This window comes from Mustela lutreola, chromosome 5 (assembly GCF_030435805.1).
Source record: "Mustela lutreola isolate mMusLut2 chromosome 5, mMusLut2.pri, whole genome shotgun sequence".
Classification (NCBI taxonomy): domain Eukaryota; kingdom Metazoa; phylum Chordata; class Mammalia; order Carnivora; family Mustelidae; genus Mustela; species Mustela lutreola.
This window is the reverse complement of record NC_081294.1, coordinates 1,820,806-1,890,777: the sequence shown is the minus strand read 5'-3', so window position 1 is coordinate 1,890,777 and position 69,972 is coordinate 1,820,806. Positions and strand designations below refer to the sequence as shown.

General features: G+C 53.5%; 1 protein-coding gene and 2 long non-coding RNA genes across 6 annotated transcripts in view; 1 reads left to right on the top strand and 2 right to left on the bottom strand.

Annotated features, from left to right (window-relative positions):
- Positions 1–4,196, bottom strand: part of LOC131831552 (uncharacterized) — an 11,818-nt gene extending 7,622 nt beyond the window's left edge. Inside the window, exons 1-3 of one of the 2 annotated variants that reach the window (XR_009353686.1) lie at positions 3,734–4,187; positions 3,375–3,497; positions 1,036–2,874 (exon numbers count right to left, since the gene is read on the bottom strand). This is a non-coding gene — a long non-coding RNA (uncharacterized LOC131831552). Of the gene's footprint in view, positions 1–1,035; positions 2,875–3,374; positions 3,498–3,733 lie in introns of those variants that run through there. The other variant, XR_009353687.1, reaches the window with a different exon arrangement.
- Positions 4,197–13,279: 9,083 nt separating this feature from the next.
- Positions 13,280–31,721, bottom strand: LOC131831551 (uncharacterized). Its single transcript, XR_009353685.1, has 3 exons — positions 26,838–31,721; positions 13,817–14,034; positions 13,280–13,553 (listed from the first exon to the last, which is right to left on the bottom strand). It is a non-coding gene; the product is annotated as an uncharacterized LOC131831551 (long non-coding RNA).
- Positions 31,722–37,763: 6,042 nt separating this feature from the next.
- Positions 37,764–42,990, top strand: IRX2 (iroquois homeobox 2). Of its 3 annotated transcripts, none has more exons than XM_059173590.1 (5): positions 37,764–38,110; positions 39,434–39,839; positions 40,094–40,807; positions 41,648–41,722; positions 42,394–42,990. In XM_059173590.1, the coding sequence occupies exons 1-4, from the start codon at positions 37,862–37,864 to the stop codon at positions 41,698–41,700; spliced, it is 1,422 nt and encodes a 473-aa protein (XP_059029573.1). In that variant the 5' UTR covers positions 37,764–37,861; the 3' UTR covers positions 41,701–41,722; positions 42,394–42,990. The 3 variants fall into 3 exon arrangements, with proteins under 3 accessions (XP_059029573.1, XP_059029574.1, XP_059029575.1); XM_059173591.1 differs by lacking the exon at positions 37,764–38,110 and adding an exon at positions 38,181–38,355; XM_059173592.1 differs by lacking the exon at positions 37,764–38,110 and adding an exon at positions 38,374–38,467.
- Positions 42,991–69,972: the final 26,982 nt, after the last annotated feature.

Sequence of the window (69,972 nt, the reverse complement as noted above, 5' to 3'; positions counted from 1 at the left end):
TCAAAATACGATCGCCCCCAAGAAAACAGTAATACGCACCCCCTAAGACTCAAGATCGCTTCTAAGAGCAGGCCATGACCTGCTCTGCAAGTAAATGATATAAATAAGTTAAAAAAAAATAGGTGACCAAACGTACGAGATTAGTTTAAGGGGTGAGTGGATAACAAGTTTGGCTCCGAAATTAAGTATGAAATCAGCTAAAATCAGCAAATCAAATGAAAAACCAATCAAAGTTTCTCAGGAAGGCTGTTGGACTTTGAGAGGAATGACCCCGATTGCCTCATGCCGGCAGCGGCCCGGTGAGACGCGCACAGGAGTCTTCCGGAGCTCCGTTACGTCACAACTACAGCACGGTGCTCGGGGAGACTGAGAAAACGCACAAAAGCGTGTCCATCTGTGTCCCTCAAGGCCCACGACGGGTGGCTTGTGAGGGAGGCAATAGCCCAGAACGAGGACGTCCGCGACCCCGGCCAGCGACCCCCACGTGGGTCCCCCGGAGCCCGGGCCCAGCGACCCCGGCCAGCGACCCCCACGTGGGTCCCCTGGTCTCATCCCTCCCTCCAGCTATTGCCTGACTCTGTGTAAAACCGGATCCAAACACATTTTAACACCTTACAAGACGTCTCGATGGTTTTGCACTAAGAACTTTCTGGTACACCATCCCGGCAGAAACACTGGGCCTCCCGGGAAAGCCTCGAGCTCGGTCCACCACCCCCACCGTACAGACGACCTTGAACAAACGTTGTGCAAATGGGAAAACATATGGTTCCAGGGGACCCTCTAGGGACCTATTTGAGGGCTGCCTTGGAAGCCAGGAGCCTGTGTCTGGTCCCCCCCGTGGTGGCTGCCCACCGACCCAGAGCCCAGGGACAGACAGCAGGCAGGGGACAGCCAAAATGTGGCCGAAGTCACAGCACAGACAGACGACAGTCTTCAAAGGTGTTTACTGTGGTGTGTCTGTTAAGCCTCATTTTTAAATGTGTTTTTTTGTGGAACTTTGTTTTTCTGTTACTAATTTTCATTAGACTGTTGAAATACATTCAAATTAATAAGCATTTATTGACATAGGTCACACAGAATTCCAAAAACTGTAGTCCACAATGTATTTTGGGGGAAAAAAAAAAGAAGATACTAAGAAAATCCAGGAGCAGCCACAAAATGAGCCAGCCGTACCTCCCGAAAAATGCGGCCTGCCCCGACGCACGTCCCTGGTGCACAGGCCAGGCCCGGTCGCCGAAGGCTGAGGCACAATAACCACTGACCTTGGGGGCCCCTCGCCACGGCCCCCCGCTCCCGGGGCAGCCACTCTTCGGATTAGCTGTGACGACATCCTGGGGGAAATTACACGATAGTCTAGATTTGGTTCTCATTTCTTCGGGAATATTTGTACAAAACAAGGCATCAATGAAGCACACAGAGTAATTTCCCAGGATCTTTGAAAGGCAATCCATCGCGAGGCTGGCATTCACACGGCCGTGGCGCCTTTCGCCGCGAGTCTGGGACGTGTTCCCTCCATCTGCCAGCCTCATTCTTCTGCGGCCCAAAATCTCAACAAGCTTTAGAAAGTTAATCGTTAACTACTCTCTGCTGTTGCTGAGTTGTGTAATGGCACCGGCGGAGCGCAAGTGCGGGGCGCTATCTCTCTCCCCATCTACCGCACATTTAACTACCTTTGATCTTATCTAACAGTAGATGCAGAACTGAAATAATCACCATTTAAATATATCAGGTTGTTTGACAGAGGTACTACACACAGGGAAAATCAATAACGATTATACAATCACCAGATACAATGTAAACGGCATACCGCGAAGTCTTTACGGGGCGAGATAACATCGCAGAAATCCCAACGAGAGTCAATAGCCATTAGTTTTTAAGAGTGGACACTTGAACCTGTGTGTGTGGGTGTGTGCCCTGGGGCCAGCTCCCCATGGGTGTAGGATCTTAAAATAGATGAGGTTCAAAGAACTAGAGAGAAGCCAGCTTTGGGAAACGCGTCTCAGCGTCGGCGAAGACTTGCTGAACTCCCGTCAACCCGCGCGCTCTCTGCTTCTAGGAAAGCAGGCAAGAGCTGCGGGCCTTGAGCTCGATCTTTGGGAAAAGTCTAACAGCTAAGGAGGCTTTTGTAATTATAGTTCAATCAAGGGTCTGGAGCCTTCGGGACAACCCTGAGAACGCGGTCCGCAAGCATCTGGCAGGGCTCTTCGCAGCGGGAATTTGGTCCTAGCGCCCGGCGCGCCGCTCGCAGCGAGGAGGGCAAGTGACAGTCGTTAAGGGCACGTGGGTTTGGCGCTATTTTGTTCAAGGCCGTGGAATCCCAACATTCTCACTAACGGATTTTCACCCTTGAGTCATTTGGGAAAGGAAACAGTTTTCACTCGGGAAATACCGTCCAAGAGGGCCTGAGTCCCGGAGACCTGTGTCCGGCCTCCGAGAGCTGACGCACGACAAGGACTCTTGGCCAGGATTGAGGAATCAGGAAGCGGATCCAGTAACGTAAGCGCTTATCAGCTTTCCGGGTTGGTCTCGGGCAGAAGAGGAGCCGTGACGACCGTCCGTCCCGAGCCCTCAGAGCCACCCCGGAAACGCATGTGCCGGTTCCACGGACATATCGGTCCCTCCTCGCCATCCGGTCGCCACCCCAACAGGCCCCCCTTTGCAGGCATTAATCAAGACGGCAGCCACCGTGTTCTCGCTCTGCTGACCCCCGTCGGGAGAGGCGTTTTGGAAACTGCCCGTGTCGCTCCTCTTGTGCCCCCACGGGGGGGACACACTTGGCACACCCGGACCCTAAGCCAGCACGGCAGGACGAAGAGAAAGCTCAGCAAAAACTAGAGTGCCGTCATTCCTGTCGCCTTAGAGAATTAACAGCTCCTGGAAGGAAGACAGGCGACGCTTTATAACCTTATCCTCACCCTCTCCAACCTAGCTGTCAAATTTACTGTTTAAGCTTTTCTCTGTAATCACGCGATTATGCACGCGGTCACCCTCCCCACCCATCACCCCGTCTAATGGTTTTAAAGGGAGAGGAAATTACTCGTCTTCCCGGCCGGCACTTGACACTTTTATGGGTCGGTTGTAATGAAGCTATTCTTTGGCTTTAATGGAGACCTTGATCCCGACCAGTGTGAATAATTGTCAAAAGGTGATTAATTAAATATTCACCACTCCCCTATAAAATTGATCAACATATTACATTACAGAGCTCCAAAAGTTATTTTATTTCTTCATTCCACTTCAAATTCTATGCATTTAAACAAGCTTTAAACCGGAGCCATATAATTTCCTCCACATTAATTATACATACACACTGACTAAAGAAAGAAGTGTTTTACACCTTTTTTAACTCTGTAAAAGGTGCCGCCGTCACTTACGGCACTGAGAAGTCCCGCCTGAGAAACGGAGCGCCGGCCATTTGCTTCCCTGGCGAACACGGCCCAGTGACCGTGGTTCAGGTTGTACAGACATGCAGCTTTATGTGACCTAAGTGCCCAAGACTGAAAAATAAAGAATATTACCAAATTCAATCGATAGATACAATTCCAGCTTTTAGAAAAGCTTCCCAGGACGAGGCCCCATCGGGGAACCTTGCTCACCCACCCCTTCAAACACTTGAGGGCCAGCCGCTGAGGCGGGGACCGGGCCCGGGGAAGGGAGATCACCGACTGGGCACTTTGCTGAGAAAAATAAACCCTGGGCTTCCCTCCTCACCACGCCTCCCTGCTCGGCTCACCCCGAGTAAATGCAGCGTCTTCGAGAGTGTCCGTCCTCCTGCTGGCGCTCTGCCCTCCCGCCCAGCATCAGGCTGTCCTCCGCTCTGACTGTGAGGCGAGCAGGGATCTCACACACACACACACACACACACACACACACACAGACACACACAGACACACACAGATACACACACACACAGACACACACACACACACACACACACTCTCAGTAAGTGCAAACTCCCACGGGGCTCAGCAAACAAACGAGACTTGATTACGAACAGCAAATACACGGGACCTGGTGCATTATGTTTAAAAATCAGTGAAGATAAAGGGGAAAGTTATGAAAAGTAAAACAAAGCGGACTGTTTTGTTCTATCTTCTAGACCAGCGTCTCTGCGCGTGCCAGGGGGCGGCCAGTGAGAAACGGGGCGGTGCACAGCTGGCACATCAGAGCAGCACAGGACAGGGGACACCTCCCAGAGACACGGACGCCTCTGCCGCAGGCTCGCAGAGATGCCAGCTGGCTGGAGCCCGGTGCAGCAGGCGCGGTGGGCGCTCACCGGGGATTCCTGGTGAGGCAGAAGAACCTAGGACTGACCCCGTGTGCCCTGGGACCTCGGATCCAGGTGTGCTCCGAGCCCACGCACTGGCGTTCTAGAAGGTCTGGGAGACACCCCTCCGTGCTGATTACTGATTTCGTTGACATAGTCAATCAACCCTCTCCACGCTCCACCCCCCCAGGCTCTTAAAATATCATCGAGTGAGCATAGCAGAGAAAAATGAGCAAAAAGAATAATATTTCAACTTGAACAAACTTGCTATTTGTCCATTGCTCACACAGGTCTGTTGGAGCCGAGCTGATGCGGGCAGTGGCCACAGGAGTGAGTCCCACAAAGGGACTGGGTTTAATCATCCAATCCCAGACTGTATTGATTTTGGGACTACTTGCAATGACTATATAAATAAGCCATTTCTTTGCAACTGTATCTGCAGCCGGTCATGAACCCAAAACCTTCACAACCTGGTCCAAAGTGAATTATGCCCCGCAGAAATAAATTAATAAAACTAACACAGCCGGGCTCCTCCACCAACTTATTTTCACGTTTCAAGAGCTTAAAAATATAAAATCAATAATCATTTAGTCATAAGGGTAAATGAAGCGACATAACATCAAAGTATAGCCTTTAGCTATTCAAGTCATCCCAGGTAATTTATCTCATCAAAAGGCAGTGGTAATAATCCTTTCCACTCCGAGACAAGCTGCCACACAGCTGCGGTATTATCCTAGAGTAAACACGTTGGGAGAAAATATTAAAAATCAATATCTGTTTCCTTCTATCAGACCAGATGGCATCCATCATAAATCCGTCCCCGTAAAGAGTCCTTGGAGCCGGGTGCCCAGAGTGAGGAAGACGACCGAATTAACAACAGACAACGAGGGTCCGCTCAATGGGGAGTGACAGCTGGATTTCTTTAAAATTTCAGGATTTTACAATTGCAAAAAATTTGCTGAAATTATAATGATGAGGAAAAAATCTATTGTAGCCACAGGGCCCAGAGAAGAAGCAATTACCAGTACCGTAAAACAAAAATGCAAAAGGCAGCTTTCAGCAGGCCCTGGGAGGGAACCCAGTTATTTGATTGATTTATCTGACCGTTTCATTCATTCATCCGTTCATTCATTCACGTGGCCCGTGGGGTTTCTAGCCTCGCGTTCAGGCATCTGCCCCCACAACTGGAGAACCTGTCGCAGGGTGACACGGTGGTCCTACGGCACCTGGTCTCCCGAGACACTTCCTGGAAAGCCGTGACAAGTTCTTCTCTGCCCACAGGTTCTGACCACGTGGGAGTCGCTGTGTCGCTAGGTGCCCCAGAGCTCTGTTCCCTGTGAGAGGGCAGAGCCTGACCCAGGCGCCTGGGCAGTGGGCTCTGCTGGTGACCCAGGCATGCGCCGGACACCCCGGGCCCACGAGCGGGAGCCAGAAGCCACACCCACGCGGTGACCCGCCGTAAGGCTGCTGAGCCTTGACACGGAGCGCGCGGGAGAAAGCGTGGACAAACCCATCCAAAGAGCAGGCAGCCCACTTGGCAGGTCTCCGTGCCTTCACGTCTAGCCTGAATGTTATTATTCCTGGAAGTGGGTGCCATGGGCATGGTTAGGGGGCTCCAGCCTCGGCTCTGTCAAAGACAGGGGGCACACACACACACATACAGTACTTAAACTTGAAAAAGACAAAATTCCTCCAACACGATGGCCTCCGGGAGGACCCGACTCACCTCGAGTCGCTCACAGCCACCTTTGTCTTGATGAACGGTTTAGGTCTCGCCTCGTCCCGCCCACTCGCTCGTTGAGACCCCGTCCCCAGCCCTTCAGAACGTGGCTGGGGGGAGAGGGGCCCTTGCGAAGGGGTAACGCAGGTTAATGTGACCCGAGGCTGGGCCCGAGGCCTGTAGCACTCGTGTTCCAGGAGGAGGAAGAGACTCCCGGAGAGCCACCTGCAAGCCAAGGAGGCCGCTGCCACAGAGACCGTTCCCGCCCTCACCCAGGTCCGAAACCTCCAGCTTCCAAACTGGGAAAGTAAGTCTGTGTCTGCCCCGGAGGACGGAGAGGCCATCCCTAAGCCGCCGCACCGGGCGACGGCTGACAGCTTCCCCCCAGGTTCCCGGTGCGATGGCCGGGCACACGGGGGCCCCCAGGACGCGGTTCCTCGTCTACCGGAATGAACAGCCCCTTGCAGGGTCCCCCTGGTGGGTTTCTTTGAACAGAAATCCCACCTGTGTCAGTTTAGGGCGCCATCCCGCTATTTCGTTCCGGAATAAGAAAATGTTCTGTCCCTCAGTTCCAGGCCCTGGAATGTCCCCAAGACCCAGTTATCTCGTCTCTCAGCTCATGCCCCCAGATTAAGCGGCTCATTTGGGTTTTGTCTGACAAGCACACTCGGCCTCCTACTCAGCCGGACACCAGGTACTTATGAATAAGGACGGCGATGGCGTGAGGTTGTGAGAGGAACCTCATCGGCACTGACCCACTGGGAATTTATATTTAATGAAAAGCCCTCCATCGTTTTCACACATGTTCTTACGTGCCGATACATGACTCATTGTCTGTCTGACATTTTGAAGTTGCTTTTAGTTTAGTTTAGACTAGATGCGTGCCCCTAGATCTTTCTTCTCAGCAAATGTGAGCTCCGGCTCCCCTCCTCGCTCTAGCCTACGGGAAGCCCCACGCAGAGCTCGAGTCCCAGATGGAGACCTTCCTACTCTTCCTAGATGGAATGTCGCATCACAGAGAGTGGCACGGCTGGCAGGGCACACAGAACGCTCGGCGCCTACTGCCCAGTTAGCACAGAGCAGAGACCTCCACAGAAGCACTGTCCATGGGAATGGACGCCCAGAAGAGCAGAGACGCCCCCTCCCACCTGCTGGGAATTCCCAGGACCACCGCGTCGCTGCTGCTGCACCAGCTCAACCCCCAGAGGAGCGGGCCAAGCGAGAGAAAAACCATTGCCTTACATGAGTCAGAAGACAACAGAGGGAATCTTCAGTATTCCAAGGATGATCAGAACTTGAGCCAAATTACAGATCATATCAGAGGTCTAAAATGACGTCCTCACATTAGAAAAGTTTACTGTGAGGATAATGTTTTCAGCTCATTTGGTGTCTTCCATGCTCTCTTGGAGAATCTCTTTCAAACTGGGCACTTATTTTGACTAAGTACTGGAAGTAGAATAATATTTGTAAAATTATTCCATTCCTTGAATATAACTTTCCTTTCTTAGAAATGACTAACTGAGCTCTTGTTATCTGCTTGGTTCAGAACCCAGAATATAAACATTTGGATTGTGAGGAATTTGAATATCAATCCTCAGAAATACCACATTTACTTTCACATAATACTATATATCAAGTCATCAGATGGATTACAAATGAGACTCACTCACAGAAAGTCACCTAAGAGCCCACTAGATGCCATCCTAGACCCCGACACAGTTTCGCTTACCGAGATGGCTGTGAAGGAGGGACCGTACATCAAGGCCGCTGCCGAGTGTTATCAGGGAGCCTGGCACCATCAGTCACGTGGGCCTTCCCGGGGACCCTCCCCAGCCAGCGGCGCTCCGTGTCTTCTTCTAGGAAGCGTTTAATCATTGACACACTTCTCAATGGGTGTTAAGAAAGTGAACTCTTTAAATCTCTATGGTTGCTAAGAGACTGATATTTAATGTTTAAAAATTTTCATTGGTATCAGATATATTATTTTCTTCCATGGCAGACAGGATCTTGAGATCTGCCGAGAGACTTCAAAAATGACTTTTATAAAGAGAAATCACACAATTTCTTAAGTATTAGTCTTCCTTTTTTTAGCAAAGATTTTCCACAAGTTTAACTTATTAATGAATTTTCAACATGGCATATACAGCATGCTCACTCTAGATAATGGCAATTAGTTATTAGTATTTAGTAATTGAGTGTTTGACAAGGAAATACATATGGACTAAATATTTTCCCTGTGATGCTTTCTTTTCCTTTCTTGCTTAGATTAGTCTAAACTATTTCCTAAAAATCAGATTTGAAAACTTAAATGAAATGAGCCAATTAGAAGAATAATGTCCACTTCTAAAACTAGAGCCAGAAGGAATATTATAAATAAACCTATGCGCTCTTTAGAGAAGGATCCAGTGATTAAATACAGACCCCCAGCTTCATCCTCTCTGTCATGACATCATGGCCACCATCAACCAGGTCACGTGATGTGTCTGGTGGAGTTGGGGAAACCAGCCCTTACACTCTAGTGTTTCCACTTCATTTTAAACTATAGAGAAATGTATGCACATGGGTTCTCATATAAGGAAGTTAATTTGGGCATCATTTAAGGCAGGGTTACACCTTCTCTCCCTAGGCAATCTAGTACGTATTTTATACTAAATATGTACATATCATTCCACAACAGCACAGGCAGGGTTTCCGTCCGTTTGGTTCGGGTCATTGATTTATATTGTACTCAATTCTATGTGTTGTGCTTCTCATGCTATACCTTATAAAAATTCAGCCAAGAGCCAAATGCAACTTCTGGAGGTAAAAAGTCAATATCTAAAAAGAAAAATCACGGATGGATTTAGCAGATTAAGCACCACAGAAAAGTATGGTTTGGAGGACAGAGGGAGCAGACTTCAAGCACTGAGACGGAGAAAATGTATGAAAATGTATGAAACCATCTCATTAACTATTCTGTGTCAACGGTGTACGTGCATAGTAACAGACGTGTGAGACAGAATATGGGAAAAACAGCAACACTTGGCAATAATTTTGAAATGAAAAATATATATGTAAGTTTTTCAATTCAGAAATCCCACACAGAACCTTGTTACACAGAAACAAAATTAAACAAAAATGTATGCACAAGGATGTTTTTTGTATGACCATTGCAAATAGCAAACACTTAGAAATAATATAAATATGTTTTATTGGGGAAATGATTGAATAAATAACAGTCATCTACTTTGATGTCGTTAAATATAAGGCCACCATCCAAAAGAGAGAGGAAGAGAGAGTGCTATGCACCACAAAAAGAGAGATTAGGGAACTCAAAGATGCAGCAATATAATGTATCCAAAATGAAGCACACAGAGGAGGAAAAAATATAAAACAACAACAAAACTAAAGCCTTAGTGACCCATGGAAAACTATCAAACAATCTAACATGAATACATTTGGCGTTTCTGAGAATGGGAAAGGATCAGGAATATATTTGAATAAATAACATTGGATATTTTTACAAATTAATGAGAAAAAAAAAAAAAACTACAAAGCCCAGTCCAGATACACACAAAGAAAGACGTGCAAGGCAGCCGAGGTTAAGGGGGTGGGAGCACATGATTCAGAGAACACAGGTAACAGTGACTACAGACTTCTTCTTAGGATCAGTGAAAGCCAGAAGACAACGAAACAAATCTATAAAGTGCTGAAAGGGGGAAAAAAAAAGTCAACTTATAACTCTGCGTTCAGAGAAATATTTTTCAAAAATAAGAAATATAAAGATTTTTCAAGGTCAATAAAAGAGAAAGAATTTAACCACCATAAGACTTTCACTACAAGAAATGTTAGTTTAAAAACCTCTTGATGCTGAAGTTAAATAATGCTAGATAGGAACTTGAGTCTACAGAAAGGAATAAAGAGCTCCAGGATTGATAAAATATATAGATATGAATTAAAGTTATTTTTCTTAAGTTTGAATTGTTTAAGGTTAATTGACCCTATAAAGCAAAGATGTAAAAAACATATTATGAGGTTTACATCATAATAATAAATAGAATGTATGACTTGGGAGTTGTCTTGCAAGAGTCTCACATTATATACATAGATATATAATATTTAAAAGTAGATTCTACTGAATTAAAGTTGCATATTGTAAACTCCAGTGACCACTAAAAATTATCAAAAAGAGGTATAATTAATAAAGCAATAATGGTAATAAAGTGGAATAAGAGCAGGGAATCAATCTAACAAACACAGAGGAAGGTACAGGAAAAGAACAGAAGGGGTGAGCAGCAACAGGGCAGACTTCAACAAAACCATGACAAGTGATTATTAAATATGAAAAAGTCTAAGACACCCGCTAAAAGGCAGAGATTATTAGACATGATAAACTACAAGACCCCACTATAAACTGTCTATAAGATAAGCTTCAAATATTTTTTTTAAAAGCTGTGTTAAAATAAAGGGATGGAAAAAAGGTATACAATGAAAACACTGATCATAAGAAACCTGAAGGGCTAACTTGTATCAGAGAACACAGACTTCAGAACTGGGAGTATTAGCATGTCTGCATAAGGATATTTCATAATGGTAAAGCAGTTAATTAAGAAAATAAAACAATGCTAAATTTGTATGCACCTAATAATAATGTGTTGAAATACATCAGGCAAAAAACCTGATAGAGTGAAGAAGGAATGGCCATGAATGATTGGTGACATGAACACTCTTCTTTCAGCAACTGATTGAACAAGTAGAAAGAAATCAATAGGAACGTAGAAAACCTAAATAACACCATCAAACAACTTTAATCAATTGATGTATTTAAAATACTCGGCCTTACAACAGCGGAATGCATAGTTTCTCAAGTGAATCTGGAATCTTCTCCAACATAGACCAAATAATTGACCATGATGTAATTTCAATAAACTTAAAAGGGATGAAATTATACAAAACACATTCTCTGATATGGTAGTATTAAATTAGAAATAAACAATAAGAATACATTAAATTAGAAGTAAACGGTGAAAATACAATAAGAATACGTATGAGGGGCTCCTGGGTGGCTCAGTGGGTTAAGTGTCTGTCATGATTCCAGGTCATGATTCCAGGTCCTGGGATCGAGCCCCGAGCCCCGCATCAGACATCCGGCTCCTTGCTCAGCGGGAGCTTGCTTCTCTCTCTGCCTGCTGCTCCCTTCCTGTGCACCCTCTCACAGTCTCTCTCTCCTGGTCAAATAAATAAATAAAATCTTTTAAAAAAGAATACATTTTTATGATATTCCTAAGATTTGGAAATGAAGCAAAATATGTTTTAACCAGTGGGTCAAAGAGGAGGGCAAGAACAAAGAGAAATTAGAAAATAGTTTAAATAAAAGTGAAAACAGAGCATACAGAATTTTGCAGGCTTCAGCAAAACCAGCGCTTAGAAGATGCTTCGTAGCTTAATGCTAAATACGCTTATGTTAAAAAGAACAAAAGTCGGTCTAGGCCTCTATCTTTAGAAGCCAAAAAAGAAAAAAAAAAGGGGAGGGGGTATCAAAGTAAATAAGAGAAGGAGAAAAATAATCAAGATTAGAGCTGAAATCAGTAAATGAAAAAAAAAGACTTGAAATAAGTAAAAGTCAATGAAATCAAGAGCACATTCTTTGAAAAAAAAATCAATAAAATTCATGAATCTCTAGTAGACTTAAAAAGAAAAAATGAGAAGATAAAAACTATTAATATCAAGAATCAAAGAAGGCACATCACTACAGATCCCACAGATATTAAAGAGATAATAAGGAAACTTTATAGTCTTATGTGAATGCTTTCAGTCACTCAGAAGAAATGTAGACAATCCTTAAAAGATAAGAAATTTAAGAAAGAATAAAACGTCTGAATAGTCCTATGTGAATCTAAAGATTAAGTTTATCATGAAAAACTTCCCTACAAAGAAAAATAATAATAGTAATAATATTAATAATAATAGCAATAGTGTGCAAAATGTCTCAGAAAGAGAGGAGGAGGGAAATGCTTCCAATCTCATTTTGTGAGGCAGGAATACTCTGACGCCAAGACACCAAAAACATAAGAAAAGAGAACTACCAAATCCATCATGAAAAAAAGGATACAAATTCCTCTGCAAAATACCAGCAAACTAAAACTAGCAATATGAAGAAAATACTGTGACCACATAGAGTTCATCTCAGAGATGGGGGAAACTGGAGGGGGAGACACGCCACGAGAGACTGTGGACGCTGAGAAACAGACGGAGGGTTTTGGAGGGGCGGGGGTGGGGGTGGGTGAGCCTGGTGCTGGGTCCTCAGGAGGGTGCAGATTGCATGGAGCACTGGGTGTGGTGCACAAACCATGAATCTTAGAACACTGAAAAGAAATCAAAAAAATAAAATAATGGAAAAAATGTAAGATTAACTTAACATTCAAAAATCAATCAATTCACCATATTAACAGGAGAGAAGAAGAAGGAGGGAGAAGGGAGGGGAGGGGAAGAGAAGACAGAGAGGAGGAGGAGGGGGGGGAAGAGTGGGAGGAGAAGAAGGAAGGAGAACTACAGGAGCAGGAGGAGGAGACATGACCACTTCCATAGATGGGGGAAAACACATCTGACAAAATTTAACAACTATTCATGATTAAAACCTCGGCAAACTGAAAGAAATTGAAGATGACACGAACAAATAGATATTCCAATTTCATTGATTGGAAGAATCCTTAAAATGTCCAAACTACCCAAAGCAATCTAATATTTAATGCAATCCCTGTCAAAATACCAACAGCATCTTCACAGAACTAGAACACGATCTGTCCTAAAATCTGTATGGAACCATGAAAGACCCCAAGCAGCCAGAGCAGCCAGAGGAAAGAGAACGGGGCTGGAGGTGTCACAACGCAGGTTTCCGACTGTAGTACAGCTCTGTGGTGCCGGTACAAAACCGGACACATAGATCCATGGAACGGAATAGAGAACCCAGAAATGGACCCATACTTAGATGGTCAATTAATCTATGACAAAAGAGGCAAGAATACTCAGTGGGAAAACACCGTCCTTCAACAAATTGCGTTGGAAAAACCAGACAGCAAAAGCGTGAACCTGGACCCCTTCCTTACGGCACACACAAAAATCAACTCAAGATGGATTCAAGACCTGAATGTGAGACCCCAAACCATAAAACTCCTGAAAGAAAAGACAGGCAGTGATTTCTCTGACATCAGCCATAGAAATATTTCTCTAAATATGTCTTCTGAGACAAGAGAAACAAAAGCAAAATTAAATTATTGGAGCTGCACCAAAATAAAAAGCTTTGAGCAGTGAAGGAAGCTGTCAACAAAATAAAAAGGCAACGACTGAATGGGAGAAGATATTTGCAAATTTTATATCCAACAAGAGGTTAATGTCCAAAACATGTAACGAACTTATACAGCTGAACCCCAAAAAACAAATAATCCAATTAAAAATGGGCAGAAGACCTGAATAAACATTGTTCCAAAGAAGACATCCAGATGGCCAACAGACTCATGGAAAGATGCTCAAAATCACTCATCATCGGGCTAACGCAAATCAAAACTGCTGTGAGACTTCACTTTACACCTGTCAGAACGGGTAAAAATCAAAAACACAAGAAATAACAAGTGTTGGTGAGGACGTGCAGAAGAAGGCTCACCCCTGCTCTGTTGGAGGCAAGGTAAGTTGGCGCAGCCATGGGAGGGACAAGTGTGGAGGTTTCTCAAAAAGTTAAAAACCCAGTTACTCTGTGGTCCAGTAATTCCCCCTCCAGGCATCTACCCAAAGAAGACAAAAGCACTAAATCAAAGAAATACATGCACACCCATGTTGACTGCGGCATTACTTACAAGAGCCAAGCCAGGCAGCAGCCGGAGCGTCCGGGGTCCACGCACTGATGAATGGATAAAGGAACTGTGGTGTACACACACGAGGAATAGTATCGAGCCGTCAAGAAGAAAGGAATCTTGCCATTTGCAACAAGGGGGCCGGAGCCAGAGGGTGTGACGCTCAGTGAAGTCAGTCCGTCAGAGCATGGCGATTGCGTGATCTCGGTCGCATGAGGAATCTAAGAAACCAACAAATGAACAAACAAAGAAAAAGAGAAGCAACCACCACAACAAAGACTCTTAACTACAAAGAACAAACTAGCAGTCACCGGAGGGGAAGTGCGGGCTGGTGCGGGAAATGGACAAAAGGGGTTAGGAGTACCCTCTCTCGCTGAGCACGGAGGGAGGAAGGAAGAGCCGTCAGCAAATTAAGGAGAAGAGAACATCCTTAAACCAAGAACGACCATCTGCAGTTCAGCTGCAGTTAGCATCGAATTTAGTGGAGAGGGACTGAATGCCTTCCCCGGGCTCAGCAGCAGCCAAGGGTGTCTGCTCTCTCCACATTCAGTCACCACTGTACCAGAAGCTCTACCTCGAGGGATCACGCAAGAAAAAGAAGCCAACACCATACAGATTCCCAAAGGAGAGATAAAGCTGTATTGGTAGATTTGTGGGTGACATATTTTGTAAATAATGTAAATTTTATAGCGTGAATCCTAAATCCTTAGGGGTCATCAAAAGTTTCTAGAATTAAGAAAGGGACCTGGCAAAGTCAACAATGAAAGGTCAATGTACAATAATTAATTATATTTATGCCAGGAACAAGCAACTGGAAAATAAATTCAGTATCCATTCTTGATGGCATTAAATGCATGATGCGGGAACAAGCATCCCAATGTATACGGTTCCTATACCCTCAGAACTACAGATACTGCTAAGGAGAATCAGAGACACTTGCCTGGTAAACTCAACGTCTGCGGAGACGGAAAGGACCGTCCTCCCCCAATGATACGAGGAAGACCTCCAACACCAGTTTTAACTTGAAATGAAGCACGGGTCTGACTTGAAACCTATCAGAGTTCTTGAAGAAATGATAGAAAATCTTTGTGACGTTGGCGCAGGCAAAGATCACTTGGGATGCAAAACTCATAAACCTCCTAAACGAGAAACTGACCTGTTGAACGTCACCGAACGAAAGACCTTGTTCTCAGGAGGGCATCGAAGAAAGGAAAAGGGCTTCCACGGACTGGAGAAAATATTCACCGTACGCGCGTCAGACCAAAGCTGTATCCAAAACACAACTCCGTGATGACAAGATCAACAGCCATGGGGTGTCTGGGGAGCTCAGTCCGTTGACTGTCTGACCGTTTGGTTTCCGCTCAGGTCACCATCTTAGGGTCATGAGATGAAGTCCTGCCTTCGGCTCTGTGCTCAGCAAGGTGGGGAGTCTGAGATTCTCTCTCCCACTCTGCCCCTACCCCCACTGCTTGATCCTGCAATCTCTCTCTCTCAAATAAGTAATCTTTACAAAGAAATACAAACAGCCAAATGTTTAAAAATGTTGACAAATATTTCAACATGCCATTTATAAGCCAAAAATCTGTGAATGATCAATAAACACATGGCGGAGTGCTCCTTTCCGATGTCGAAGAAACGCACATGAACATCCCAAGAAGTTAGCGGTGCAAACCTGCTGGAACGAAGACATTCTGAATCTTGAGAACAGCAGGCGTTGGTACGGAGGCTGAGAACTCCAACAAGCGCTGGTGGGGAGGTAGAATGAGGAGCCCTTGCGAGAGCCCTTTGGAAGATCCCTACAGAGTTGAGCAAACGCTTCCTTCGTGGCCCAGCATAGAAACTCCAAAGTGTTTCCACGAGAGAAATGAGAGCACATTCCACACCAGGACCAGCTTGCGAGTGTTCCCGGCAGTTTCGTTCTCAACAGCCACTAAATGAGCACATTAAAGTGATGCCCCAAAGATGTGCCTACAAACAGTTACAGGGAACCTGAGAACTACCTGAGAAAGCATGATCAATTCAGGAAAATGAAGTTTATAAAGAGTGAACCGGGAAAACATCGTATCTAGGGAAACAGAAACAAACAAAAATACCCTGCAAAGAAAAGCTCCGTAGATAGGCTGGTACTCGCGATAAACGTGAGTGAGCTCCACTGACGTCACAACGAGATAATCTTACAAACTGGGTCAAAACATCCGACTGCAAGTCCGTTTTAGACACACATCAAACGCGAAGCGGGAAAGAACGGGAGCATGGGGCGCGATCGTCACGCGTCAACCGAGAGCAGGCGAAGGGAGCCATGCGGGAGCGAAATAAGGGACGATTCGAATGAAAGCGCAGTGGAAAATCAGACTGTCCCGACATAAAGGGAATAATGCACTAGACGATGTGCCCATCAGAAAATGGTGGGGCCCAAAAACAGAGCTTAAAAACACACAAAGCAAATAAATACGAGTAGAAAAATCGCAAGCCTAGGAAGAGACATTAATTTAAATCTCAGAAACTAACAAATGAAACGGAAAAAATAAAAAGAGTAAAGTTGGATGCCATGTAATAAGCTCGGTCCTACTTGCTGTTCACTGTTGTAACTGAGCAATCAGAGGACACTATGCTGTTTTCAAAACATTCATGAGACTACCCCGAAGACCATCGGACGAGGCCATGGCAACCGATTCTAAATCAACCAACCAATCTTTGGGTATATATTATCTCTCTCCTTTTTCTTTCTCTCTTTTATTTTTATTTTATTTATTTATTTATTTATTTATTTTTAAAAGATTTTATTTATTTATTTGACAGAGAGAGATCACAAGCAGGCAGAGAGGCAGGCAGAGAGAGAGGGGAAAGCAGGCTCCTCACCGAGCAGAGAGCCCAATGCGAGGCTCAATCCTAGGACCCTGAGATCATGACCCGAGCTGAAGGCAGAGGCTTAACCCACTGAGCCACCCAGGCGCCCCCTATTTATTTATTTTTTTAAGGAGGCTCCACGGTCAGTGGAGCCCAGGGCAGGCTGAAACCATGACCCTGAGATCACAGCTCAAGCCGAAATCAAGAGTCCAATGCTTAACTGACCAAGCCACCAGGCACTCCCCAGTGCATTATGTCTTAACAAATGTAAAAGTGGTGCCTTGAGGGGTGACTGGGTGGCTCAGTGGGTTAAGCACCCAACTCCTGATTTTGGCTCAGGTCATGATCTCAGGGTCACGGGATCAAGCGAGATGCCCAGCTCTGTGCTGCACCTGGAGCCTGCATAAGATTCTCTCCTCCCCCCCACCATGTGGAGAAAGGGGAACCCTCCTCCACTGTTGGTGGGAATGCAAGTTGGTGCAGCCACTTTGGAAAACAGTGTGGAGATTCCTCAAGAAATTAAAAATAGAACTTCCCTAGGACCCTGCCATTGCACTCCTGGGTATTTACCCCAAAGATACAGATGTCGTGAAAAGAAGGGCCATCTGTACCCCAATGTTCATAGCAGCAATGGCCACGGTCGCCAAACTGTGGAAAGAACCAAGATGCCCTTCAACGGACGAATGGATCAGGAAGATGTGGTCCATATACACTATGGAGTATGATGCCTCCATCAGAAAGGACGAATACCCAACTTTTGTTGCAACATGGACGGACTGGAAGAGATGATGCTGAGTGAAATAAGTCAAGCAGAGAGAGTCAATTATCATATGGTTTCACTTATTTGTGGAGCATAAGGAATAACACGGAGGACAAGGGGAGATGGAGAGGAGAAGGGAGTTGGAGGAAATTGGAAGGGGAGGTGAACCATGAGAGACTATGGACTCTGAAAAACAATCTGAGGGTTTGGGAGGGGCGGGGGGGTGGGGGGGTGGGAGAGCCTGGTGGCGGGTATTAAGGAGCGCACGGATTGCATGGAGCACTGGGTGTGGTGCATAAACAATGAATTCTGGAACACTGAAAAGAAATTTAAAACAATAATAATAATAAAAAAGATTCTCTCTCTTCCTCTCTGCCCCTCCCTGCTTGCTCTTGGCTCTCTCTAAAAAGTATTTTTTTTAATGGTCCTTTGAAAATAAATCCTATCCACACCATATATAAATATGAATAGGAAAATGAATGTACATCTTAAAACTGAGACATAATGAAATGACCTTGGCCCTGTAAATAGCCAACAGTGTCCCAGGAATAAGCAATTCTAAGGTTGTAGAATACTATGCAGCCAGTAAAAAGCAAGGATTTGGTGACACAGAAACTTCTTCAGTCAACCATCAGCACAAGAAGAGAGCTTCAGCGTGTGCTGTGGAACCTGTCATATCACCCACTGTGAGGACAGGAGCTCTGTCACTGATGTGGTTCAGAAAGCTGAGTGGGTCCGTGTCTCGTGAGGTGGAGTGGAGGGCTGTCTGCGAAGCTCATGAACTGACCTCGGGCAGGTGTCTATGTGGCCGCAGGTGCGTGTGCGCATGGGCACGCACGAGCAAGCCCGTTGCACGGAGGACCTATTTTCTACTTGCTCTCTCTTTAATTATAAAAAGTGACATAATTGTGATGAAAAGTAATATGAAAATTGGTAAGTACCCAAACCCATCCTAGACCCCGTATTCCATCCCTCAGAAGTTAAACAGCCGTAACCGCAGAGTGTGTTTCCTGACAGACACTTCAGTGTGTCCTGGCCGCTGTGGGAAGATTTCGGAGCTGCTGTGTGGACCTCTGCGGCGGGGAGGGGCGTGCTCTCTGGGGGGCCCCAAGCGCAGGCCCCCGACACGTGTTTAAGCTCTTTCCAGTACTACATGATGACAATTATGCAGTCACAGTTGCTCTTAGACCCATTTTGGGGTATTTCCACAGTTTAAATTTCTAGAAACAGAATTCCTATTCAGAGACTATGAAGATTTTCCATTTTGATAAACATTTAAAAATAGCCTCCAGAAAGCTTCGTGTGTGTCCTGCCGCGAGCACGTTCTCACTTCCGCGGGAGCTCTTCTCCTGCTGTGGTTGGTTGCTAAGGTGTAACTTCCAGGACGTTATTTGGGGTCGTTTTGTTGTTAATTTGTACTACTGTTGCCCAGGCATTTGTTGTTTGGAGGATTAGGCAATAACTTTGCAACCTGAAACTTGTGTGTTTTTTTTTTTTTTTTTTTTATAGATTTTATGTACTTTATAAACGTGTGTCTTTTCTGTGGATATACGTGCGTGTGCGTGTGCATGTTCTGGAACTTCTATCACCCCTGCATTTGGCCACATGACATTAATCGAGTAGCAGCACAAGAATTGCCCTTAGAGAGAGAACTACCTTTGTGGGTGCAAACCCTTCCTAAGGAACTTAAGACAGGGCGCCTGACTGGCTCAGTCATTAAGCGGCTGCCTCCAGCTCAGGTCATGATCCCGGGGTCCTGGGATCGAGCCCCGCATCGGGCTCCCTGCTTGGCGGGAAGCCTGCTTCTCCCTCTCCCACTCCCCCTGCTTCTGTTCCCTCTCTCGCCTGGTCTCTCTGTCAAATAAATAAATAAATAAAATCTTAAAAAGAAAGAAAGAAACTTGAGACTGGCGGTGTGGCCCTTGGCAGAAGCACACTCACAAGCACACTCACAAAAATTGTGGCCATTCTGCTCTCCATGAGAAAACGTGGGTGCTGTGGGTTTTCCCGCAGTGGGAACGTGCCGAGCAGGAACGCAGGCCTGGGAGGGGAACAGCAGGGAGGCGACCGTGAAGGGACCGTGACCCAACACCAAATCCAACTGCCTTGATCTTGAGGCCAACCTGTCCCACTCGTCCCATCTCCGCCCACATTCAGTGCGGGCCGGGCAGGGGCTCTGGGCTCTGCGGAGGAAGGAGCGGGTCCGGCCTGCAGAGCCGGCTGGCTGGGCCGATGGGCGGTGCGGCCCAGAGCATGCTGGGAGAGCAGGTGTGCAGAGCTGCCGGCACCTGCTGCCCCCAGAGCCCACCGGGCCTGCAGAGCTGCGTGTGCACAGGACGGAGCCTGCCCTGGGAACAGGCCTGGTGGTGGAGAGTCTGGGGTGGAAACAGGTCAAACCAGTTGCGCTCTGGAGGACCTCTCACCTGCACAGAGGTGTGGAGGGCCTGAGGGCACATTCCAGCCGGTGGTGGAGCGGATGGGGGGTGGGGCCAGAGAATTCGAAGGGAGCGGGCCTCGGGCCAGCACCCCCCAGGCTGGAGGAAACCCTGCACACAAACAGAGCAAGGTCCTAACTTAGAGATGCCATCCATCTGGCAACCTTGAAAGGAGTGCGCCCCACTGCTAACGAGCTACGTTGGGGCCAGGAGCCGGGAAGAGGGACACGCAGGGAGCCAGTCCTCAGCCCAAGGCCCAGGGAGGCCTGCGCCAAGCTTTAGCTTGAGCAGCCATGGGGCAGCCTAGGCACCCAGAAACCAGGGGGGAAGAACAGGGTCACCAGAGACGCAGGGAAATGAGATGCCGGAGACCAGCATGGCAGACCCGCTGCCAAGTCCCCAAGTCCCCAAGTCCCCTGTCCTCTGAGAGGATCAGCTTTGGTCTCACGGGACTAGTCTTGTCCCCTTAGATCCCACTTCTCCATCCTCCCGCAAAGAGCGGCTCTCTCCCCTCCAACGTCTGCAGAGCAGTGGACAAGTGTTCTCCTCTAAGGCGGTGTCCTGGTTCTGATGCATCCTAAGACCGGTATCTTCTGCTTCTGTAACTGGCTGGGTAGTGGCCTCCCCGGCTACACACACACACACACACACACACACACACACGCACACGCGCGCACACACACAGGCAGTGTCCACCCAAAACCCGGGAATGTGGCCTTGTTTAGAAATAGGGTCTTTGCAAACCTGCTTCAGGTAAGGATTTGCCTAGATTAGACTGGGTCCAAATTGAAGGGCGTGGTCCTTCCGGAAAGGGAGGCTGGGGGGAAGGTAGAGCTTAGAGCAGGGGGACTGCAGAGCGGGACGCCTGGGGCCCGAAGCTGAAGGACGCAGGCCACCCTGCGGACAGCCTGATTGCAAACCTCTGGCCTCAAGTTCTGACACGATACATTCCTGCCTAAGCTTCCCTGTTTGCGGTCCTTTTCCACGTCCGCCACAGCAACCGTGCGCTGCTCCCCTCGGGCTTCGGAAGTCTGTGGCCACTTCCCCAGATACACGCTCGACTGCCCCGCGGCTTCCGGACATTCCCGCTCCCCGCACTCTGGTTTCTGCTCAGATGTCACCTCCTCAGGGTGACCTCCTCTCCTGCACGCTGACAGCATTGCCTTCTGACTGCTCGCACAGTCCCCTGTTCTTCTAGAACTGCTCACTCCTGGAGAAAATGCCATGGGTCCAGCAGACCAGCTCAGACTTGTGTCTTCATCACACCAGACACCTCCTGGGCCCTGGGTGCAGCCTGGCCACCACGGACCACACAGACAAGCCCTGGCTGTGTGCCCCTGGGCTAGGGACCCCGCCACAAATGTCTCTGTGTGCCGGCCAGTACTTGCCGAGGCTCCTTAAAATGGGACCGGGGTCCGCATTTGACTCCCAAGCATAACCCTGGAAATCTAAATTGGTTAAGAGCAGCCCCCTGAGATGTGCGCCTCTGAACCCGTTATTTGTCCCAACAGCAGAGGTGGCGGACATACAGGTGGGAGACGATGCTTTGTGCACAGCTGATCAAGAAAAACACGTTGAAGATGGATGTCAGTGAGACAGAGGCTCATTGGAGACGGCACTGGGATACTTCTAAAAATAAAAAAACAAAAACAAAAACAAAACTTAAAGTGTGCTCTAAGCCCTAGAAAGATGAACCTGACCTTCAGCAAACATGACAGACATCGAAGGGAAATGAGAGGGACCTCGGTGCCGAGTCCGGGGAGGAAACGCAGGCGGTCACTTGAATGTGCAGAAACGCGCCCGTGGACCATTGGAGACACGGCCCAAGAGGCGCCAGGAAGCAGCTCGGGTCGCTGTGGATGCCGGCAGTACTTTGGAACCCGTGTTCGGAAATCTCAAACCCAGCCTAACGCTGACGGCTGGTGAGCATCCCCCGCCCCCGCCCCCGCCTCCTACCTGGGAGCAAGAAGCACTGGAGGTCCTCGCGGCCAGGCCAGGCGGGAGCTCTCGCCCGCGGAGCGAGGACGCAGTGAAGAGCCCCGCGACTCCGCTGTGAACACTCACTCTCACTCCGTGAACATAAATTCCCAAAGGAAACAGGATTCGGTCTCCCCGAGCCGCCTCTTCTCCAGGATGCGCAAAATCCCCGCAGGGCCCGGCCTGTGCCTCCGCCAGGGAAAGTGCTCGCGTGGACGGCTGCCCGGCGCCTCCCACCCTCAAGGAGGCTGAAAGCCTCACGGGTGTTCTGAGCACCAGCCCCGGAGCCAACCAGCGGGGCCTGCAGGCGGCGGACCCCTTCTGCCTGGGTCCGGTCGCGAGGCTGAGCTGGCCGCGAGTCCTGTCCTCGGCCACCGGGAAGAGCCGGCCCCTCTTCCGTTTGTTCAATCAGGGCAGGGGCTTGCCCCAACGAGTGCGGGGACTGCGTGGCTTGAATATCAGAAAAGCATGGTGTCACGGTTCTGGAGTCCAAAGGCCAAAACAGGCGTCTGCCCGGTCGGCGCCTTCCGAGGTCTCGCGGCCTGGTGAGCGGCGGCGGCCCTGCCCGGGTCCGGCTGTGCATGGCGCGTCCTGCTCTCCCGTAAGGACGCGCTCTCACGGGGTTAGGGTCACCCTAAGGGCAGCAGGGAGGCGGGGCGCCTCTTCGAAGAGCTTGTGTGCGAAGACAGTCGCTCGTGGCGGTACTAGGGTCAGGGCGAAGGGGGCAGAGTGGGCCACCGTCTCAGAAACTACTGGCCGCTATTGGAGGAGCGCGTGACTTAGCAGAAACGTGAAGCCAAGTAAAAAGCGTCGTCGGATTCTCTCACAGCTTCCGTCACGAGGACCGAGGGTGCCCAGGCCGCTCGCTGCTCCCGTCAGGGGGCGAGGTCGACACAGGAGACGGGCGGCGCGTTCCCGGGTGGTCACGGCGAGCCAAGTCACCGGCGCGGCACGGCCGCGGTCCCCGGCTGCCCGGCCTGCCCCGGCCCTGCCCCCGCCGCACGGTCTCGCAGCCCCTTTCCCAGAAGGGAACGAGCAGAGAGATGCTCACTTTCCTCGGAAACCCCCAGCCCGCGTCTCCGTGTTTCCGGTCACCGTGCACCTGCTGCCCACCACAGTCCTGCCAGGCTGTCCGCTCTGACGTGCCCCTTTCCGAGGTGAGCCCAGCGAACCCAGAGCCTTCGCTCCTCTCCTGGGGAAGACCGGGCCTTCACTCGACTCCGCGTTCCCGGCCAGCTCCTTGGGCTTCTGCTTCCCGTCCGCCCCCTGCCTTGATGGCTGCGTCCTCTGGGCTCGTTTCCAACAGCTTCCCGCAGAGCACCCCGCGCCCGCTCCGGCCTCGGCTTCTGCGGGCGGCCCTCACGTCCAGGCCCTTTCTTCCCCCGAAGCCACGCCAGGACCACAGCCCTCCCCGTCCCCCGTCGCGGAGTCCGGCTTCGGAAGCGCCCGCGCGTGGCCTCTGTCCTTCGAGGGGCCTCTCTCAGCCTCTCCCTCTCCCTCCGCCCGCCGCTTCCCCGGCTTGAGCTCTCTCTCTCTCTCTCTCTCTCTCTCAAATAAATAAAATCTTTAAATAAAATCGTATGTCTTGACGGTGGGAAGTGGGGAGGAGTGGGGAGGGGGTAGTTGTAGGAATATTTGAATTTTCAAAATATGAGGATGTATGAACTCTGACAGAAGTGAAAACAGAAGCAGAAAAGAAGGCAGAGTAGGTAAGACTCTCAGATACCATGAAAACGCAGGGGCAGGTGTCTCAGACGAGCGACTTGCAGAAGAAACGAGCTCAAGGCCTGGAAAAGTCATATCTATGGGAACAGTTGGGCCTCGCCATTAAAAAACAATCCCCAGTGAATAGAAAATGCTGTTTTGTAAGTCCTATTGCTGTAAGAAACACGTGTTTTGTTTTTTAGGTTCTTTAAAAAATATCTTCTCTCAACCAAAAGGTCACAGCTTATAAAACACTAACAGATTATACTATTAAAAATCAAGGACCTATTTGCGGGGCGCCTGGGTGGCTCAGTGGGTTAAGCCTCTGCCTTCGGCTCAGGTCATGATCTCAGGGTCCTGGGATCGAGTCCCGCATCGGGCTCTCCGCTCAGTAGGGAGCCTGCTTCCTCCTCTCTCTCTGCCTGCCTCTCTGCCTGCTTGTGATCTCTGTCTGTCAAATAAATAAATAAAATCTTTAAAAAAAATCTATACTAACCAAAGCAATCTACAGATTTTATGCAATCCTTAACAAAACACCAAGGTTTTTTTGTTTGTTTTGTTTTGTTTTTTACACAGAACTAGAACAAACAATTCTAAAATTCTTATGGAGCCACAAAAGACCTCAAATATCCAAAGCAATTAGAAAAGAAAAATAAAACTGAAGATACTGCAATTCCAGATTTCAAGCTATATTACAAAGCTGTAGTAATTAAAACAGTATTGTTTTGACATAAAAATGACATAAAATCAATCAATAGACATAAATTCAATGGAATTCTGTTCAATTCCATTGAACAGAAAACCCAGAAATGAAGCCACAACTGTATGGTCAGTCAATCTTCCACAGAGCAGGAGAGAGTATCTGACGGGCAAAACAGTCTGTACAACAAATGATGCTGGGAAACTGGACAGCCGCATGCAGAAGGGTCAAACGGGACCTTCCTTACACCATCCACCAAAATAAACTCCAAATGGATGAAAGACCTAAATGTAAGACCTGAATCCATTAAAACCCGTGAAGGGAGCACAGGCACTGATCTCTCTGACATCAGCCGTAGCAACACTTCCTAGATCTGTCTCCGAAGCAACGTAAATGAAAAGCAAAATCAAACGACTTGAGCTACACCAAAATGAGAAGCTTCTGCACAGCAAGGAAAAGTACCAACAAACTAAAAAGCAGGCTACGGAACGGGAAGAAGGTGTTGGCAAGTGACATGTCCCAGAGACGGTTAGTATCCAAAGTATATGAAGAATTGGTGCAATCCAATACCCTGAAAACAAATCATTCAACTAAAAAATAGACAGACGGCAGGCACAGACATTTCTCCAAAGAAGACATCCCGATGACCAACAGACACACGGAAAGATGCTCAACATCACTGGTCATCAGCATGATGCAAATCAAGACCACAATGAGATCCCACCTGACTCCTATCAGGATGGCGGAAATAACACCACAGTGGGATGCCTGGGTGGCTCAGTTGGTAGATCATGTGACTCCTGACCTTGGGGTTGTGAGTTCAAGCCTCACCATCGGGTATAGAGATTATTTTAAAATAAAAACTTAAAAAAGCCACAAAAGACAACAGGTGTTGGCAAGGATGCAGAGAAAAGGGAATGTTCATGCACCGCTGGTGGGAATGCAAACTGTCGTAGCCACCGTGGAAAACAGCCAGAAGGTTCCTCAAAAAACTAAAAATAGAACTACCCTATGACCTGGAATCATACTGCTGAGTGTTTGCCCCCAAAGTATAAAACTACTGATTCAAAGGGACAGACGCACTGCTGTGTCTGTAGCGGCACTGCACATGAGCCAAGGCGCGGAAGCCGCCCAAGCTCCATCGATAGATGAGGGATGAAGAAATGTGGTCGTTGCACCGCGGAATGTTTCTCAGCCACAAAAACAACAAAATCGTACCATTTGCAATGGCACGGACGGAGCTAGAGAGTAGAGGGCTGAATGAAATAAGTCAAAGACGAACGCTGCATGATCTCGCTCATATGTGGAATTTCAGAAATGAAACAAGTAAAGGGAAAACACAAAGAGAGAGAGAGAGAGAGAGATACCAAGAAAGCGACCTCGACTGCAGAGAACACCCCGACGGGCCCCAGAGGGGCGTGGGGAGGGGCATCGACCAGGAGAAGTACAGGATTCACTTACCACGATGAAGAAAACAAAGGTAGAAAAAGATGCAATCGATTATTTTAATACGGATTTTGTATCCTGTGACCTCCCTAAGTTCACATACTGGTTTTAATAAATATTTTGTCTTTCACGATCATGCTCCCTAGAAACCTTTCCAAATTTGTCTCATGTCTTTGTTTGCTTGTTTGCTGACTTACTGATTCTTATTACAGCGGCTCAGACCTCCTGCGGGATGCCGGGCCCAGACGGAAATCCTTATCCCGTTCCCATCTCGAAAAGCTGCCTCCCCTTCACAGGGCACAGTCGTGGCCGCTGCAGTGCGCGCGGCTGAGAGACTGCACTCCGCCCACCGTCTTCTGAGTGCTCTTAGGAAAGGAGTTGGAGATTTTGCCACGGTGTTTTCCTGCCCCTCTACTGATAGGACTTCGCTCTTGAGTTCTGTTAATATAATGGAGAACATTGACCTTCCCGAGTTGAGTCCATCCTAAATTCTGGGATGAACCCCGTGTGCGCAGGGCGCTGACCCTGGACCTCGTGGAGCGGCTTCCCTGGAGACTGGAGGGCTCCTGCCTCTGTGCTCCTGAGACGCCGCGGCGATCCACGGCAGACGGACGGAGACAGCGTCTCGGGGAGCGCAGTCTGGGCGCATGTCACAGCCACCGCGGCGGCTGAGTGGAAATCAAGGGACCATGCCAAGCGTTGGCAGGAGTGTGAAGCAGTCCAGCGCCTGCACGCTGTTGACAGACCTAAGGGGACAGTCAGTTTCCATCCCTGGACAATCTCCTCTTTCACCCTGTGACCGGGTCCCCCCACGTCTCGGACTCTCTCCTGACTCTCTGCCTTCACGGACACGCGAGTGCCTTTGTGGACAGTTGCCCATGCAGCGCCGTTGCTATAAGCAAAAGCTTCCAGCAGCCGAAACATCTTTCCCAGGGGCCTGGTGGAACAGCCACTACGCCTTCCCGAAACGATGCTAGTAGATACTTCAGGAAAAGTGCGGAAAATCTCAATAAGATAATCAGCAAGGCTTTCCTTGACTGTTGTTCAGAAAAGTAGCGGGGCCTAGAGGCGTAGACGCCGTAGGCTGTCTTGTCTCTAAGAAAGAAAGGGACAGGATTTAGGTATTCTCGTGAACCCAGGCATCGCTTTGCTTACCTTGGCAAAAAACGATCGCGGAGACGGGTGAGCCGCTAATGTGGACCGACAAACGGAGGCCGGGCCGAGAACAGGACGGGGAAGGTCAGGGCCGCGCCGGGCGCAGCGTTCACGGCGTTCGAACCACCTCAGTTACTTCGCAGAAATGGAATCCAGTCCATGGGAAAAGCTCTGAGATTAACACAGAGAAATACAGAAATCTGTCTAGAAAGTTGACAGGATAATACAATATTTTAAAGTAATTTTGAACATCGGCTTTCTGCATCCTGAAAGTGGTATCTTCCAGATATGGAAAGATCTGCAAGGAAAAATAAAAAACTGTGCTCAGTGAATTTGTTGTCGTCAGTAATGCTGATACAACTCTGAAACTTTCTGGTATATTTTAAGATGAATCAAATAAACATACAATGCCGAAGGAAACAAGACTTTCAATATATGGGATGAGATAGAAATAAAAATATTTTGATGCTAAATATAAATCAGAAATTTGTTTGCGCTTATCTGAGATACAACTGATCATCTACCTTACTTCATAATCTGTACAGAAAGGTTGACCATAATATGCTTCTCAGTCACACAAAAATCAGGGAAAGTCAGAAATTTCACCAGACGACAAACACAGAGCCTGGCCCTTCTTCTTGCTCCTTTTAGTCCATCCTCGACTCATCATTTCATACATAACTTTAAAACTACCAAATACCTATGAAAAGGTAAAAAATTACATAAGGGACAAAATGTAAATTTCCCCCTATTCACACTGCAGTTTCAGTCTCCATAAATAACTACTTAGAATTCTGTTTCTATCCTTACAAATCTTTCTGCACACAATAATCACATTTAAAAAAACCAGAAACAAAAACAAAAAAAAAACAAATCAACAGAAATCCTGCCAAATTTTGTAGTTGTTCAGGGGACACAGCTATGTGTCCCTATGGTCTCTGAAATGCGCGCGTCCAGGTCTGAACACTCCCTTCACTCCAAGGGTGGCTCCCTCTTGCTTTTATAAACACACCTGCCCCCCACCTTGTCCCCAAGTGCTGGTGGCCACCATATGGATACCCACTTCCGAGATCTTCTAATTGAGAAATGTCCCATACATTTTTTAATTTTTTTTATTTTTTTAATTTATTTTCAACATAACAGTATTCATTATTTTTGCACCACACCCAGTGCTCCATGCAATCATGCCCTCTCTGATACCCACCACCTGGTTCCCGACCTCCCACCCCTCACCCCTTCATGTCCCATACATTTTTATCTTAAGTTTAAAATCTATGTATCATGCAGTAAATAGGCTTTGGGATTGGCTTTGGTCCCTCTGCCTAATTCTCTGGAGATGCGCCCAGATTGCCCTGTGGGCCGGCAGCTCACTGTGTGCGTTGCTGTGTAGTCCCTTAGCCGTCCGGCCAGGGAAGGACATCTGGGCTGTCTCCAGTTTCTGTTACGAGTAAGGCTGCTATGAGCCCCGTGTACAGAGCTCTGTGTGAACCTAAGTTTCTGTTTCCTTGGGACCAATGCCCAAGAATGCAATTGCTGGGCTTTAGTTTCAAATCTCGTTTTAGAAGAAACTGTCAAACTGTTCTCCAGAGTGAATGTACCATTTTCTATTCCCACCAGCAACGTGTGAACGGTCCAGCTTCCCCCCATGGTCACCAGCAGTTGAGGCTGTCCCTCGTCTATCACGTCAGCCGTTCTGTCGGGCGCCTGTATTCCCGCTGTGCTGGCCATTTGCATTCCCTTGATGGCTAACGACGATGAACATTTTCTCTCAGGCTTAAGCATCATTTGTAACCTCTTTGGTGAAATGTCTTTTTGTGTGTTTTGTCCAAATTCTAATTGATTGTCTTCTGTCATAGCTTGCCTTTCTTTCTTTCTCTCTCTTTCTTTCTGTCTGTCTGTCTCTTTTTGAGTATTCTTTATATATTGTAGATACTAGTCCTCTGTTGCATGTATGGTTTGCAAAGATTTCCCTCAGCCTGCATCTCATCTTTGCATTCTTTTAAAAAATATCTCTCACAAAAAGTAAGAGAATGAATGAATGAATGAATGAATAAATAAATGTATCTTTCACAGAACAAAAAGTTCAAATTTGGTTATCTGATTAATCAAATTTTCCTTCTGTGGATCTGCTTTTGGTGTCTGGCCTAAGACTCCCTTGCCTGGCCCTAGATCTTGAAGATTTTCTTCTATGTTTTTCTAAACGTGTGACATGACAATTACATTTAAGTCAGCCATCCATTTCTAGTTCATTATCATGCACGGTGTGAGAGTTGGGCTGGCATGTTTTCTGTGGTGTTTTGCTAGGGATGTACAACTACTCCCACACCACTTGTTGGAAAGACTAACTTTTCTCCATTGAATTATTTTGCATTTTCATCAAAACAGGTCAGGCATGTGCGGCTTTGTCAGCGGCTCCTCGCTCCGCTCCCGTGATCCGCGTGTCTGTCCCTCTGCCCGCAGTCGCGCTCTTGGCCCCGTAGCCATGCAGGGTCTTGAAATCAGCTGGACTGCTTCCTCCCACTTTATTCTTCGTCAAAATCATGTTAGCGCTACTAACGACCATGTCTTTAAAAATACATTTTAGAATTAGTTTGCCTGTACCTACAAAAATCTTGCTGGGATCAAATAATTTGTTTAAATACTGTAACTCCTACCCACTCAATATTTTACGTAAACGCATCACCAACATTGAGTTGGTGATACCAACGTTCAGTCTGCTTATGTTCTTCTTCCAGGGTTCTTCTTCCCAGGGTCAACGCGCATCATTCAGTGGCCCAGCGGGTCATCGTGAGCACCTGCCACGGGCCAGGCACGGATCCTTTGCGATGCAAACCTAAAAACGCATGCCCACTTTCCTCAAGGAATACAAGGTTTGGGGCTGATGGTTAACTCAGGAATTTCTGTGAAACTTAATGCTTTTTTAAATGTGAGTATCTATGAGGTCCTCCAGTTTAACATCCAAAACTGATGATGCCTTCTCTCGGGGAGCAAAGGCTTCCGAGGAGACACCCAAACCCCTTGTCGCCTGTGCCCACCATGCTGGCACAGGGGGACCTCCAAGAGGGGAGCAGCGGTGAGATGTAAGCCAGGGCAGCGCAGTTTTCTGTTGACCTTCCTCAACTCCTTGCTATGCCCCTGAGAAGTAAAACTCAGGAGTGAGCCATTCACACACCGACTTCATCAAGACAGATTTCCTGCTCATGACTTTCCCAGGCTCGGAGTGGGGGTAGGGGAATGAAGTCGGAGAGCCAACATACTGGAACTCTGGCAGTTCCCAAGGAGAAGGGGTGACTGAGGACCACGGGGAGGAGACTGACCTACGGGGGTGAAGCAGTGGGAGGGAGTGTGCCCGGAACAGAGAGCAAGGGGGCCGCCAGCCTACCGCGTGTGCAGGAGAAAGTTCCAAAGGGCTTTGGGCCATGTTGGTAGGGAAGCTTTTGAAAGCCAGGTGGCTCCCAGGAAACAATATCCTCCTCCAGGCCTGGCTCAGAACAGGCTGAGGAACAGAATAAACATACGCAGACCCTGTAATCACTGACCAGGCCAGGCCAAAGGACCTGGCTTCACAGCCTCTCCCACTGAGCAAGGGCTTTAAGCAGGCTCGTATTTGAAGAACCAGATCTCTCTGGCTGCCATGGTTAGAGGGAGTCCTTTCTAGAAAGAGCTTAGGGCCAGAAAGGCAGGAGCTTTCCTTCAGGAGTGAGGAGGTACGTGACGAGCCACAGCCTGCCAGAGAAGGCCACCCTGGCCCTGGGCACTGACTCTCCTCTTTTCCTGGCTAAGCCCCACTCTAACCGCCGCCAACTTGCTGCCCCCAGCCCCTCTCACTAATCTTGACTTGAATTTCTAAAATATGTTCGCTGTGACATCAAGAGAAGATGCAGGATTCCGGAGTGTAAAGGCGTGACTCTGTGCACAGGCATCCAGGTGGCCAGTGGGTGGTCAGGCTGCTGTGGGTGCTGTCCTTTCCTTCAGGAGAGGTCTGGGCGCCATGCTCGTGGCCAAGAGTGGAGCCAGGGGCTGCGCCCCACCTCCCATGAGTGAGTGAGGCAGTGGTTCTGTAGGTCCCAGATGGAGGGCACAGGGCTCCTGGGGACCTTGCTGCCCAAGAAGCCTGTCCCCTGCCATGCTCTGAATAACTGCACGAAGACATACACCCAGGTGGCTATCCATGTAAAGGTCCAAACTGCAAAGCCAATGCATTGTTCTGGGGTCTTTAAATTTTTTTCTGAAGGGTGGGGAAAAGGAGAGAGGAAGAAACACATGAAGGATGCAAACTTAAGAATTTTTAAAGAATAAATGACTAAATTATACTTCCGTGCTACAACACCTTTTAAAATGGTTAATTCTTATTTTTGTTTCAATTCTGAAAACAAAATATTTGCACACAATCAAAATGTACAGAGTCATAGAATTGCACGTAACCATCATTCCAAGTGAGTCATCATTCACATTTTGTGACATATACAACAGATGTATTTTTCAGAAATAAAACAACACTAGTAGGGCTGTGGCCCACCTCCCAGTCCCACGGTCCCTCTTCAAAGGTACCCGGAGTGCCCTGTGGTACCGTCCTTCCCTGCCGCTGCGGCTGCAAACGCCCTGGTTGGCGCCGGGCCCTCCCTGTCAGTGGCCCGGAGCGCGCGGGTCGCGATGCTCTCCCTCAGCGCCCTCTTCCTTTTTAATTACTTCCAAGACTTACCCGTGCGTTGATACAAAGAGAGCTACCCTGACTCACGTTCCCCTCTGGGGACTGCTCTAGTCCACAATCCGTGCTACAAAGTCTTTATCCAGCCCCTGCTGATGGCAGTCGGAGTTTCCAGGCTTGTGCTTTGCAAACAACGCTGCAAGGCTGTGCTCGGCCAGCCTCCTGGATATTCCCTCTGAGGTGGGCCAGGAAGCAAAGCGTTGGAGGTAAGAGGGGAGGGGGCATCTCCTGTTCTCCCAGGGGCTGCGAACATCTCCCTAGCTTCTCTGCAGCTGCGTAAACTAGCAGGGCGAAGGGGGGGGGGTGCCCTGTCTGCACCCCTGGGCCTGTTCTGTGTCACCCAGTGGAGGGACAGTCACATGTGCTCTGCCATCTGATTCCCTCATCTCTAGGCAGCTGGGGCATCTTCTCTGTGCAGAGTCTGTTGATATCTCTGGCCCATTTTCCCACCGAATGGCTTGTCTTCCCCCATGGCCTGTCAGAGTTCTTCCTGATTCTGTACAACAGTGTCTGTCATGTCTGCAAGCGCTTCTGACGCCCTCTCCCCTTGAGTGCCAGCCGTGCGCACGATGTCCAGCTGACGTTGTTTTTGTGTTTGCTTTTAATACAATTCGTCAAATTGGAGCTTATGTTTTCTCTCTGGTTCCTAAAAAGGGAAAACAAAGCGAAACAAAACCCCCCTCCCTTCCCTACCTAAGCAACCCCAGGTGTGTCAAGGCCTCGGGGACTGTTTGGTAGCAGAAAGGCAGGCCTGTGTGCCTGCCCTGTGTCCCTGGGATTAGCGATCTGCTCTGTCCTTCTGGGATGCACGCACCCAAGTAAGAGCAGTCCAAAGGTCTGCATCAAGGCCCCAGACAAACACTCTCCAGAGCTTCTCCTGTTGGTTAAAAGGACTTGTCAGAAGATTGAGGGGCTGAAAAATCTCCCTCCTGTCCTGCCAGTGCACCCCTGCCAGCCACCGAGCAGTCCTACCTGCTGGGGCTGGGTCGGAGGTGACCTGTGGGCTCCCTGCAGCCCTCGCCGCGGTGGACTCCGTGGAGGTCGCTCTGCTGCTACCGCGGCCACCGAGCCAGGGAGCCAGGGAGCAGCTCGGGCTGGGGAGGAGGAGCGAGCTAAATCCTTCCAAATACGATTTTGTTGCAGCAACACAAGAAACCAAGCAAGGTAAAACCAAAACCAAAAGCACAACGAAATGACCCAACTCGGAAAGCGCGAGTGTGGCGTGCGTGTGTCCGCGTCTGGGCGCGGTCGGGGTCTGCCTGCGAGCCGGCGGGGCGGGCAGGCGCAAGGCGGACGTCCCAACTTTCTCTTCCAGCAGCTGGCGGGGCGACCCCGGCTGCTCCCCAATGGGTCCCTGAAGGGAACACAGGCCCCGCCGTCCTGAGCGACCTCCCCTCTCCTCCCTCGCTGCGCGCTGCGCTCCCGGCCGCCCCCTCCCCGCTCCCCGGTCGGGGCTGCGCGCCAGGACGGGGAGGGGCGCGAGAGGAGGGGGTGGGCGTGAGGGGACGGACGGACGCCGGGTCTGCGAGGTGCAGAGAAATGCGGAGAGCGGGTCGGGAAGCGCGTCGGGGGCGGGCGCCGTGGCGAGGACGGGCACGTCGCTGCCCGCGGAAGGAAACCCGGTGGGACACGGCAGCGACGCGAGACAGTCACTAAGAGCTCCAGAGTCAGCGACGTGGGAAGGGCCAGGTCACCCAAAATGCGGTTCTTAGAAAGAGAAGATGCCCTTAGTCCTGGGCTCCGGACCCCAGGGGCTGCGCGCTGACCTCCAGAGAGGCCACCCGGAGTCTTCTGCCGCCAGGCTCCAGGCAGCTCCAGGCCCGGGCAGCGGGGGCCTGTCGCCTGCTAGCGATTCTCCTATGCGCTTGCGTTCCCGGACCCGTCTCGGCCTCAGAAACGCGTTGGAGAACCTCAGACCACCGTCGCCTCCGAAATCCACTCAGATGCGGGAAGCCCACCAAGAGGGTCGTGGACCCCGCCCGAGAGAGATTTACGTTTGACTTTGAATCGCACTTGGTCTAGTCTACAGCAGCGTGTCTGGGTTTGCAAACAACTGGGAGGAGAATCAAAGGAGATCGCAGAACCCGAATTCGGGACCTTGACTCCTTGCTGCCCGCCTCCAGGGCTGAGGAAGCGCTGGGACCAGAGGGGTCCTGGATTAGGAATCCGAGGGGAGGGTGTTCTGTTCCACGAAACTACTTACATTGTAAAAGTTGCTGCATTAAGGGGGACCCATGTAAAATGTGTATATTTAATTTTAATTCACCCCCCATAAAAAATTGTGCATTCTGAAATGGTGGCTCTTTTCTCACAAACTCTTAGGAGCTCTGCTGATGCCAGAGAAATGAGAGAATGCGACGCTCCTGCGTGCCTCTGGTTTTATTAAAGTGTCCCGGCATAATTTTCCTTGTTTCCCAAATTAAACCGAGTTGGGAAGAGATAGGTCGGGCCGCAGCTAGGGCGCCCACCGCCCGTCAGTGGCCAGGGACTGCACGGGGCCGCCGCAGCAGGGACGGCAGCCGCGGGCCACAGCGCCCCCTCGCCGCCTGCACGCAGGACTCTTGGGCCCGTGTCACTCCCTGGCCTCCCCCGTGGTGCTAGAGAGCCCAGGACAGACTGTGTCTGTGAGGCGCCTTGGCCGGTGCAGCCAGCTTCCCGGAGAGACCCTCGGGCCCAAGCCCGCGTTCCAGACATCTCTGCACGCTGGACCTCGCGGGCAGCCCCGGCTCCTTGAAAGGGGCATGTCCACGCAGACTCGTTCTGAATGCCTTGGCCACTGTGACGACAAGAAACAAAACATGTGGCAGTGTTCACTTATCGTCACAAAGGCACGCACAGGAGGAGGGGGAGATGCAGGGCCAGCCTGAAACTGAGCGTCGCCCCTGTAATTGTCACAAACTGGTCGTGATTTCACAGCAGCTCTCGGCTTTTCCTGCGCCCCTGCCCGCTCTCTGCCGAGCCGAGCTCGGACGGACAGCAAGAGCCAGAGCGGCCAAGCGGCGGGCGAGGTCCGAGCAGCTCTGCTCGCCTGGACACTTTGCACGTGGGCTGGGCATCCCGGGCCCGCAGTCCCGGGGAGGAGGCGGTGGGCACGCATCGCCGTGGCTCTGTCCCCGCACGGCCTGCGCTCTCCGCGGTCACAGGAGACGGAGCTCGAGGAAGGCAGGCCACCCTCGCAGGCGGCAGCATGCGGAGCCACCGCATCGGGCCTCCACGCTTGCAGCCTGTCCTTCTCACTGACCGATTTCAGAAGAAGGCCAAGCCAACTTGAATCTAAGAAAAGGAAAAGTGATTTTAAAAAATCAGGGCGCTTTAAAGTGAAACGGAGTTTGTATATTCCAATAACAATGCAGAGCGTGAGTTTTAATGTCTCTGCGTAGGCATTTTAATCTGCTACAGTCACTACCAATAAAAACCGCATGTAGTGCGATTCGACTGTTTAATAGCGCAAGGTAGACGGTTTTTATTAGTAGCAGGCAGCAGTATGGAAAATTTAGATTTCAGTGGAGGAGTGTAATTGCTGGGAGAAAATACACTCGAGGAAGAGGCTGTCTTTAGAATCAGCAGCAGAAGCTAAAGAGGGGAAGAGACAGTGCGTGTGCCCAGGCACCCAGGGCGCCCAGCCCCTCCAAAGCCACATGCGCTTGTCTGCTTATATACTTAATTGATGTCAAAATCGAGTGTATCCGGAGCATACGCTCCTGCTCCAAACTGGGGATGTTTTTGTAATAATTCAATGTTTTCTTTTCTGCCCCTGGCAGAGATCAGGCCCAAGGGGTGGGGGGGGAGAGGGGAAGGGGGCCAGCCCCAAATGCTAATGAAACACAGCAGGAACTGGCCTTTAGAAATGGAAATACTGGAGGCCAATCATCCTTGGAGATAAAAATTAGACCTGATTTTTTTCACTTAAACTATCTAATTGGAAGCGAACCCAAAAGCCTGCGATCTGATCTGCTGCTGTTTATGTTTGTCATTCAACGTGTGTGATTCTCATCTGTGGCCTCCACCTGGCCCAGTCCTCTTCTGGGAAGACCGGAAATATCATGGATCCTGTCGGTGCTGCATTCCAGGGCACTGCTGGAGTACCCCCCCCCCCCCAGCACACACACACTTTTCTCTTTTCTTTTTGACACTACAGTGGTCGAGGTAGAGTGTCTGCCCTGCACTGACTTGGGACAGCTGGCCTGGGGTGGCGGCATGGTTGGATCTGCTGGCCTAGGTCCTCCCAGTGGGCCAGTGTGAGGAAATGATCTGTTTGGGGGTGCTGTGGATGTTGACGTGTAGAGGGTGCAGAGACTGGTTTTTAGGAAGGAGGGAACACTGGGGGGGAGGGGGAGGAAGACTGGTGGGGGCTGGTCCTAATCGAACCGACTAGGCGTCACAGGCCCCCATGCAGGCCAAGGAGGATGGGTTCTTCCCAAACCTAAAACCTCGATTTGCCACCGGTCCCTTAGGACCTAGAGAAAGACAAACACAGCTTCACTGTGTCTTGAAGGTTCAGCTTGTAAACAGGCCTGGGCTGGAGCTTCTGGATCCCCAGCTCCCAGCCTGGCCTGGCCAGCGCCATCTGGACCTCAAAAGAAGTCCCTAACAGGGCTGGCGCGGCAGGGCACAGGGAGGCCTGGGGGACAGCACGCTGCAGGCCTGGGCTCCCCCCCACCCCCCCGCAGCAATTTCACCTTCCAGGTAACCCACCCGAGGGGGCCTTGGAGAAAGAGGCACCTGTTGGGCGGGGGCGCGACCAGACTACCCCACAGGCCTGCAGGCCCTGGACCTCCTGAGCGCCCCCCATCGGCGACCACCCTCCAGTAACCAGGCGCCCACGTCTTCCGGGCGCAGTGGGCAGGGATGGAGAGCGCTTGAGAAACCGAGGGTATTCTGGGGCCGGGGTCCCAGGGCTCCTCACGAAGCCTCTTGCCTCTGGGCCCGAGAGGCACCTCGGGAGCCGCGTTACCTGAGCCCCCTGCGCTGCAGACGGCCTCTTTCTCCTTCCTTCCCAAGTGGCCGTGAGGCTTCCCGTCCTGCCGGAGGCGGGCTGTCCGGTGACAAGGCTTTTCGACACTTGTCCGAAAGAGGCGTCAACTTATTAAAATAAAATCAAATAAAACCTTTCGGGGGTGGCATCTTCACGGGAGAAACACTGGCGGCGTGTGTCACAACAGTCCCAACGCGCGAAGTCCTGCCACGCAGAGAGCCCGGTCTCCACTATGGGCTTCGGGCACAAAGCTCACCTCTGGGCCCTCCTGGCCGTTCGCAGTGACGGACCCGGATCCGGGTCCCGCAGGGACGCGCTGGGCGGCGCGGGGCAAGCGACCAGGCTCGAGGCCACGGGGAGCCTCACACCGGAGAGACAGAGTCCACGCGGGAAGGTGGAAGAGGAACCCGCGCACGTCCCCCCTCCCAGGACCTGGGCCGCGGCGCCCCCGTCCCGCACTCCCTTCGCCCCCATGCCCCCGCCCCGAGCCTGGGGTCACGCGCGCAGTCACCTGGGCCGGCCTCTTCGTGGCGCCGAGGGAACGTGGGTCGTTCGTCCCCCAAGTGGGCCAGACAGGCCCGATTGCGGGCGGCCTCTGCCTAGTCCTTGCGGGCCGACCCGGGACGGGGGTTGGGGGTGCGATGAGGAAGGGGACTGGGGCGGCGAGGGGGAGCCGGCCCGCGAGAGACGGGGTCGCCGGCTGGCGGGCTGGCGGGGGGCGCCGGGAGGACGTGCGGGGCGGGGTGCGCGCCGGGGCGAGCCGTTCGGTCCGGCCGGGCAGCGGGGCCGCGGGCTGGGGCTGGGGCTGCGCGGGAGGCGACTGCACCACAAAAGCCTGCGCGTCCCTCCCTCCCTCTCCCCCGCCCTCCCGCCTCCTCCTCCGCCCTCCCCTCCCCTCCCCGCCCCTCCCCCGGCCGCGGCCCGGCAGCCGGAGCGGGCGGAGCGGGCGGAGCAGGGGAGGGGGCGGGCGCCCGCATATGCAGATGAGCGCGTGACGGACAGCCTCGCGTTCCAATGTCCCTCGGAAACTCGAGCGCTCCTTCCTCAACTCCTCACTCCCGACTCCAGACGCCCCCAAACCCCGACCGCCGGCCTGGCGCGCGGCTGCGCCCACCGGCTCCGCGCCGCCGCCGCCGCCGCCGCCGCCGCCGCCGCCGCAGCCCCGCCGCCCCGCCGCTCCCCGGGCCCGCGGGCCTCCCGGGCTAGTGCGCCGGCCGGCCTGCCTCGGCCCGGGGCCCCCGCGCCCGCCGCCGCGCCGCGCCCCGGCCGGGCGTGGATGGAGGGCGCCGCGCGCCCTGCCCGCTGCTCGGCGTGACGCGGGCCCGCTGCCCCGCGCCCACCATGTCCTACCCGCAGGGCTACCTGTACCAGGCGCCCGGCTCGCTGGCGCTCTACTCGTGCCCGGCGTACGGCGCGTCGGCGCTGGCGGCGCCGCGCAGCGAGGAGCTGGCTCGCTCGGCGTCGGGCTCGGCGTTCAGCCCGTACCCGGGCTCCGCGGCCTTCACGGCGCAGGCGGCCACCGGCTTCGGCAGCCCGCTGCAGTACTCGGCCGACGCCGCCGCCGCCGCCGCCGGCTTCCCGTCCTACATGGTAACCGCGCGCGGCCGGGCTGGGAGAGGACGCGGGACGCCCGGGCGCCGGGGCCGCGATAGGGGCTCCAGGGCGCGGGGAAAAGTGCCGCGGGCGGTGGATCCGGAGGCTCGGACGCGGGCGGCCGCGCGGCGGGCGGGACGGGAGGCCGGAGTGGGAGGTGGCGCGGCCCGCTGGCGACGTCCCCCAGAGCGGGGCGCCGCTTCCCCTTGGCTCTCGGGTGATGTTCCCAAAGAGCCTGAAAAGTGCGAGCCCGCCGGGGTCGGGGATCGGTGCCGGGTCGCCCTTCGTTCGCGCGCCGGAGCCCGGCGAAGGGTGCAGAGCCGGCCGGGGGCTCGGCTCGGGGAGCGAAGCGAGGTTTGGCGCCCCCGGGGCCTCCGGGACGACTGCCGGGCGCTTTGGGGTCACTTGCGGGGCTTGGGGGTCACCGGATGGTGGGGGGAGTCCAGTACCCGGCGGCAGCTCGGAGCCCCCGCCAGGCGCGCCGCGATCTCGGCCTTAATCTGTCCCATAGGCCGCCCTTTCGAGAAACGTGTGGGCGGGCGTGCGGCAGCCCTGGTCGCCGCTTCGGTCCGGTCGTACGGAGAACCGCCCCTGCTTCCCCGACCTGGCGTCGGCCCGCTCGCCTCCGGTTCCGCAGCTGGGCCCGGCCCGGGTGGCGGTGACGCCCGTTTCGGGCGATGGAGGCCGTTACGGGGTGGTGATGGGGGGGGGGGGTGTCGCCACGGCCCGCCCTCGGTGGGATTCCGAGGCAGGGACAGCGGAGCTGGGGCCTCCGCGGATGCTGCAAACGTCTCGAATTTAAACGTTAAAGGCTGAATTAAAATGCTAATTACCGCGTATTTGAAGAATTCGAAACGGTGACTGGCTTCTGAGTTGCAAATTGGATTTGCGGAGCTTTAGAGCAGTGAATGGCGGAGCGGGGGCTCCGGGTGGCTTTTTAACTATATAAGGGCGGGGAAGGGGGAGTAGGGGGAGCCAGCCAGAGAAATTTAGATATCAAGAAAGTACCTGTGGGTCTGTGAGCGCGGTGTTTGCGTACATCTGCGCCCGCAGCTCAGGGACATTTGGGAGGAAGAGATGACATTTTAGGAAAGTGCAATAGTTCAAAAACTCGAGATTGGAACTGTAGCGTTTTCGTGATCAGCAGCCTGTCTTACTTTACCCGCTGCGTTTTTTTCTGCTCATTTGCCGAGGGAAATAAGGCTCCAGCGGGGGACTCACCCTGGGCAAGGCGGCATCAGGAGGGCAGAGGAGTCACCTTTGGGCTGATGAGGGCCAGGGCCCCGCACACCCCACTCACCAGACTCTTGCTGGTTCCAGGGCACACCGTACGACGCCCACACCACCGGGATGACCGGCGCCATCAGCTACCACCCCTACGGCAGCGCGGCCTACCCTTACCAGCTCAACGACCCAGCCTACCGCAAGAACGCCACGCGGGACGCCACGGCCACGCTCAAGGCCTGGCTCAACGAGCACCGCAAGAACCCCTACCCCACCAAGGGCGAGAAGATCATGCTGGCCATCATCACCAAGATGACCCTCACGCAGGTGTCCACCTGGTTCGCCAACGCGCGCCGCCGCCTCAAGAAGGAGAACAAGATGACGTGGGCCCCGAGAAACAAAAGCGAGGACGAAGAGGAGGACGACGGTGACGCTGCGAGGAGCAAGGGGGAGAGTCCAGACAAGGCGCAGGACGGCACGGAGACCTCGGCAGAGGACGAAGGTGAGCAGGGCGCGGGGGCGGGAGGACGCAGGGAGCTTTCTTCCCAGACCGGGGCAGAGTCTAGGTCGGGGAAGATGCCCCCGCCGCCACCCAGGTGCACTTGGGACCCATCTAGTCCCGGGGCATTTTTTGGGGGAGGCTCTGCTCCCCCTAGGACACAGCCAGGCTGGGGTCGGGTGGGCGATCACGTGGGGCGAGGCCGCCCGGGGCCTGCGCTGTCGCCACGTCCCACAGCCCTGCCCGCGCCCCTGCAGGGATCAGCCTGCACGTCGACTCGCTCACGGATCACTCGTGCTCAGCCGAGTCGGATGGGGAGAAGCTGCCTTGTCGGGCCGGGGACCCCCTGTGCGAGTCGGGCTCCGAGTGCAAGGAGAAGTATGACGACCTGGACGACGACGACGACGACGACGACGAGGGCGAGCGGGACCTGGCGCCGCCCAAGCCCGTGACCTCTTCGCCGCTCACCGGCGTGGAGGCGCCGCTGCTGAGCCCCCCGCCCGAGGCCGCGCCCCGCGGTGGCGGCGGAGGCAAGATGGCCCTGGGCAGCCGGACGTCGCCGGGCGCGCCGCAGCCCGCCAGCAAGCCCAAGCTGTGGTCTCTGGCCGAGATCGCCACGTCGGACCTCAAGCAGCCAAGCCTGGGCCCGGGCTGCGCGCCGCCGGGGCTGCCCGCGGCCGCCGCGCCCAACTCCTCCGGGGCGCCGCCGGGCGGCTCGCCCTACCCCGCCTCGCCGCTGCTCGGCCGCCACCTCTACTACACGTCGCCCTTCTACGGCAACTACACCAACTACGGGAACTTGAACGCCGCGCTGCAGGGCCAGGGCCTCCTGCGGTACAACTCGGCGGCCGCGGCCCCGGGAGAGGCGCTGCACTCCGCGCCCAAGGCGGCCAGCGACGCGGGCAAGGCGGGCGCGCACCCGCTGGAGCCCCACTACCGGCCCCCGGGCGGCGGCTACGAGCCCAAGAAAGGTAGGCGGCCCGAGGCCCTCGGGGCCTCCGGGGAGGGAGGACCAGCGGGGCCCGGCTTAGCCCGCAGTCCCGAGAGAGCCTGGGTCAGGGACCAGGGAGACCCTTGGGCCTGGCACGGGGAGCCTTTGTTGCTAAAGCAGAGAAGGGAGAAGCTAGAGTGCGCCCCTCGGACCAGAAGTTAGGAGTTAGGGGAAGTGAACGGGGCGGTGGCGTGGAAAAGGGGAGGGGGGGGGCAGGTACCTGGCCTTGCAGTAGGTCTTAGCCCTTTGGTCCTTGCATTTTTATTTAACTTGCTATTATCATTCCGATTAGTGGTATTATGATCAATCTGTTTCCGAAAAAAAAAAAAAAAAAAAAAAAAAAAAAAAAAAAAAAAAAAAAACTAGTCCAGAAATGCAGATTACAGCTTGTCTCCCAGCTGATTGAGCTGAAGCTTTGGTGTGTTCTGTTAGGAGAGTCTCAGCCAAGTCTTCTCTCCTGCTTTTGGTTGGAAGGAAACAAAACGTTCCAGTAACTCGGAGAGGCACTCATTCCTCCAAATAGAAGACCAGAGTCTTTGCAGCTCCCCAGGCCCTGTCCCTGTGTCCTCCTGTGCCTGGCTCCTGGTTCAGGCTGGAGTTCCTAAGACCTGCAGGAGCTCCAGGAGGCAAGACAAGAAAATGAGAACAGGAAACGTGCCCCGAATCTGTCTCAGACAGTGGCCACTCAGACAGTTTCCCTAGACTGATTTGTGCGTTCAGGGAGCGAGCCTGCATGGGTGCGGGCTGGTGGGTGCACAGCTGTCTGGGAGACAGATGGCTCCGGGGTCAGGTTCTGACTAACTGCCCCCTCCCCTGACAGATGCCAGTGAGGGCTGCACGGTGGTTGGTGGGGGCGTCCAGCCCTACCTATAGAAGGCCCCTGGGCAGCATGCAAGTAAGTGGGCACGCGGTGGGGGGGGGCTTACAGCTTTGCCCTGTAAACCTGCTTAATGTCTGTTTCTTGCTTCTTGTCCTGGAGTCCGATGACAGAGCTTTGCCATGGTTTTCGGTCTTTTAAAAATTTCCCTTTAAGTGGGAAAGGAGCTGTTCTGTGTTATTGGAGGTCCTCTTTTTCCACTCCGGCTCTGCTCTGAAGAGTCGCCCCTTTGCTGGGAACGTGTATACTGTACCACTGCTGTTGTTTTCTCCTTGAAAAATAGATCATTGCAATGTGGGTATTTGTATGCAGTTTGGAACCATTTTTTACTGCGCTAGACTTGTCACAGACACCGGCTTTGACGAGCTAGTGCTGCTGAAGCCTGGGGCCTCAGGACCCTTTAGAGGTGATGTGTGCAGAGTAAACCGGAGAGAGCCGGAAGAAGCACTGGCCGGTTATCAGGCCTGCCCCCGGGTCCCGATGGACTAGATAGGACCCTGCCTTTCGCCAGGCTTACAGCAATATCTCAAAAAATCCCTACTTTACAACTAGGCAAAATTACTAATCAGAGATCTTGAAGATGTTGGGGAAGAGGCGACATCATTTCAGGTCGACTGGTGTTTATAACGCGATGAGTTGGTGTGCGGCTGAAGGGTTTGGGATGATTTGGTTTTTTCCTTGGTCCACAGGCAGGTGTCACAATTGCTTTGGAAAAAAAAAAAAGTCAGCAGGCCATTCTCTCTCCCCACGTTCATAAATATACAGACATAAAAACACATCTCTGAGCCCGGACCGCATCTCGTGCCGCATCTCGTCAAGGAGAAGGACCCACAGACTCGAACGGAACAGACTCTTGTTGGACATGACCGTGAATTTGTTGGCGTAGCATAGCTTCCCCAATGTACGTGTGACTTTTGAAAACAATCTTTTTTCTCAGGATATCTTGAATTGATCACTTCATTGCCACGGTATATATTCTATAGGTGTGATAGGATTTACTGTAAAATTTATTTGTAAAAGATGTACACAGTAGAAATAAAATGTGATTGAAGAACTTGAGTACTTAAGAAGTGAAAACAAATTTGATATTTATTTTTATAAGGATATAAAGCTTCTAGTAATTTATGCAAGTTGTATTGCAATGGAATCTAAACTTTTTGTAAATAAATTCTGCCTGGTTTTTATTTGAACATTGCTGGTTATACAATCTTTGTTGGTTGTTTAACAAGAATTCTTTACTAATTTATATCTTAAATTGTAAATAAAAACAGACTAGTCTACGACAATATGGTGTCTGGGGCTCATTTTTCCTAGCAGAGTGATTTGGGTAGGGAGCCCTAGTTAATGGCAGCCCCTCCCCCGAGGTGATCTGACCTCAGGCTTTTTAATGAAAATGTGTAAAATAATCTCTCCCTTCTCCTGCTCATTAAAAAAAGGAGAAAGGCAGATGGAAGAGAAATACCTAGTAGGGCAATAACACCCAGTTTGGGATTATTTCTATGTGCAGGCATTGTAAGAAAATTAAGATTTTTGTGCTCTGAATAGGCAAATCACTTGTTCATGTCCATTTTTTTAAACTTAACATCCTCACGCCTTTTCAAGCTTAAACATCCTCATATGTTATCATCCATTTTATATTTTGTTTCTATGCTGGCTTTTTGAACCTTCTAGATCCTGTAAGCGGGAGCACGGGTAGTAGGGAGTCGCACCTCTGACCCACCATAAATTACTGGTGGAAGTAATTGTTTATTTTAAAGACTGAATTATCCGCATTGGCAAAGATTATTCCGATTTAAGGACCTTGACTCTCCCTTGCACATTTTTCACATTAAACACAAGGCGAAAATCTGGGAGAAGAGATTTATTTTCCCTTTCGTGACTTTTACCCTTACCCTGGGGGAAAAGAAAAGTTTAAACAGCCTTCGAGTATGGCCTGGTTATTGTGCTGCTGCCTATCTAATTACAGGACAAGTCTAGAATTTGTAGGCAAGTAGCGTATTCCCTTTGATGAGTATCATAAAAGCAGCAAACCTGTCATTTTAATTTTCAGCAAAATTATATGGATATCCATATAATATGATTTCAGAGAAGAAATGAACAATCATTTATTTCCTTTCCAAAGATAAATTGAGTGAATATAACTTACGGTTATAAAACAAGAATAATAGCTTCTTAGATTGCCCTTTAATCAATCATACACTTACTTTTCAAGAGGTTCATCTGTTTTATTCCGTGATTAATAATGCTGCAGCAAGAGCGCATTACTGGATCCCAGCGGGGGACGTCCCGGATGCTTTTAGCTGCTTTGGAATGGTCAGTTGGGGTTCATTATGGGCTGATATTGAACAATTTATAAAATCTTGTCTAAACATCTGCCAGCTCCGATCGGGCGATGTGTCTGAGGATGGGAAATTGCTGGACCAGTTGATATTGACAAACGGATCTCTCTCCAGTGGCTTTTTGTGCTGTCAAAATTAGTGGCCTCTTGCTGGGGTCTTGTTAGAAAGGGTATTTGAAAGTAATCTTAGGTACTTGAGGCAAAGCCAGGGGGCTGTTAAGGGACCCGGGCCAGGGCAGTGGGGAGGGGAGCTTGTGGCTTGTCTCCTGAGAGAAGGTTTGGGTTTGGGTTTTTTGCTACTTCTCAAGCATGTTGTTGGTTGGGAGCATTTTGTTGGTTTGGGGCATATAGGCATTTTGAGGCTGGACATAAAGCCAGCCGGGGGGGTACCAGGCAATTTTGTTTTCTCCTTCCTGCCTCCCCAAGTGAGGGACGGGAGACTTTTGGAGCTGAGCTCTTCCTGGGCGAGGGGGAAGACTGTTGGCTCGGGAAACCGCGGCAGTCTGCAGCAGTCAGTCTGGAAGAAAGCAAATGTGAGGTCTGCAAAGGGACAAGTGAGCTGTGAGCTCCGTGGCTCGCTTTTGTTTCCGATGCGAAACCTTCATAGAATTTCCAGAAAGACAGTAACGTCTCCCCTCCGGATAGCACTTCCAAGTGCGGCACAAAGGGATGGAGTAGTTTGCTTTTGTGAGCATTAGCCCTGGTTCCCAAGTCCGCGGGGACTGCAGGGCACTCGCAGCAGTGTCTGTTGCATGCGGTGGTAGGATTCGAGCGTTCGGAAGCCTCCCCTGCAACCGATGGAAGTGGATGATCTCTAACAAATTAGGCACTTCAGGACCACACAGCCTAATCAGCATGCAACAGTTCAGTCCGGGTCTCTCAGAGGACAGTGCGGGGGAGTGGGAGACCCAGACAAAAACTGATCTTTGTGCATATGTGCAGAAATTGAAGCTGGATAAAAGCTGCCTCCCTTTGGAACAGAAGATTGTTTTACCTGGACATGTGATCCGTCCCTGCGCGCGCGCACGCCCACACCCGCCCGGCCCGCGACCCGGTTCTCCGGGCAGCCGGACAGACGGCCGGACAGCCGGACAGCCGGACGGCCGCACCTTTTGGTGGCTGCAAGCTCGGAGCTGCGCGGGAGATTAGCTCAGGCTAACGAGTCCACTTTGATGTTTGTGTGCCCAACAAATTATCAAAGATTTCCAGAATTTACTCGCCCTGCCTCCCGCCCGGAATTTCATTCCGGAGAACTGGGTTTTTAAATGCGCGCTAAGAACGTAAAACCTGCAGGAGTTGAGACGGATCTATTTTAAAGAGAAATGCGGAGTGATTTATGAGCTCTGCTCGGGACGGTCGTTAGGGAAGACGAAGGAGGAAGAAGGGGGCGGGGAGGGCCGGGCCGGGAGGGGGAGGGGGGGAGACGGGGGGAGGGAGAGGGAGACGGGCGGGGGGGGGGGGGGAGCGTCTTCGCTGGGAAGGAAGCTGGTGCGGGTCCGCTTTTCCCGTTGGCTTTCAAGTCCAGGCCCTCCGAAGGGCCGCCGCGGGGCGAGGCCACTGCAGCTCCCCGAGCGGGCGGCGGGGCGCGCGGGGCGCTGGCGAGCCGGGCGCGGGGCTGCGGGCCGGGCGCTCGCGTCCCTCGGCGTGCGTGGCTCGGCCCGCGGGTCCCTGCGCTCTGCGGCCCGCGCTGCGGCGGGGCTGCGGGATCGGACCCCGCGCTTTCCTCTCCCGGGGCGGGGGCGGGGGCCGCGGCCTCCCGCGCCCGTCGAATGTCAACATTTGTTCCCAATAAAAGAGTTACTGTTTCTGCAAAGCTGCCCGGCAACTGCCTTTGAAACTTGAAAAGAACTTCGTCCACCTTTGTCTGACGCGAGGCCGCGGCGAGGGCCGGGGTGGGGTGGGGGGAGGAAGGGCCGCGCTGGGCCCGCGGGGTCGCCGCCGGCACCCACGCTCGCAGCCCGGGGCCGGGTTGGCCAGCGGACGGCGGCGGGGCCGGGGCGCCTGCGGGCGCGGGCGGGGCGGCCAGGGCGGGAGCCCCCGCGCCCTGCTGCCCGCCTGCGTGTCCGGGTCTGGGAAAACTGCGTTCAGATCTGCCTTACAGAGGCTGAGCGTCAAGTGGGCCCTGAGCTTTTCTTTATCGTCACAGAATAAACGTGCCCTACACTTCCCATGCCAGTGCCCAGTAAACAGACATCAGCTTGAAAAAAAAAATCATCGCAAAGAGATTCATTTGTCCGTCTGAGGCAGCCCTTTCAACTCTAAACATACCCTGGGTTATTAGGAAGTTTTCTCCGAGTAATACTGTGCAATGCTTGTCTAACAGATGATTCTTCCTTAGTGCCTTGAAAATCCCAAGAAAAGCATTTATTTTAACCCCAAATTAAAGATATAAGTATAACTATGAAACAAGTGTTTTTACACAGTTTTTTTTTTTTTTTTACAAAAATAACATTTTCAGCATTTTAAAAATGTATTAACCTAAGAGGCAATCTCGGGAACAAGACACACCAGTCTGTGATCTGCGGATATTATGATTAACATCATCGGAATTTCTACAAATCACAAAGGGGACATGTCCCTTTGATGTATTTTCAAACCTTTATGTAAGTGACAAATCCCTACAGATATTTTAAAGGCTTATTATGAGAAGAAGTAATCTATGACAATATAATTTTCCAGTTGCTGGAAATTACTTTCTGTGGGCCATAATGAAAGCACGTGCCCACCGTCCCCTCTGCTTTGGCTGGGGCTGCATGAGACCAGCATTTCATGATGTGCACAGAGATCTCACCCTCGGGAGTCCACGGAGAAACCCCTTGTCTAGGGTGCAGACACCCCCATTTGCAGGCTTCACTACCTCGTCACCTCTATCTCCTGCAAAGGGAGGCAAAGAGACTCGCTGGCAATTCTCCCCTCCAACTTCCTAGCAGAGAATAGGCTCTGTGGTCTTTCCGCTCAGGCAAAACCTTCTCTCTCTTTCTAAGAAAGATAAAAATTGAAGATGTTATTAAGGAGGGCTATCCTGGCAATATAATAAAACAGGAATGAGTCGTGAAAGCTCCCTCCCATGTTCTTCTGCAATCGCAGCTGAAAGGGAAGAGAAGGAAGGTTTTGTCTGTTTACTTGAGTCTGGTCCCAAGATAATAAGGGAGAGTCTTTGAAAAAGTGTCCCCAGTGTTACTTTGCTCTGTATGGAACGGAACACAAATTAAATCTAATAAAAAAAGAAGCAAACTGAGGTTTGCGGCTGCGTCCAACGGGTCCGGAGCAGACCTTCACGGGAAATACCCAGAGGGCAGAAAGAAGACCCAGCACTGCATGGCACTGGCGCTTTTTGTGGGGAGATAAATTGACAATTTATTGTGTGTAACTCCTGATCAATTATTAATCCTTAGTGTCAACAACAGGGTCATAATCACCTTTGGTTATTTAAAGGAGTATCTTTTTTTTTCATTTCTCTGCTCCGTAATTAGTTACCGCTCCTGGGCGAGGACTCCCAGGCCGGCTACGCACCGCCCTCCCAGCGGCAGGGTCCCCGCCTCCCTTCTGGTGACCTCTGGGGAAAACACCCACGGTCAACTTTCTGCCCTCAGCAGCTCCCTCTCAGGCTCCCTTCCATTGATGGGCACCTCCCCCCTCAGCTCCCACAGCCATAAATAATGATTCCGGAGAAAAGCGGGGAAGTGACAAACAGAACGCAGCTGGCATTAATAAGGCTGATCAAAGTTGGTGACCGTGGAACCCCTCCCCGCGAAGAAGGTTTGAGGCCCATAAAGGTGCCCATCGTCGCTCCTGCCTCTTCCTCCAAGATCAAGAGAAAGGGCAAAGCGAACGTTTTCACCCCTGGCTTCCTCTACCAGGGGAAAGCGGCTGGGAAGGATCCCTGCTCCCAGGCCTTGCGAATCCCCCGAGGGAAGGGCCCGAACCAGCTTGGGGTTTGAAGGGACCCGAGTTTTCGCCCCGCCCGGGTGCACCGGCCCCGCCCGGGTGCACCGGCTCCCGCCCTCGGGAGCGGCGTGCAGGGTGGTCCTGGGCCCTGAGAGGGTGGGTCTCCAGTTGGCAGTTAGCTGGGCGCGAACAGGTGACTCGAGTTAGCGGGAAAGGGGGTGGTTGGCGCGGGGAGGAGCAGGGAGGGGAAGCCGCGCCGCCGCACCGGGGGAGCACCGCGGCTGTCCGCGCCATCCATCTCTGCGTCCCAGGCGTCGTGGCCCTGAGTGCAGGTGCGGGAGCTGGGGGCGCCCGCTGCGCTCTCCCTAGGGGACCCAAGCTCCGTGGAGTCCCGAAAGCCCCCGTAGGGTCGGGACCGAGCGCGCGCGTTTTGCCCGGGCAGGCACATCTGCAGTCCTTTCTTCAGGCTCCGCTTTCCAGCTCTCCAGACCCCTCAGCTGTCCGAGATGGAGGCGCCTTTGCGCTGACACCCCAGGCCCACCTCCGCCCCGCCGTCCTCCTGCGCAGCGGCGCCACGCTTCACTGGTCACATCCCCGCCGTGCCGGACTTCCAGAGCCGCAGGAGGTCAAGGGGGCACGCAGGTGCGGGGAACCACTTCGCGCTGCCCCTGCGCCGGACTGCCTGGCGGAGTCACTCGGGGTCCGGCCGCGAACCCACGGCGTGGGGTGGGGCACCTGGAAGTGGGGGCCGCAGGGATCCAAGGCAGTGCTGGGCTGGAACCCTGGGCTCTCTTGGCAGAAGGTGCCCCATGTCACTGCGGCCTGAGAGCGCCCAGCCCATTTCTCCCACTTTGGGCCCCTCCCCTTGGGATTGGGAGGTACCGGGCCCTCCAGCCTCTAGAGGAGGCCGCAGCCCAGCGCGCTGGGCGGTGGACCGGCCTGCAGGAAAGATGGAGGGCTGCCAGTTCCGGTGAGGCCCACGGGGCTCACCTCCCCCCGCCCCACCTCGGCGGGTCCCTTGCTCTCGCGTCCTCCAGCCCTGCTCAGGCCCCCTTCCGAGGCTGGTTCCGGGGTGCGCACCCCTTCCCCTGGGCAGCCTCAGGAAGCCGCCCTCCCCTCCCCACGCCCCCAGAAGCGCTTCTCGGAGGTGAGGAGTGTGGCGCCTCGGCCAGGTGCAGGGGCGGCGACCCTGTGCTTGGAGCTGCCGCGCCTTCCCGTGTCCCCTCTCTCTTTCCGGGGTCGGTTCTTCCGCGCACAGGCACCGCACGTCCGCGGGCAGCAGAGCTCCGCAGCCACACCGAAGCGGCTGAGGGCAAGGACTCCGCACCTGCCGCGGCCCTCGGTTGCGAGCCGGGTGTCGGCGGAGCCGCGCGCGGGAACGGACCCCGCGCTGCGCCCCGGACGCCCTCACTCCGCGAGGGCAGGCCTGGCATGTGGCACCTCCAGGGACAGCCTCGGATAAGCGCAGGAGGGTCAGGGCGCTGGAGGGAGCCCTTGGCATCACCAGGGCTCAGAGACCAGTGGCTCACAGAGCTGCTGCTGCTCTTTAGGGAATTTAACAGATCAAATCAGGGTTTTACAGACCCAACAAAAACAATGTAGCCAACTCACGTACCGCCTGACCCCTTCCCCACTGTTCTTAAGAACTCCCTGGCGGGCTGCCTGGAGGTGGTGATGAGACCTGTGTATGCAGCCTGTGGGCGGATGGGGGCGCTCGCGAGCGTGTTATTTCGGTGGTTTCCACTGTTCCGCAGGCCCCAGGCTCCGGGGTTTTTTTCCAATTCGGCCCCTCCCTTGCCCCGTCCTTCCTGGGCCTGGTGGGGCAGCTTGGACTGGGCACAGAGCTGGTAGCTCAAGGGTGAAGTCCTCTGCCTCCTGCGGTCTGGCAGAGGATCCCAGGCAAGGTCAGGACCTACAGGAGGCAGCAGAGGCCATGGGGGTGCGGGAGGCCCTGGGGGATGGAGGGACTGGGAGACCACGGTGGGGTCAGGGGAGATGCTGTGTTCCCGAACCGTTGGCGGTCAGGGCCTTTTTGACTTGGGGACATTATGGCTCTGAAGTGACCTCAGCTCAGTCCCTCCTCACTGTTCACACCTTGGGGGGGGGGTTAACTGGATCCCAAAGGTCATGGCAGTCCCAGATGAGGAAGTGGTGGCGGCTGGTGTGGGGTCAGCCCCCCAGGGCCTGGAGATGGATCCGGACGCGGCCCAAGTGCCTGCAGGTCAGGTTCCAGGCGGTACCTGGCCATGACCTCAGTTCTTTTAAATAAGGGGCCCAGACCAGCGCGAGGTGTATCCTTCCTGACTCTCACACAGTGGAAAACCGTGTTTTATAACGATTCCGTGATGCTCGCCTGCGCGTAACTCTGTCCTTGGTGGTGATGCGCCCGGGTATAAACGGAGCTTCTGAGAGGCCCGGCCTCTGGTGAGCCTGCCTCCCGCAGGAGGTCCGGGAGGTCCGGGCTGCAGTGCCAAGGTCACGAGGCCGAACCCTGAGTGGAGACAAGGTGTGCGGACAGTTTCTGCAAAGACTGGAGCTGACCGGAGGCTGCGCTGCGACAGGATAAACCCTCTGCCGGGGGAGACAGAGCCGCAAGTGAGTTACACTATAACCAGCCCCACTGACTTCTCCCAGCCAAGGAGAAGCGAATAGTGTAGTCGGGTGCACAGCCCTCCTCTCCCTGCCTTTCTGGGGTGAACGAGGCCCCATGAACAGGAAGAAGGCCTAGTTGCAGGTGGGCTGTGGGCCGGGGAGGGAAGGGGGTCATGAGCTTCTCAGGCCAGGGCACTTATGGCCTAACCCTTTGAGGTCAGGAAGGGCCACTAGTAGATAACTCCTGATGTAGGGAAGGGAACAGGAAGGTTCTAGACCATCTCAGAATCAGGGGTCCAGAAAAGCATGGCTCCATGGTACTGGGGTGCCCCCACAAGAGCCCTGGGCATTTGGGGCAGGAGGCATGGGGCACATGCTTGCTCCTATGGTAGGGTTGTCTCCTGGGGCAAGTCGCCCGTGGAACAGAGTAGAAGCTCTGCTGAGGCCAGTGACTTCCTTGATGCGGCTCTGCCTCTGGCTCTGAACAGTGCACTCGGAAGGGGCAGTGTGTGCGCTCGGGAGGTGAGGGCTGCTGGGCAGGGGGTCCCAGAGGGGCCGATGTGGGAGGGCCACCTCCACAGCCTGAGAGGGGAAGGAGCGGCACTCAAGACAGTCCCGTGGGGCTCTGTGAGTCGCCCAAATGGCCGTCTCCCCGAACCGTAGCTCCTCCCATCCAGGAGGCTGCCCAGGGGCTCTTTGTTGGGTTAGGCCAGTTGGTCTAGCTGCCCTGGTGGGTCAGTCCCCGATCTCATCCTGGCCTGAGGCCTGGCCTGAGCCAGGGAGCAAGGGGACGAACGAGACCCCGCTGTATGTCTGACCCCGCTGTATGTCTGACTACTGACCGTCTGCAGACCGGGCTTCTGAGCTGCCCAAGCAAGACACTGGGCTTTAGGCTTCCCTCCCGCGGGGAGACACGCCTTCAAGTGATGACATCACAAGATCCCGGCAAAGCTTGATTTGCGTGGAAGTTCGGGGCCTCCCAAAGAGGACTGGATTTAATGGTCGCTGTGCCCGTCTGGGTGCTGTGCTCTGGGGGGGTGGGGGAGGGGGGCAACGTGTGGTTTGTCCGAGCGGAAAAACAGCAGTGTTCGCAAACGACACATTCTTTCCGTTGATTTGCTCTTGTCCTTTGCATAAGTTCCTCCAGCAGCAATCAAGATGTGCTGGTGATTTGTGTCCCACTGACCATGTGTGATTTAAAAATTAGGAAGTTGTTGTATTCGAAGTGTAAGCTTAGCTGTATTTTCGACAGAAACTGTGCAGTTAACCAGACGCAAGAAATAACAATAACCCAAATCGCCAACTTGTTTTCCAAAGAAGAGTTTTTTTTTTCTTCTAGAATATTCAGTTACCCATTGAGATTTAAAGGTGAAATCGACATAATTTATAAATACCCAAATTTTAAATAAAAACTTGAAAACAAATAAAGTTGCACTGTTTAAAATGTTGACATTCCATCCCTGAGGGGGCATCACCTGAGGGCGAGTCCCCGTGGAGGGAGTGGAGCGCGCTGGAGAGAGGGGAAGGCTGCCCCCCTCCCCCTCCCCACCCCCCCCACCCCCGGACCCTGCTAGAGGCCTTCGGGACTCATGTTAGGACAGGCCTGCATCTGCCCCTCCGCACATGGGAAGCCACCTCCCCTGTGCAGAGCAGCCCTTGGGGTGTTTAAATGCCAAGGTGCAGAGGGGACACTGGGGGCAGGGCTCGGAAGGTGCTCTCAAGGCCACCAGGGTCAGAAGTCAGTGGGTGTGGCCAGTGGGCAGCAGGTAATCTCAGATGGTGTGAGAAGCAGAGAATGACCCCAGTAAAGCCCTAATAGGGGAAGGGTTGGATAGCAAGGACTCCAGGGACCTTCTTTCCTTGTCCCCAGCTCCAGACCCCACCCAGCGTGCAGCCCAGAGCAGCCCCACTCCAGGCCCGATGCCCCAGGCAGCTTCCCCTCAGCCGACTTCTGTCTCCGCTAACTTCACACGCAGGGCCCCTGCTCATAGGGACTGCTGCGCCGATCACAGCCGAGGGTAGAGCATTCTCAGGGACGCAGAAACATTGCTCAGCAGCCGCCAAGAGTTCCCTGTGCCCCCTGCGGCTAGCACCTTTGTTCCGAGTAGTCCGTTTGTTTCAGTGGGTGATTGGCTATTGATAGGTTATTAACTAAAGCCCGTAGTTTATGTTAGGGCTCCCTCTGTGTTGCGCCTTCTGTGTGTTCTCACAAGATGCGCGTCGTGAGGTTTGCTTTCATATATAAATAGATCTCTTCCCGGCCTTAGTGGTGCCTCTTAGACTTCCACACACACACACAAATAATAATAGATACAATCAATAAATAGGTACAATACAAGCAGAATACTATGTACACGTGAATGTAGAAAATACTCCAACATGAATATAGACACACATAAATATCAGAGTTGCTAAATAAAATACAAGACATCAGTTACATTCGATTGTTTTTATAAACAGTGGATACTTCCGTAATGTAAGTCCCAAGTATGTCTCCAGTGGTGTTTACCTCTAAGTTGTGTTGGTTTTCTCTACTTTGAATTTAACTGTATTTATTTTATCTTTATTTGCTAAATCTGGCCATCTTAATATTGATGAGACACAGGAAAATATATTTGTCAAATGACACTTTTTAAAAAATACGTGTCTTGGGGCACCTGGGTGGCTCAGTGGGTTAAAGTCTCTGCCTTAAACTCAGGCCATGAACCTGGGGTCCTGGAATCGAGCCCCGAGTCAGGCTCTCTGCTCAGCAGGGAGCCTGCTTCCCCCCCTCTCTCTGCCTGCCTCTCTGCCTGCTTGTGATCTGTGTCAAATAAATAAATAAAATCTTTAAAAAAAATAAAAAAAAATACATGTCTTGAGACGGAGGAGTGGGAGGGAAGGGGCCAAGCAGAGTCCCATTTGGGGCTGGGGGCGTCTGGTGGCTCTCACCGGAACCAGAATCACCTTCTGCAAGATAGGAAGTAGGTGAGGAGGGAGATTCAAACACAGAGACATCGCCCATCCTCCTGACATCTCTCTTACCTTGGCCGGCCGTCCAGACCTTCCGCGGAGATCTCGTCTCAAATCACAGATTCTTCTCATAAGTAAATGCAACTATTTAAAATTGGTCCCTTTAACTCAGCATGAAGTTACTGACAGTCACCAACGTTCACAGTGTTTACATACGCCACGTGAAGTGACTTCGTGTCTTAATGTCCTTAAGCCAGAATGGCACTGGAATCACTTGTAGAGAGATTCGGGGTCAGGAGGCTTGGCGTGGACCCAGGTACTGGCACTTCTTTAAACGGCGAGGGCCTGAGGCTAAGAAAATGAGAAATTAAGAAATAAAACACTAAGAGCGGAAATTCAGACACCGGTCTAGTGGTGGACCCAAGTGGGAAAGAGACTGGCTTTGCAGTGTACATGAAATCACGTCTTGGGTAGGTTTGAAATACGGTGACTCGCACACTCTTGAAGGAGCCCGAGGCCCCACAGACCACAGGGCCCCGCAAACAGAGCTGCCAGAGCTGGTGGGGGCTGGGTGGTTTTGCTCGGCCGTCAGTGGGGGTCAGGAAGCTCTTTGGTTTCCATCAGAAGCAGGGTAAGTCCTGCACATTAAAGGTAGTGATGCCCAGAATTAGAGACCAGCCTTGGCCCGGACGCAGCTGTGGGCCCACAGACCAGCCTTCCTCACGGAGGGACAGATGACGGCATGGGGATGCGGGCCTGGCCTCTGCTCGGCACACTGATTTACGAGTCTGCGTGCCCCAGCTTCGGCCAGCACCGAGGTTCACAAATGCCACGGGCCAGGGATTCGCTGGGCCAGCCTCAACCTGAAGTCTCCACAGTGCACACTTTTGGGCTCGGGGGTTTGAAGATAGAGAGGACCAGACAGGATAGGACAAAACCACAGCACGAACTCCAGTTGTGAGGCTTGTCCTGGAGATCTGCAGTCCCGATGTGGGTAGATGCCCGTGCAAGCTCCTCTCCGCTGGCTCACGTCGCTTGCCGGGCATCTGGTGAAGGATTGGAGTCCCTTAAAGCGCCCACTGGTCAGTTCACTGGAACAGAAAACTGGAGATGGCAGCTTGAGTTTTCAGTGATTTCTTGTTGGGTTCCGCCGTGTTGCCGTGCCTCCCCCTAATGAATCTAGACGTGTTATCAATAAGCCCATTAACAGCCGCTGTAAACCTACAGGGGACATAGATTTCCTAGGAGTCTCCGTTGGCTTCAGGGGGCGTCAGTCGCTGTGTGTCTGCGAGTGCGTGCCCCACGGCTCGGCTCCCGGTCTTCGGTGCGCAGGGCTGTTACCGACACAGCTGGGAGGGGCCCTGCCTCCGGCCCCTGCCCCGTTCACTGCTGCGGCGTCGCACGTCTCTGGATGGACACCAGAGCTGTTCAACAAGAACGCGACTCTCAAGAAGTCACTCATGCTCTGAGTAGAGAGAACGTCCATCCACAAGGAGAAGGGGGCACGCTCTGCAGGAAGCCCTGGGCACCTGTGAAATGGAACCTTTTCGTTTTAACGGAGAGACACGTGATCACTGAACAAGCCATGCCTGCGCGTCTGAGCCCTCACCCCGGCCTCGTTCCCTGCTCCGCTGTTCTGCCCAGCACGGCCCTCCCCTGCAGCCTCACTCTCTCATCTGCCCACAACATCCAATCCCTGGTTTCCTACCTTAAAGCCGCCTTCTCCCCATGTCATTCCACACCAACCTCCAAAATGGCCCCTCAAGCAGATCACAGACCTCACACTGGCCGGACCAAGGCTTTGCCAACAAGACCAGGGTCTCACCTTCTGGGCACCCCCGGGGCTCCCCTTGCTGGCTCTCCTTGCTGGCTCATTTCTGAAAACACATCTCTGTGCTGGGGCTCCGTGCAGACTGCTGCCTGCAGGCACCTTGTGTAGACAACTGTGAGCTGCAGCCTTGTGTAGACAGACACAAGAAACTAGTGTAGACAGTTTCAGGAAATTTGCATAGAGAGTAACTTGCAGAAGCTTGTGTGGACAGTCAGGGGCAGGGGGCTGTACAGAGAGGGGCAGAGGCAGGGTGCCCAGCAGGGTGCAGGGGACTGGAGCCTCAGGCATGTTCTCAGAGACATTCTGTGCCTTTGCATCACAAGAACGTTCTTCCTCTTGGGCTAGGTAGGACGCTGTTCGCGAGACACTGCTTCCACATCCCTGTAGCACAATCGGAGTTCAACGCAGACGATTCAAAATAGTTTAATGTATGTGCCCTTATTAAATACTTGTTAAATGATCAGGACGTCTTGAAAAGCCACAGACTGGTTAAAGCACATGGGGGCGAGGAACGGAGGGGGTCTCCTCAGGGAGGGGGAGGGACGGGGCCACCGGGGATGCCTAGTCCAGCCACCTGCTGGTGGCTCCGCGCCCCTACCTTGCTCCATGGTCGCCACGCGGGCAGCGAGCGCAACGGCACTTTCTCACCTTTTCTCAAGGGGAGGAAGAGACTCTGCGGGACGTGCTGAACGCTTGCTTGCTAGATACCAGTGCCAGGGGGACTGAAGTTTAATTTCTGTCACTGAACTCAGCTGCACAGAATGGGTGACGGCTTCTTACCTGGGGCACGGGCCCCGTTCATATTTCTGTTCCTAACAGTGTTTTGTTCCCGCCGACCTCCTTCTGCTGTCCTGTGGCCGCACCGCACAGAGGTGGCGAGGTTATGACGGACGGTTTGTGGGGACGCGGCGGGGAGCGACCGCACTGACGCCATTTCTCCCGCAGTGTTTTCTTGTTCTATGTCTCTGGGTTACTTTTTGGTAATTTCCCCACTATTTGAATGACGAAAACTTCGTGACGGTGTTATTTGTCTTGGTGACTCTGTGACCAGTGGTCTTGGATGTCAGTGTTGTGGCTGCTTGGAGTCTGTGAGCACAGGGCAGGCACCTTCTCACCCAGGGTCTCACGGAAACAGCACAGACCCACAGTGTCCCGGGGCTGATGTCACCGGCTTCTTGTGCTAGTGGGAGCTCAGAGGCATCAGGACACGCAGCAGGTTGGCGTGGATTTAGGGCTTCCCCTGTGCACTCACTGTGGACCCCTCGACCAGACCTCACCGCAGCACTACGCAGCGCCAGCGACTGTCACCTCCCTTCCCTAGTGAGGAAACCTGTGAGTCACAGCAACTCCCAGAACAAGCTCATCCTCGGCTCACAATAACCCAGCTCGGGGAATGGGCTCTGACTCCCACCCTGGACAACGAGCTGGCCGCTGGCCCCCTTCCGACCCCTCCCGCGGAGTGTGGCTTTGCCAGAACACGTTAAGCTCTGAAATGGAGATGAGGCATGGCACTCCGGCTTATGAAAACAACCTTTAATTTACCCTCTGCTAAGGCGTGGATGGCCAACGTCGAGCCGACCCGAGTTACCCCGGACACAGCCAGGCTTTCCCCGTTGGCACAGAAGCAGAGGGCGCGACCTCCAGAAGCAGCTCCCGTTCCTCGAACCAGAATTCCTTTCCCTTGTGGAGCTTCCTTGATTTAAACATGAGATGACGTTGCCTCTGCTCTTACACACATGCACACTCTTAAGTTCCGGAATGTTCCCGCGCTCCACGCCGCCGCCCTGACTGCACACGGGGGTTCGCCCCTCAGATTCTTGCTTCGCCTGCACAATCCAGATTTGGAGCGGGAGTTGTCCGTGTCACCCCATATGGATTAACAACCCCTCAGGCTGTCACATCAAGGGGGCCCCGTATTTCGGGAATATTGGGGACCGTCGCTCAGCACCAGTCAGCAGCTCGGGATGTCTGCGGGGCAGCAGCGGCGTGGACAACACTATGAGGTGCGAGAGCCGTTCACCCGTCCTGCTCCTCGGGCTTCCCCGCCACGGGTGTGACGGGTCGAGGCCTGGTTTCAGCGAGCGCCGGTCCAGGCTGCGAATGCACATGAAGGTATTAGGCTTGGGACATTGCATAAAGGCACAGCCTGGGGCGGACAAGCAAGTGACTTGTGGCCACCTCCTTCTTCAGCACGCCCTCCTGCCTAGAGGTGTCCTCCTGTCCCCTCCTGTAGTGTGACCCCATCATCCTGCTCCCTGGCCTCTGGGGGTTCCTCAGTGAGCTGGCCACCTGCTGTCCCCTCACGGGGCCGGCTGGCCTCCACAGAAGCGCCGTGCAGTCCCCTTGGGTGGCCAGTGGGTGCAGGTGACTTTCTCTGCAGGGAGCCCGGGGAGGACCGTTCCCGGCCCAGCCGTGTGGCCCCACGCTGGGCGCAGCACCGGACAGGGCTGGCCCCCAGGAGGCGTGATCAGAGCACGCGTGTAGAAACCCACATTTATGTTTACTGAGTCGTCACACAATCCACAGACATCCGCCAAGTACCTCGTGGGCTGAGAAGCTGCGGGAAGAGGGAGCTGCGTGTGCGGTCCGGACGCCCGCCCTCCGGCCGCACGGCCACGGCTCCTAGCCGCCCGCCTCCCCCGTCTCCGGCGCACGAGCAGAGGAAGGAACGCTCCGCTCCTGGGGATCTGCCCGCGCAGAAGCCCCAGCTCCAGTTCCTTTCCTGGACCAAGCTGCTAGTTCGGGAAAGTTCTGGAAACTCTTGAACGTGTCGGACAACGGTGACCCACTGACCCTCTGGAAGGACCGTTTGCTTTCACGGCCGACGCTCAGCTGCGAAGTGAACATTGTGGTAACAAAATTAAAATTGTTTTCTTTCCGAAAGGTTTCCCTTCACGTGGAGAACACACGGAGCAGCCAGCAACCGAGCATGTACGGGACGTGAGAAACCATTTGACGTGTTACTCAGTTTCTTGAGTATTATTAATTCCACTGAGCTACTTACAGAGTCTCTTATCAGAGGAGTAACTTGGGAGGGGCCGTAAGTCTTGTAGGCAGCAAACGCACGCTCTGTGTGCTGTCCGCAGAGGTCATTTCAGCCCTGCAAGCACGTTAAGAAAAACAGTAATAAGTGATGGGACCCTCCAGTCGCGCTGTGCTCGCCCGATGGCGGGGAGGAAGGAGGAGAGAGGCCAAGGGTTTCTGACTTGGGGCGCCTGGGGGGCTCAGGGGGCGAAGCCTCTGCCTTCGGCTCAGGTCATGATTCCGGGGTCCTGGGATCGAGCCCCGCATCGGGCTCTCTGCTCAGCGGGGAGCCTGCTTCCTCCTCTCTCTGCCTGCCTCTCTGCCTACTTGTGATCTCTGTCTGTCAGATAAATTAATAGAATCTTAAAAAAAAAAAAGAATTTCTGACCTTGGAAAGAAAGCCAGCATTAGCCCTGTGGGTTTCAGACCCAACTTGGTAGAGCAGCAAACATGCACTGGTCCACCATTTGCCTGTCCCTGTGGGGGGACCCCGAGACTCCGTGTCCCTGCGTGAGGCAGGCATTCTTCCGAATTCATGGGAGACTGTACTCGGCAGGGCCCACCACGTACAGCACGACCGCAGTGCGTTGTGTTCTGCCAGTCGGTGTCTGTGTCTCTTTCCCCTTGTTTTCCAGCTGTGAGCTGACCCCTTGGCTTCCTGAGCCCTGAGACCCCTGTCCCGACAGCTCACAGAACCCCCCAGATGCCAACGTACGACGCAGCCCTGGCGTGAGATGCAGGGGAGCAGAGTGCAACCTTACCCATGTGTTCCAGAAGCCGTGCCCCAGACGCCGTGGTTTCCCTGGGTCCCACACATCTGTCGCGTGGCTGGGGAGAAGCCTGTGGCCTGGACGGCCGCCCAAACTGGCGCGCAGAGTCTCAGGCTACGCTCCGCTCGGGACCTAAGTCCAGCCTTTCTTCCTTGAGAACGACGCCTCCCACCGCACCCGCAGTTTTTTCTTCCGATTGCAGCATTTTCGTGATGCGGTTCTGAAGAAAAAGGTCGAACGTGATTGGGGCGATGTCTGCCACCTCTCAGAGGCTTGCGGGGGGAGGAACACTCTCCACGGGGACGAGCCATTTCTCCCGCACTTGGAAGTCGTGAAATATATTGAGACGTTTGAAATACCTCTCCCCGGTCGTAGGACGATGGCAGCAGGTAAGGGAGAGGTCCGTGTGCTCCGCGGGGACGTTCGCTACCGGGCGCGCTGACGGGGGCTGCGTTGGGGAGCAAACTCCGCCACTGTCACCCCAGCCTCTGCGGATCCTGAACACTCCGCTCGTCAGAGGCGCACAGATCAGGACGCTGTTCGAGCCGTACTGTTCAAATCTCTATTAATAATTCCAAAGCACTTCAGTAGTGACTAAAATGGCCTTGGGTTTTACAAATGGGAAATGTTCCCAGCCACATCCAGGGGTGAGAAGCGGGCAGTCGGCCCCAGTGGGTTCTTACCCTCTTGTACCATGAGCCGGGCCTCTCTCAGGCGACTTCCGTTTCACAGCCTCAGTTCACCTTCCCTTGGGGACACCGTGTCATGGGTGTGAATTTAGATTAACAACAACAACACCAAAACTTGCTGTTTGTTATTTTTCTCTTTTCCTTCCCTTTCTCTTTCCTTTTTTCTCTTCTCTTCCTTCCTTCCTTTTCCTCCCCCGCCCCCAATCTGACCTCCCTGAAACCTAGAGCTGGCGCTAATGACGCTAGGGTCACACGCTGGACTCTTGGATGAGCTTAGCACAGTGGCTGATTTTCAGAGCCCTGACCCCGTCTCCTGGACTCCTGGCTCAGCTCCGAGGCCTGGGTCACGGTGCACGGTGTGCAGAGAGTTGAGTGCGCCCACGATGCTGCCGACTCGCCTTCTCCCCTCCCGGTGGGAAGGTGAGCGTGGCAGTGGACAGGCACGCGCGGACGAGGGACTCCCCATGTGCACGCCCCTCCTCTGGCCCCGGCTGCATGGCCTGTCCCTTCCCATGTCAGCATGTCCCTTAATTCAACTCACATTACCACGCATCCTACTGGCGCTGGACTGCTCGATTTGACCCACACGTGTTTTCCTTTTAATCCATAAAACAAGAATCGGGAAGGAGAGTCAATGCAATGTCTTCTAGATTGAAGCCTTTATAATCTCGAGCTTCTCTGGGGGAATGTGGTTCCTGCGAGCTCCTGGAACAAAGGACATCCCGTATGAAATGCACGGACAACACCTATCTCTTCCGCTCAGTTCAGATCACGTGAAAGCCCGAGTTGTGTGTTCAGTTCCTCAAGGACTCAGTAGCAGCGACAGTTGGAAACTGCATTAAAAAGGCAGCCTGATGTGTCTTGAGTACACGCCCCTGAGTACACGCTCCCGAGTATGCGCTCCTGAGTACGTGCTCCTGAGTACGCGCTCCTGAGTACGCGCTCCTGACCCCAGCCGCAGCGAGGCTTCAGGACCACGGGCGTCTGCAGCCTGTGGAAACAGCCGCACGGACAGGCACTTGGAACCGTGGGTCTGCAGGGGCGCGTTCACGAGTGCACCAGACGGTCGGACGGGTTAAGCTCCCCTTCAAGGCGTGGGCTGTGACCCATAGTGGGTCATGAGATCAACGAGCAGTTTCCTTAAAATAAAATAGAAAAGGTCACTAGGTAGATGCGGAGTCTTCGTGGCCGGGTGTCTCAGGTGTGTCTGTGCATGTGCAGACAGGAAAACGCATTTCTCGCAGAAATGTGGCTGGACGGGTCGAAAGCCGCTGGTGGAGTCTGTAAGCGATCGGTTATTCGTGCTTCTCGGAAAGGCGGTGAGCATTTTAGCTCTGTAGGACCCTTCGTCCCTATGGGGCTCAGCGGAGAGGCCAGCTCACCCCTTGGGCATCCGCTCTGCCATGACAGCTCTGCGCTCCTGGCTCCGCCAGCAGCAGGTGGGGGATCGTCTGCCTGTCAGTGAAGATGGTGGGTCCCCCACGAGCCGAGCGGAGGAAACACTCCGCAGGTGCAGACACTGGAACCGTGGTGACCAGCATCCAGGTTCTGTGAACAGGCAGTGGGTGTCAGCGGGATTCCTCGTCGCCCCAATCACCAGGGACTGCCACGCCTTCCCTTGTCACCGACAGAGGCTAGCCTATGCCCGAACCAGGGTAGCGGGGCCTGGAAGGGCCTTCCTGGTGCCCTCGTGGGAGTCCTTCGTTCTGGAAGCTTCCAGCCCTCCTGTTTCTTCCCTGAGCAACCCGTGGCCTCCCTCTGTGACTCCGCCAGCCACACGGCATTCCACAGATGCCACGAGGGACACGGTTTTACAAACGCTTGGCATTGTGCTCTGAGGACAGAAATCCCAACACATAAATAGCCCAAACCTGTGAGTTGAGTCTAACAAACATTCTCAAAATGCGTGGGAAGAGAAAGGAAGGCTGACAAAGACCCAGTGAGGCGAAGCCTGATTTCCAAGCGCGATTCCCCCTGTAGGGCCCAGGGATGGGCGCACAGACTCCGTTGTCTTTCAGGGCAACCTGCCTTCCAGGAAACCCACCAAGGAATATCAGTCTCGTTGCATTTAATCACCAAATGCGGACAAGGAGGCGTCCCCTTCATTAAAGGCACTCAGAAATTCTGGCCAGCTGTTTCCTGCCACTGGGCTGAGGACGTCGTGGGGACTCGGTGGCGCTCATCGCCTCTCGCCGCAGAATTACACTTCCGTCGCTGCCTTCCGAAACTGGCATCCCCGTCCAAGAAGGGGCCTGCGACAGGAGGGCTTAACTCCGACATGCCCCGACGCGCGGTGCCCACGCGGAAGGTTCCGGAGACTCGCCATCATTTCCAGGCACGTCCCGGTTTTGTCAAGTGCACTTCCTGAACCTGCAGCCTGAGAGAGGACAGAGAGGAAGCTGCGGCCAGCACGCGGCACGCGTGGGATGACGCTCAGCGCCCCGGAGATGCTGCGCAGTTCTTTTCTGCCACTCTGTTTTAGCGGTTAAAGGACACTTTCCCTCCAAAAATGTTGTTCCTGCGCATTAAGCCTTCGCAAAGATCCCGAAACCCCAAGCCACAGAGGGACTGAGCAGGAGGTTCCTGTGTATTTACACCAGTAGGCGGACCTGTCACCTGTGCCCTCGAAGGTGGCGTTGCCGGGGCCCCTGTGGACGCAGCCGTGTCAGAGCCGAAGCGGGGTCTGTCCCTGCGGGGAGAGACCCGTCCCGGCACAGTAGGACCCGGGGGCTCCGTGGCCACAGAGGAACACCTTATTTTCCCTGGGTAAATTCTCCATCAGCCTACTCTCAGGTTCAGGCCAGTGGTCCCCAGGCGTCACCATGAGAAGGGATCGCAGTGGCTCTGCGTCTCTGTCGTCATGAGGAATGGCCCGTGTGATGTCCCATCACGACTCAGTGCCAGCGGGATGCGCTCCTTCTCCTCCTCACTGGGGCTTGTGTTGATGAAGCACCGGGCTCCCAGCTGAGGTCAGGTGTCCCAGCTGAAGACGGGGTGGGTGAGACCCCTGGGGTGGATGGTGACAGAGGGAGCAGCCGGGTACGGTTCCCTACTCTGTCTTGTATTCATGCCTGTGCTTTCCAGATTCTTTGCCATGCGTACCCACAGCTAAAACCCCAGCAACTGTCTGAGCAGTAAGCACTGGGTGGGGAAGGGGGTTTCTTCGGCACGTGGTGCTCTGCTGGATCAGGAGAGGCCCCGGTGGGACAGGGCAGAGGGGAGCGTGCAAGGCTCGGGGTACAGGGACTCTCCTTCAAGACGCACTGACTGACCGCCCCTGGGGAACGTGAGTGCCCCATGGTGTAAGCCCAGCTTCCTGCACCTCGGGCAGCGACTCCCTCCTCATCAGGCCCCTGGGAACTCAGGGCCCCTCCGCTCCAGCAGAAGAGAGGACGGGTCTGCCATGCATCTGTCCTCCACTCCACATAGAGAGCACGTGCCTTGTGCTCCGGGTCCGCTTGTCCTTGGAGTCTAGGGAGGGATGGGGTGAGGGGCGGTGGGGAGCAGATGAAGGACTGACCCAGCTGTGCCCGCAGCTGGACTGGGGGCAGGAACCCGTCTCTGGACAGTCCCTGCCGGCTGTGCTGATGGCCTGGCCTGGCCATGTGTCCAGCCCCGGGCCAACCCTGGGCACGGGATTCCACCTGAAGGGTGACAGGCCAGCCGAGTGGGCGCAGGACAGAGTGGGCACACACAGAGAAGGGACAGTAATTCTGGGTCCAGAGTGGCACGGCCATCTCAAAGGTCACCTCCCGCACGTGTCCCCGGGACCCACGGCCCACAGCACCCAAACCACGGGCCACAGTCACACGGCATCACTCACAGTCACAGTCCCAGCGTCAGGGGAGGACTCGTCACCGCCGGGAGCACGCAGAGGCTGAGTAGCCACGGAGTCTGAAGATGTGGGAGAAGAAGGAATTGAGGCTGTGAACATCTCCCCCACCCCAATTAACACAGACCATTGTGGGCATCTGGTCTTCGGACTTCGGATGAATCACAGGATTCCGGGTGGAGCAGGAGTCCGTCTGCTGCGCTCCCTGACTCTGCGCAGGACGAGTGGTCCCGTCGCTGCGGGAACGTTAGAGCAATTCCCCCAAGGGCTGGGCCTCCTTCAGTCCCAGGCCAAGGAGCCAGGGTCACCCACTGGCGGGGGCCGGGCTGGGGGTATGTGGGTTTCAACGGAGTATCTTTGGACGCGGGATCTGCTGGCTCCTGTCACAGCCGTGAGAGCGCTTCGTGGTCCCGACTTGGGTGCCCGCTCACCCGAGGGAGGGGTGCCCTCTTGCCCCTCGGCCGAGCCGGCATCGGGGGGCGTTGCTCTGGGCCACATGTGACTTGGGCACCACGGCCCCTTACGTCTCTGACCCTTTGGGCTTGATGGGATTCCAGCAGCCGAGTCGGCACTGATTCCTCACGGCCTTCCTTCACTCTGCTCGCTCGTCTGCAATTTGGCAAAAGTTGGGAAATAGGACGGCTTCTATGTTTAAGTGCGTGCACAGGAGCGTTCCCAGACCATCCAGTGCCGGTGTCTCTCTACGGCCTCTGAGACTGGGGTGATTCAAGAGCAGAAAGTAAAGCTTGTAATTGAAGTGTCTGTTGGGATTCTGACACGTAGAAAAAAATAAATATTCCTTTAAAATGTATACACTTTTTGAATTGACTCATAATAGGCAAACATGTATAAAGCCACAGTAATTTTTTGCCAAGTCAGTCATGTGGAAGGTTGGCAAAATGCCATCCTGTAGACGCGTCGTCACGTCGCGAGGTCCGTGTGTCGGGTCCCTGTCGAGTGCCGCTGAGCCGAGACGCGGACGAAAGCCCTTTCTGGGATTGCGTTCCTGATCTCTGTCTGTGAGGGTCGCAGACTTTGTTTCCTTCTGTAAGTCACCGACGGCTGCAGAAATTAAACCCCCTTCCACACCGAGTCTCTCTCCCACTACGCATTTAAAACCTGTGATTCATATTAGATTAATTTAAAAATATTTTTGGAAAAAATGTTGTACACCTTCATAAACTTAGTGGGACGATCAAAATCCAGCCCGTGCGATGGGCACCACTTTAAACTATGTTGGATCCTGGCTGCTTTGTAGAGGAGCCTTGAAAATCTGACGGAGGCGGAATGGAGCTTGGGAGTTGGAGCCGTGCCTGGTGGCCACCAGCACCACCCCTTCCGCCCTGGACGTAAAGTGAGGGACGGCACCCCGTCATAAGGACCAAGGTAACTTATTGAAGAATAAACCTCTGTCCCTCAGCAGCTGGAGAGCAAGAATTAAAAGGAAGCCGCCCTCCGTGGAATGTCCCTGTGACCCGAGAGGCTGCATTAACCCCCACGGGGAGAGACTCTGCCGGGAGTGCCCCGTGGCCGCCCCTGGGCCCTGCACTTTCGCAGGCCGGAGTGCGCTTCCCAGGAGCGATGGGGCCTCATCAGCTCATCCCGCCCGCGGCCCCTTTCCCTCTCTCTGCTGATCGCTTCTTTCGCGGGAAGTTACTTCACCAGAAGCGCCTGCCGCTAAGTCTTGGCCACGGGACCCGGTTCTAGTCCGTGAAGCCATGTGGGAAGCGCCTGCGGCGTGTGACGGGTCGGAGAGAAACCTGCACCCTTGACGACAACCCACAGCACATACGAGGTTTCATTCTTTCTTCCCGGCCTCGCCCCCGGGTGCAGCGCCGGCCGAGCGAGGGGGGAAGCGGGGCGGCCCGGGGAACACGGTCCTCGGCACAGCCCTGAGGGATGCTCCCGGCTGGACTTTGCCCATTTCGTGTCATCGGGGAAGTCCCGTTGTGGGGGCAGCTCCCAGAAGCAGCCCCAGCTGACCGTGGAGGACCCCAAAGAGAGGACAGACCGCAGAGCCACACTGGAGAGACGCTGGGCGCCGTGTCAGCCTCCGAAGGGCGTTCACGAGAGTGGGCAGACGACACCCCCGTCGGCCCGTTCACGTCCCACCTCAGAGCCGTCCCCGGTGACGGCAGGTGTCCTGCTAACAGCCCTGACTGCGTGAATGAACTGTTTCTTCATCACCCCCGTGGTCTCTGGAAACAGCTCTCTGCCGTTGATGATGACGCTCACAGAGCAGAAATCTCCTCCTTGGCCAGCGGGGCTCTGGGTGGGGGCAGGGGCGGGGGCCTACCCCACGCGCGCTGCCCACGAGACGAGCTGCAGACCCCGTCCATCTGCAGTCATTCGACCCTCACCTTGACCCTCACCGTTCCCTGGCGTGGGCGACTTCCTCACTTTCTGCCTCACCGTAGGGATGAGACCAGGAAGCAAGGGGACAGCTCCCTCGTCCCTTTGAGCTTCTTGGTACGAACTCGGCAGCCCCTGCCGAGTTCTGCGGACACAGAGCCTCATTTCTCCCTCCCAGAATCCGTTTCCCAGGCAGGTGCTTCTGCGGCTGGTGGCCAGGTGTGGGTGGTGGGACGGTAGCTTCTTGGTTCGGCTGTCGGCAGCCCCTCCCAGATTAGCCCAGACTCCGGGGGAATAAGGGATTTTTGGAGTGGGCGCCTCTCCCTCCCTCTTGCAACCTCCTCGGCCCCCGTCCTGGAGCACCTGCGCACGAGAACCTACAGTTTGTCTGTGCCCCCACCCCGAGCCTCCGCCCCTCCTACTCTGTCCGTCTGTGGTCTAGCTTCCTGAGTCCAGGAACCCAACCCAGCACCCAGGGCACTGCCGGCCAGGGCGCCCAGCCCTTCCTGGGCACGTGGGAGCACGGGGCCCTCCAAACCCCGCCTTCCTTCCCTACGTGTCCCGGGAGGTCACAGGCTGCCTGTGCAAGGCCCCAACTCCAGACTGATCTTCCCCCTATTGGTGGAGAGGATGCAGCATCGCGTCCTGCCCTCAGGGCACACTCTCGTCCTGCGCCCAGCAGGCTCCGGCCCTTGGCATTTCAGGGAAGCCTTCGGAGTTCTCGAAACCCATTGCCTTCTCCGTGGCTCTTGTGGCTGAAGTCTGGCTCCTAACTCCAGCGGGCTCCTTGTTATGAAAAGGCCTTTTGGAAAGTGGCAGCTGAGGGCTGGCGTCCCGACTTTCAGCTCCGCCTGTTTTTACCCCGAAGCGTCCATTCGGAAAGGCACCGTTAGTGAGAGGCCGCGCAGTATTAAAAGTACAGCGGCTGACGAGGATCATAACACATCTGAAATATTTCACAAAACGTAATCCTAGCCCATGAGCTTTTGTGAATCCACAGGAAAGACAGGAGCCTGGAAAGCCCGGCCCTCAAGTCTGGGAACCCGATACGGAGAGCACCCTAATAGCCTGGCTGGGACTGTGCACAGCCAGAGGCCGGCGGGCTCGGTACACACGGCGCCTTTTCTCTGTATCGACATTAATACAGACAAAACCAATAATCATCTACATATCGGTATCTACCAGTAAAAATCCACCCATAACATCAACACGCACATATCACTAGCCGTCTCTAGGGACGCCGGCCATGTCCTTTGGTGATGAGACCCGTGACCTCTCAAGCCCAGGCCACTCTCGCGGTCAGAGCAAAGGCTGCCAGTTCTCTCCCGGAAACATTTGCAGAGACGGGTCCCCACAATCGGCTAATGGGTCATGTCACTCGTTCGTTCAGCGCCGCACAGAGCAGGAATGAGGGAATTTCTCTGTGAGGCACTTGCCCCCGTGCCCGAGCAGTACGTGGAGAATCGTGATGACGTGTTGCGGAGCAGCAGCGTCAAGCACGAGTCCTGCAGGACGACTAATTGTTCATTCTCCACCAGAAGGTATTTTGCGGGGAGGTGGGAAGAAGCTATTGGATTTCATAGTAGGAAGTAATGCGTAGAGCAAGAAGGAGCCTGAAGAAACGTTTTCAGAGTTCAAGACTTAAACCCCTTAAAATCATTTTTTAAAGATAAAATTTTATTTTATGGAAATCATAAGCCGTGTAACTACAAACCCAGCTCAGCCTACTGCATATAAATACTCCGTCACCTTGCCTCAAGGTAAGAAAATACAGTTTACTACTATTGAATCATACTAAAATATTCATCTGTCAGTACTTTGTCGACCATGGTTTTGATGGCATTTAAATTGAATTTAATATAAATTTAAAGGCATCTCCATTTGATGTGATGAATAATGTGAGGTCACCGTCCACTTCAATTTTAATTCCTTAAACGGAGGCAGTTCCAGCTGCCCCGGCGCGTTTATAGCTGGGACTCACTCATTATAATATCTATTTTAAGCACTTTGTATTTTAAATTTGCAAAGAATGCGGAAGCCAGAGGTAGGATCCCAGCTTTAATATTGTGCCCAAGCAATTGCCAAGCAACCCCACCGCAGGGGAACCTGGTGAGCGAGTGTCCGCGGAGACGTGGGTCCCCCGGCGAGGCTGCCGCCCCCAGCGCATGCCCGCGGGCCCTGCCGACGGCCGTGGCTCCTCTACCTCCCGACCTTCCAGACGCGCACAGCCTGGCAGAATCTGGCCTCTCGTGGTTTGCACAATATTCTGTCTCCTGTGTTTTGCAGTTCAAGAACGGCTGACGTGGGACATGGGTGACTTTCAGAGGCAGGAGTCCGTTCCTGGAGGGTTCGCGGCCCCTGGACGGAGGTGTGCGTCGTGGACCTCATTCCTGGCATGAAGGGAGAGCTCAGTGGTGGCGGAGAAGGATCCTGAGAGACGGGTGGGCACTGAGCGGTGACGGTGTGGAGACAGCGTCCCTCCAGGTCATCACAGAAGTCGAGAACAAGAACGGACAGGGAGGTAGAGATGCGCTCGTCACGGGGGCGCCATGGGCTCTGGCGGCCGGAGCTCAAAGGCAGGAGGATGTGACGGCTGCCCACAGAGCGGGGCTGATTTGGGCACAAGCAGGGGGAGGGGCAGGCAGATGGAGAACAGGCTTCCCCGCACAGCCGGGAGCCCGATGCGGGGCTTGATCCCAGGACCCTGAGATCTGACCTGAGCAGAAGGCAAACGCTTAACTGACAGAGCCACCCAGACGCCCCAAGAACATAAAATTCTTGTGAATAAACTTGATAAGCAATCGCAAAATATATGTGGGAAACTTTCCAATACTTCCGGCAGCGTGCCCGGTGGGCCTGAGTGAACGGGAAGGTCCTTGTCGAGTTGACTAGAAGGACCCAGGTCCCCCCGAGTTAATCTGTGAATTTAGCCCAAGTCCAGTTCGCGTGCCAGCAAGGGTGTGTTGCAGCCGTGGACTGACCGTGCAGGTCACACGGCTGTAATCACACCCGGATCTCCAGGAAACCCCTGAAGCAGAGGAGCCCGGAGAACGAGGAGCGGCGGGCCCACCGGACGTGAAAGCCTGCGACGTCTCCACCGCTAGCCGGGTTGGAGCGCGGCTCGGCACAGGGAGCAGAGGGCAGAGCGGGAAGGATCGAGCAGGGACATGGCGTCTGTTTACGATAAAGGCAACATCTCGTGTCATCAAGGCAAGGACAAGTGACAGTAAACGACTGAACAGTTCTCTAAAATAGCCACGAATTTGGACCTTATGTCACTCACAGCAACAAACCAGCAGCCACGAAATGCCAAATGGGCCCGAGACCCGTAGGAGAAGACGTGAAAAAGGAGACCTCAATTACGCCAGAGCATGCCAAGTCCCGTCTACCCGGCGTGCTGAAACCCTCCCGCCGCGACTCAGGTAAATGAGAAAAATCGGTAGCATCCACCGTATATAAACATCTGCTCAACCCCCAAAGCCCCCAAAGCCGTAACTGACGCAATGGCAAAGTGCGAAAATATTCTCTGCTTTGACTCCGGTTCGCGGGCCGCCAGCCTACCTGATGCTGCGTCCGAAACAAGCGAGCGAACGGGAGGCCCAGGCACAGAATAGAACGGCGGAAAACCACCAGAGAAGACGTTTTCTGGAAAACATCCGCGTGTTGCCTTTGGACACGTGGGTCATGTTCCACTTCGTCTTCTGGGGAGAAATGCAGCCTGAGAAGGGGGCTGGACCGTCGCCAGCAAATCCGCGCTCTCGCGCCGCTTCCAGAATCATGCGGAAAGCCGACGTCCAGCATGTCGCGGAAGGTCACTAGCTGTCACGGGCAGGAGGAAGGCCTCCAAGGGCCCTCGGCATCTTCACCCCCAGCCCTCGAAGGGACCTGCTCAGGTGTAATTAAGTGAAGGACATGGCATTGAGGACTTTCCCTGATCGCCTTCATGGGCCCCAAGTCCAACGGCAGGTGCACTCTGGGAGCGAGGCAGAGGCGGACGGGA

Excerpts from the sequence above, each read along its gene's own strand:
- IRX2 (XM_059173590.1), top strand. The coding sequence starts at position 37,862 with ATGTCCTACCCGCAGGGCTACCTGTACCAGGCGCCCGGCTCGCTGGCG. Across the intron at positions 38,111-39,433 it reads CCGGCTTCCCGTCCTACATG|GGCACACCGTACGACGCCCA; the intron begins GTAACCGCGCGC and ends TGCTGGTTCCAG. Across the intron at positions 40,808-41,647 it reads CGGCTACGAGCCCAAGAAAG|ATGCCAGTGAGGGCTGCACG; the intron begins GTAGGCGGCCCG and ends CTCCCCTGACAG.